General features: G+C 32.3%; 3 protein-coding genes and 1 pseudogene across 6 annotated transcripts; 2 read left to right on the forward strand and 2 right to left on the reverse strand.

Annotated features, from left to right (window-relative positions):
* Positions 1-15485: 15485 nt before the first annotated feature.
* LOC130635921 (uncharacterized) lies at positions 15486-24451 on the reverse strand (annotated as a pseudogene).
* Positions 24452-31927: 7476 nt separating this feature from the next.
* On the forward strand, positions 31928-52776 carry LOC130635925 (uncharacterized). 3 transcript variants are annotated; one of them, XM_057445449.1, is made up of 6 exons: positions 31928-32412; positions 33429-33486; positions 34266-34372; positions 35320-45582; positions 46610-46793; positions 52465-52776. In XM_057445449.1, the coding sequence occupies exons 1-4, from the start codon at positions 32080-32082 to the stop codon at positions 35581-35583; spliced, it is 762 nt and encodes a 253-aa protein (XP_057301432.1). In that variant the 5' UTR covers positions 31928-32079; the 3' UTR covers positions 35584-45582; positions 46610-46793; positions 52465-52776. The 3 variants fall into 3 exon arrangements, with proteins under 3 accessions (XP_057301432.1, XP_057301435.1, XP_057301434.1); XM_057445452.1 differs by lacking the exon at positions 46610-46793 and adding an exon at positions 49873-50234; XM_057445451.1 differs by lacking the exon at positions 46610-46793.
* LOC130635923 (uncharacterized) lies at positions 41129-58751 on the forward strand. The gene is made up of 2 exons (XM_057445447.1): positions 41129-41271; positions 54140-58751. Exons 1-2 carry the CDS (start codon positions 41208-41210, stop codon positions 57310-57312), a joined length of 3237 nt encoding a protein of 1078 aa, XP_057301430.1. The 5' UTR covers positions 41129-41207; the 3' UTR covers positions 57313-58751.
* On the reverse strand, positions 44893-49792 carry LOC130635924 (uncharacterized). Of its 2 annotated transcripts, XR_008982197.1 has the most exons (5): positions 49266-49792; positions 46595-46793; positions 46302-46483; positions 45263-45694; positions 44893-44970 (listed from the first exon to the last, which is right to left on the reverse strand). XR_008982197.1 is itself a non-coding variant. In XM_057445448.1 (4 exons), exons 1-4 carry the CDS (start codon positions 49776-49778, stop codon positions 45626-45628), a joined length of 963 nt encoding a protein of 320 aa, XP_057301431.1. In that variant the 5' UTR covers positions 49779-49792; the 3' UTR covers positions 44893-45625. The 2 variants fall into 2 exon arrangements, 1 of the variants encoding a protein (XP_057301431.1); XM_057445448.1 differs by having other exon boundaries at positions 44893-45694.
* Positions 58752-72089: the final 13338 nt, after the last annotated feature.

The following is a 72089-nucleotide window of genomic DNA, read 5'->3' on the forward strand; positions in this document are numbered from 1 at the left end:
AGTAAGCCTTTATTTCCGAAACTGCTTCTTTAGTCGACATCCTAACTGTACCAATTCTGATTCGCAAGATGATACACCCGTAAAAAGACTCGGACACGTGATAGCGCGCCAAAGAAACTACAACATAAATTCATTATTCATTGAATGTCATTTTTAAACATAAATAGACAAAGACAGATAAAAAATTACATTCTGAATTTAAATCGTGCTTGCATGCAAGGCAATATATTAAATGGTCAAAATAAATAAAAAACAAACACATAGGTTTACTCAGTAGGTATAACGTAGGTTTACTAAGTAAAGCTTTATAGAGCAACAGTGTCGGCGATAAATCTCAAATAATCTTTGTTGAAATTATGTGGCAATAGTAAAAATAGTAAATGTTGACTTCTAGTTTAAAATCATTATTAGGTTAGTTAGAATATATTCTATGCAACAAAGTTTCACTAACATAACAAGTGTATTAAATATTTAACTATAAGTGGGGTCAATTTCCGAAGTAGTGCCACTTTACGTTTTAGGTTAAAGCATTTTGATTGCTTGGGACAGTGGGGAGATCTTAATAAATGAACTATTTGGGTAAAAGTCAATTGATTTATAGAAGATGGAAACATATCATGGGGAAAATGTTTCTTTAGTGCAGCTGGTGTCATTGTTTCAATTCCGTAGTAACACTGACGATGCAGTGTCACTCACGAATTCTTATTTTAGAGGAGAGGCGAACAGCTGCAGCACGGCTGCTGATTGAAAATTCATGATGCCTGAAATAATTTTAAAGACCAGATCTGGAATATCCCGTAATATCTTGACAATTGTTTAGTTTTTGTAATATTTAGTTAGGATCAAATCAGGTAAAAAATGGTTTTGCTGAAAGCCACTTGGTTATCTTGAGTAAAAGGTGTTTAACGTTTATTGGTAAGCGCATCTCAAAGTTGCTTCTTTTTTACCTATATAGTCATGAAGACTTTGCAAAAATGTTGCTAGGAAGGAATATGGATATTTATTTATACAGGCTTTGTTTTGACTGCTCGAACGTAGTATTCCAATCAAAACGCTTGATTCTTTAAAGAATCAATCAAGATTTTTGCAGCCGACATATGCCAACGAAGTAACTGTGATAACGAAAACCTTTCTGCTTTTGAAATTGGTCGTGGTCAATTTTAGGTTTGTAGGTCTGTTTGATTTTTTGAATTGCATTCTACTCCCAGCTAGCCAGCTAGCTTCTTATCCCAGCATTTATTATTTATTTTTATGTTGAAATTATGTCTATCTAGCTAGCTCCTTAGCAGCTACCTCTGGCTAAAAATTCTTTTGCTAAAAGCAATTAGACGCTACCACTTTTATTACTTTAATGAAAACACATGCTGCAAAACAAAAGTGCTGAGTATTTTTTTTAACTTTTGGATAATGACAGGCGGTTTTTCAAAGTTTTTTTAACCGAAGTCGCGATAAAGTTTTTTTAAAAATGGTAATACGCTTTTAATCATGTGCGACACTATTACGGCCGGCCGAAACACAATAAAGTTTGCGCGCTTCACTTGACTTACTACATACTATATACCTGTACTAAAGTGCTTTAACTGAATATGTGGCACAGTTACCGGTTCTTATTAATCCCTCATTCTGGTGTTCAACGCTGGGTAACACAGTTACTTGTGTATAAAATCGGCGTTTCAACAGAATATATTCTGTGTTTTGTAAACCAAAGCTGCATGTGTAACACGGTTTACCGGTAACAAGAGCTCAGTGTAATGATTAATTTGTTAAAGTTTACTAAAACATATTTCGTAACATAAAATAATATTGACTTGTTGTGATTGCTCTGACTGGGGAACAACGGATTGTTAACTTTGTTTTTTTTTCAGCTAAAAGATTTTTTTGAAAAAAATGGTTTAGCCGAAAGACTGTAATGTTTTGTACGTTTATTTTCTGCGACTTATTTTCAAAACAATTTGCAGGAAGAGGATTTCGCAAATAAAAAAAGAATCCGGAATTTTTTTACATTTTTATGAAATAAGGGTACATGTGTTTTATGGTAATGCCACTTTTTTGTATAATCAAAGTTAGAATTTCGCATGGTAAACATTTGAAAGTTTTGTTTCCTAAAAGGTTTTATGTACACAATCTAATTATAATAACCGCATACGTCTGTCCGTCCGTCTGTCTGTCACGCAAAATGGTAACGTAGCTGCGCAGGTAGCGAGACGCACGCAATGCGGTATAAAAAGGACGGGCGAACCCGTGGATTTTTCCTCGGGGTAACGACTAGTAAGCAGAGTTTCTAAAAAATAAATTAAGTACATTGAGGAAATTAATTGGTTGTTGAAATTTTTTTATATTAGATTCACTTAATTTATTTTTGTAGTTTATACAAAAAATATTTTTATTTACAATAGCAAATTTTCTAAAAACCTGCAAAACCGTGGAATTTTCTTTCTGTAAAACATTCTGACAATGAGCGCTTACATGAAAGAAAACAACAACAATGGCTTACAAAATGTTATTTTTTATTTCTTGCGGTATATTGCATGATACTTTTCAACAAAAGCTAACGCAAAATTTCAAAAAGAAGAAAGCACAAATTATAATGATAAAGCATGATTCATAAGTTTTTGCGTCAGATTACCTCAATCATGATAAGTGTGCTGTTGATCTCATGCTTTTTTACAGCAGGCTGCCATTTTTAAATTTCTAAAACTCGCCTCACATCACGTGTTTTGTTTATTGTTTTACAGAGAGATCACTGCTGCTGACATCTCTATTGCTTTTACAAGGAAAAATCTTGAAGGAAGGGAAAGATCGTAATTAATCTGATCCATCTCACTCTGTTATATAGTTTATAACTTTAATTGCTGTGATCTGATTGGTTGATTTCGATCCTCCAATTATCTCCTTAACCAATAAATAGCAAAAGATGATTACAACCATTATTTGTCAATGACAGCTGTAGCTGTCACAACGTAGCCTAAAAATTGCTCGCTTGTTCATGACATGATAAAATCCATATTATTCAATGGTAATGACTGAACAGATGAGTCGTAATACTGTTCGTAAGGTTACCAATTTATTTTCAATTTTGTTTGCCTTATAATTATAAAGAAAATAATAGTAGTAATTTATGATTCACTGCCCATACTCTCATAGTTTTTAAATATCAAAATTCTCTAATAATGATTTATAGCTGATTCTCTAATACATGGTATATTTTATTTACTATATATTTTAAGTTTTGCATACCTGAATAGTAAAACAGGGCTAAAAAACGGTCAGCATGAAATTTCAACAAACACTTTTACAGAATTTAGTCACTTTTAGTTGACTAAATTTGGCCAACATAGTCTACATAGCCTTTTACCGACTAAAGGTTAAAAGAATTACCAATTAACATTTTTTATACAGCAGGCAACATTTGAAGTATAACGGATAATACATAATCAAATACACAAAAAGAAATATCTATATATTTATATGCTGTATAAAAAGGATAGGCGAACCCGTGGATTCTCCACGGGCTAAGGACTAGTGTATATAAATTTCTACTCAATTAAATAAACGAACAACAACAAAATGTCGGAGCATTTTGGTTCTAATGTGATTTAAAACGAAAAATCCTCAAAAAATTAATCGACAAAAAAATAGGGAAAGAAAATTCGGTAAAATATTTAGTCCCTAAAAAGTTCACTGAACCAAAATTGAGTCACCTTTTTACTAACTTTTTTGGTAAGTATTGTTTATCACGCCAATGGAGGGAGGGAAGTTGGATGATGAACATAAAAATTTAATTTTAAAATTTTAAATGTACATTAATAGTAATTATACTAACATAAAGATTATAGGCCTATGCAAGAGTACCAAGAAGCAACTTAGGTTTAAAAACTATTCAAATGGCTGGATTTTTTTTAAACAAGGTTAGACATGAGTTTTCAGTTTACGAGGGGTATCATCGGCGATAACATCACATTTAAAGATGAATAGTTTTTGTTACAAAATACGCAACTAATCCTAATTAACGGAGTCAATAAACATGCGCTAATCGGTCACTGCTATTGAAACTGCAAGACAATTTTTTTCTAACCACCTTCATGTTGATCTTTGCAGTTTTGAGTAGCAGGATTGATCGGTACTCTACATCGTTGCCAAGCTCTAATTTATCGTGAATTATATGGAGGAGCCGAAACAAATCTAAAATCTATTCTTTCAAGAAATTTAACCTTAGTAGGCTAAGGTTAAATTTCAATTCAATCCATAATAATCGTTGATAATAGCGAATTAGAACTTCCATCGATACCCAAACTTTTCCGACTTTAAACGTAAACTAAACGCATTTCTTAAACATCTCGATTGCTGTAAATCTTCTTTAATATAAGCAACTCGTTGATGTACCCGGTTATTTTTATCTGCGTGTTTCCATATCTTTCTTTAAGGAGCTTAATGGCCCTTTCATAAATTTCACTTTTTGGAAGTAAACCACAGATATAGTGAAGGGCATCCCATTCAAGATAAGAAAGTGAATAATTAAACTTTTCTACGTCACTGATATGTGTAGATGAATTTGCTGTTGCATGAAACGAGTCCATAAAAGTTTGTTATTAAGTAAAAAATCCCTTTGTTTTAACAATTTCGAGTTTTGGTAAACGGACATGGTTGATTTCAGTTTCTTTGGCGTTTTTTTCCTAATATAAATGTTTACTTTAATTCGTTTAAGTGTGTTTTTATTCGACGTTCAAAAGCATAACAATCGTCTAATTGTTTTACAGCTTGAGTCTCGTCGGTTAGTTCTTCGCTAATTTGTTCGTACAGTGATATAACCTGCGTTAATTTTCTACAAGTACTTATCTAGAGTTAATTCAATACTCTTTATTTTACCGTTTTGTAATTTTTCTTCTTATTTACTGTTTAACATAACAATACGTTTCCTTACAGCTTTTTAAAATTAACCAGTTTTACTTTTAGAATAAGTATTGGAGAATTTCCACCTCAGCGGCTCAGTGTGAACCATGAAAAATCACCTAAGTTGCTATAAAACTGTGTTTGACTGATAAAAAAATTAAAATATGCCGTATAAAATAGAAGGTCGCGTGACTTTAGGAGTCCGCTATAAAATGCCGAACATAATACCTAACATAAAAGAAAATCAAAACAGGTGATCGCGTATTGATATTGAAAATATCTTAAAATTACTAGTAGCATAGCTAACTACATAAACGATACAGTAGCTGGGACTGGATCCTGGATAGACTACTTGTTCACGTGGAAGAGTATATGATGTAAAAAACTAAGGAAGAAGGGCGACAATTAAGATGTGGGGTGAAAACAAAAAATATATAATGATCGCTAAAATAGGTTCAGGTTTGTCACAATTCAGACTGTTAGAATAGTCGTCTAATTAGAGCTGCACAATACTAAAACATGAGATCGTAAGTGACACTACATCGTGAGTGACACTATGGAATTGAATCAATGACACCAGCTATACTGAAGAAACATTTTTCCTCATAATAGGTTTCCACACTCTATGCATCAAGTTTTTTTTTATTAAAATCTCCTCACTAACTGAAGCAATCATAAAATTGTTACCCGAAACGTAAACTGACACTACATTGGAAATTGTCCGCACTTATAATAAAATATCTAAAATCAAGAATCAAATCAAATAAATTTTAACTAACCTAACAATGGTTTTAAAGTAAAGAACTCAACATTTACTATTTTTAATTTGGCAATTCATTTGGCAAGTCTTTCCGCGTTGTGTTGTAAATAATTCATAAGAGCAATAGAGAACTAACTATGAAGCTATTCTTTGTTATCTTTCAATCCTCCTAGATTTAGTAATTTCTGTTATGCCCTACCATGGCAATCTTAATTGCATAGTTCTTTCAATAGAACTATCTCCAATTGAAATTGAGATTCAATAGAACAAAGAAAATAAATTATGAATTAAATTTAGTTAACAAATGCGAAAACGACGAAAAAAATTTTGAAACATCACAGATTCAAAGATAACACATATTGTGGAGATATATTTGTCTATATTTATTCTGTAGAAATCCGTATGATTGTTCGCGATTAACATCATCCTTGTCATCATCAATCCCATCCCTCAGTTCTTTTAACATATGACTAAAACTTTGATTATTAACATATTTTCTCACAATTTGCTGGTAATTACCATTTGATTTTATATTTTTTGATATTTAACCGAAGTAGTATTTTTAGATATAATTTTGTACTGACTTGGTTAATAGAAATTTTTTGCTAAAAATTTTATTCCCAATTTGTATTTTCAAGATCTTATACATTCTAACTCTTAGCCTTTCTTATAGCCATATATGGCAATCACATAAATTGTTTCTCGGGTTCTAATGCTGAGAAAATTATCAAAGGAAATTAAACTAAGCATGTAAGCCACCCACTGACCTTATAAGGTTACGGCAGATCCAAATCAGGTAAAAGAGGAAAAACTTGCTCCAATTTTCTTTGTGTTTGCAACATTCGAATATGTTCAAACACAAAAATATACATTACTTAATTTAGTTAATTAAAAAAGGGCCTGAACACAAAGGGCGTAAATTATTATAATTTGAATGTAAAGTATAAATAATTAACAGTTGCCGCAAATATGCACGAGTTGAGAAATTAAGTTAAGAAATTGAAGCGCAATAGAGTTTGACTTGAATAAGATTGAAACTTGAAAACTTGAATTTGACTTGTCTGTTTGCTGTCCGCAACTGATGATAAAAAGTCTAAATTTATATAAAATATAACAATAGTAGTCGTGAATAAATTTTTCGTGCCATGCACAGTTATTGCATGTGGAAATTCGTCATATCGTATGACAGTTTAAAGTTCAACATAATTGACTAACGTTAATTTAAAAATTTACAGACCGTTACAGATCTCCTATAATTGATGTGGCTGATTTGATTTATGCTGCTCATTGAAGTTCTTGACAGAATAATCACAAAAAATGATAAATAATTTAATCATTTAATACTTATAACTCTGTGCAATAATCATTTTAACATTGCGAAAACGAGATGGAAAAAAGCAATAAAAGAAGAAAAGAGAGAAACTCTCTGATTAAATTTGTAAACAAATTGCACATTCCCTTAGAATATTTTATTATCTACTCAATGCATTTGTGGGCTATTTGTGATCCATTTGGTAGCTAACTAGTAGCGCATTTGAATATACAATTAACTTTTTCCAGGGTTTCGTATTTTTATCACTCTTCTTCAACAAAAAACTTTTATAGTGAACTTTATATTTTAGACTAAAGTTCTTTTCATTCTCATATCGGTTAATCAATAATATGGATAGTTTTGGGTTTTTGAAAAACAGGGTCTTTGGAATAAGATAATGTTGCAGTAAAACCAAGTGTATGATATTTCTATAACGTCCTGATTTTAGAACATGTGTACATTGAATTCACTTATTTGTGAGCATGGAAGTGACTGTATTCCAGACTTTCACAACAACACCTATCATTGTGATTGGTGTTTTTTACCTTACTATGGTAAACATTGCAATTTAACAGGTGCGTCTGGTTATTACGAAGATTTTGATGCAACTTTTTATTCCAGCATTGCAGTAACATTTAAAACCTTTATATTTTTAGATGGCGTGTTTAGCAATGTACCAATAACCACAGGTTAAATGAGCTTAGATTTTTTCTTGTTTTTTTATATTTTTATTTCATATAATTGATAATATCAAATGATTACTTATAGACATTTTGTCCGGAAAGAAATTATCTTGTCGCACTTTAAAAGACATTTTGGTCCGCTGATGTACTATGGAATTTACAAAATTCATCCTTGGCGTGACGGAAGGAAAATTAAAGTTGAATGTTCCTCAGGTACTTTGGGAAAATTTCCTTTTTTATTATTATCAGCTGCCTTACGCTTCTAGCATTCATCATCAACACTCTTAGTAATGAAATACATCAATGGTAATATGTTTGTTTACGTATTTAAATAAACAACTTGTCACACAACTCTTTAATCTGAAATCTTATAGCTAATCAAGTTGCCAACATCGACTGGAGTATCTTTCTTTTTATATATATTTATATATTTGTTAACATGATCTAACAAATTCACATTATAAAATTTCCTTTACATATATCACAAAGCGTCAAACTTCACAAATAGAAGAATAACTACATAAATAAATATTGTAAATAAGAGAAGAGGATAAAATAGACTATAGAATAATTTACCTGATAAACAACTTTTCGCCTTTTAATTAAGAAAATTGCCCAACTAGAATTTTAAGTTAAATTCTTGCTATAATAAACCGTACAAGCACAAACATATATCCAATAAGGAAAAATACAAATATGATATAACATATATTTTGCACCATTAAGTGATACAATCCATATAAACACTAAAAGAAAAAAAGAATAATAATTTTATAAGCGTCTTTTACGAATTATTATTATAGGCGCGACATTTATTAAATTTGAAGATTATTGGGACGTAACAAAAATGTATATAATATACATGAATAAAATTTGTAAAAAACTTCAAGTTTCACGCAGTATGCGATTATTAGTTGTATTTTTGCGATCGTTATTTTTATTTAATAATTATAATAACTGTCCTGGCGGTAAAAAATCGCTAGCACGGTTACTAGAATAAATAAAAAATATATATACTTTTTGATACTAAGCGTGAAGAAGATTTACGGTTATATATGTATATATATTTATCTGGTCAATACAATGTTGTTTTGTTCATCCTTCAAATGTACTGTTTTTAAGTCGCAACAGTAAAGTATAAAAGAAGTTTTCGTTTTTACACCTTTTGCATTTTGGGATGCTTTTGAAATGATTGTATAATCGCTTCACTGCTTAAAGCCTCCATGTTATGATTGTTTTGTTAAATTAAAAAAAGAATAACTACGGTGCAAATTGAGACACACGGATGCATCTAAACACACAAATGCGTTACCCAAAAGTTTTTGAAACTGTGTTTTATCAGGTTAGGGGTTTTTTCTCTGCAGTGAATTCCTTCTTTTTTTGAACAAAGAAAGTAACAATTTAAAGGGCACGTACTTGTATGTTAGAAATGGGGAGTAATTAAAGTGAGAGTTTATTTGAGAGGGAATGATTTCACTGAGTATATTGTTGTGCTTTTAAGATGGAGAAACTTTGATAATGGATCTTAAATCTCAACAAAATGGAGACAACTTTACAACGCTCACAACACTTGATGATCTTGTTCGGAATCAAAGAGTCACAACTTCAGTGTTGAATATGTTTTACAAGCTAACTCGATTCGAGCAATTGGAGTTTGGATGCCGTAGAAATGCAAGTGTGTGGAAGTTTGTCAAAACTCGCAATCATAAAATTCCTACGGTGATTGATGTTTTAAAATACTTTACTGGGGAATCCGATAAACTGCCAAATTTTTGCCAAACGCAAACTAATAATTTACAAAACATCAAATGCATCATGGCCTTAGATGGGAGATGGTCGACAAACAATGTCACCTTCGAGTCTAGAAACTCTAAAGACATTGTTCGATAGTTTTGACCAACCAACAGAGTATACGGCGAATGACCATTATTATATTTGGGCTTATTAGACAGCTAAGAGGTAAATATGAAATTATAATAACTTGAGAAATAAGAATTTTTACATTGGGGCAAAATTCAAAGAAATAAGGAAAACAACGAAATGCATAAAAAGAAAGTAATAAAAAAAATCAGTAAATAGCAAAATAGAAGAAGAATGTCTGATCATTTCTTTAAATGATTTTGTTTCACTTTTCATAGATTTACATGTAGGTTCAAAGGATGTTACAGTAGCCTTGTCATAATGCTGTAAAAAAATGTCTTGGGCTTAAGTGTACAATTTTCAACCTTCGACTGTTCCTATTTATCAAATGATAAGAGGTATCGGCTTACAATCTTGAGTGAGGGGTTAACTAATATTACTATATATATAAATAGACGTGGTGCTTTTACGTCTCCAATGGCCCTGTTAAAAGGATAAACACTGTAAAAAAATACGCAGAACAGCGTAATTTAGAAAATGTGATGCAGAAAATAACGAAATTCTGTTTTAAAGGATTTATTTCTTTTGGAATTAAATGATTTGTAGCATGACGAAACATAACAAATTTTATAATTTATAAAAAAATGATATATAAAATATTTTCGAAAAATTGTTTAAAAAATACACAATTGTATATATTTGCATTATGCATTACACACCAGCGTACATAATGTAGCCATGTAAACACATTTTTTAAATCATAGCAAGTGAAAAGAATACAATAAAGTTTCACATCTTGTATCTAAGTAATGTAAAGTTCCTTTTTATCAGTAATAATCGAATATCTGGTCTTGCCTCGGGTCGAGAAGCCTGCACATGTTGCATATCAAGTATTATTTACCTTACAAGAGCATGTCCGCTCCATTCAAGAATTTGATTATCCCTTATTTAACTCGTTCTTTTCTTTCTACCGACTTTCTCAACCGTGAGCTTTACCTTAATATTGAATTTAAAGGCTTAGTTTTTGATGACTTCTTTCTTTCTGTTGGGGCTTTTACGAAAGGGATCTTTCTGCTTACTTAACATATCTTGTTTAGAAGGCCCAGTTACAGAAAAAAATAGAGGGGCGAAGCTCTTCTTGATGATCATTGCTGGTAGCGATGTTTTAATGGATCTTTGCCAGTTTTTTCTATCTAGTTTCTCTTTCTTATACCCCTTGTGTTTTGCATTGTCCGTTTTTAATCTCAATCGTACCCCTTTCTTTATCAATCTATTCCTGACATTATATTCTTTAGCGTTCTTTTTTCTATTTACAACGTCTGCAACGGTCAGCAAGTGGTCTTAGTTTTATCCCTTTGTGTCATATTCACAAATCAGACATATAAATATCTTCAGATAGTCTTCCAGTGCATCGCTCAAACAAAATTATTACAATAATGCAAAAAAGAATGTCAATCAAGAAATTGGAATAAAATGAATGTATTATTGCAACACAGAACATGTCCGTTTAAATCAAAACATATGTTTTAGGCGTTCTAGAAGTGAACGTTTGTCTATTTAGTAAAACTGTTTTCAGTTTTCGATCGTATTATCTTTAAATTCTAATCTTTGAAAATTGTGTAGGACGGAAGATTATATTCAAATTCATATTCTTAAAAGAAATTTTGCAAGAAGACTTTAATAAATGTAAATCCTTTTGATTGATAAGAGATGGGACGGAGAATACGGGATGGAATTAAATAACTTTTTGTATACCATTTTTTGTAAAAAAAAAACAATTTTTTTTAATAAAATCCTCAGATAAATTTGTCTGTGAAATTGCTATGGACGATAATTGAAGTTTTTTATCTTCAGATTGATGCATGCCAAGAAGATAGCCAACTTTGGACTGATTTATTGCCTTTACATTTAGGATATTGTTTGACTAAAAATTTGCGTCTGGCATAAACTTTTTAAAAGGAAACTTTGTAAAGGAAATAATTTAGCCTAAGAGCTCGTTACGAAACGTTGAAAATATAGAAACCAAAGAGTAGTTGGAAAGTATTTAAATTTTGAAGATAAAGTTTAAAAATCCGTCACAGCCTCAACATATTTCGTAGTAGCACCTGTTGCACCATATAGTGACGATATTCATTTCGGTATGCCACAAGGTTAATGAGAGTTTAATGTTGTTTTTATTGAAGACAATGATCTACACATGTTACAATGTTGAGTTTAATATTATTGCACTTGTTATGATAGTTAAAACGAATAGCAATTAAATGAAGATTCTCATAGGTACTTTGTTCTTTTTAACTAACCACAAGGGCCTAGTATAGTGTACTTTTCCAATCTCTTTTTTGATGCTAGTATTAAAAGTTTTTTATGTCATTTCTTAACTCTATTCAATTTGCGGTTTGAACAACCCAGTAAAAGGTTAAACTGAGGGTGAAAGAGGAGGATATTTTCACATTCATGTAATTTCTAAATTTCTGGCCTACCAAACTGTCTATTTGTTATGGACTTTGCATAAATAGCCCGCCATCCATAACTTCTAACAGAGTTGTGAAATATGAAAAATATGAAATTAAAACTTACAGACGATTTTAAAACGTAACCTTGTTTAATGATTGAATTAATAACATAAACCCGTTCTGAAATTCTTATACTTATATGATTAATAGATCAGAATTTAGAACATTTTCTTTTTAGAGAATTTAGAATGGTAGAGTCAAAATTTATGGAAAACGTGCCAGTGCAAAAAATATTAATAGCCAAGAACAATTGGGCATGTAATTCAGAACATGTTAAAATTTGAATTTGAAACAGGCACTTTATTCCTACAAATAGAACAGTCAGAAAGTTAATTTACAGACTTATCCATCTCAAACTTACAAAATGGCAGCGTCGTTTCCATGTTTAGTCACGTGTTTTATTGATGACTTCTGTAGAAATGAAAAAAATTTTCATATGTTTATGGTTAAGTTGAGCATTTCTAAGGCAGACTTTAACTACCTTGATAACCTCAAATTACTTCAAAGACCTTTGACATTTTTAAAAAGCAGGATCAAAAGAAATATGTGAAATATATTAAATATCTATTTTGAAATATATATGCGCACATATTTCAAAAGCGTCACGAATGATGCAGCGATGGGGACAGATTTCCATATAAATTTAGACAAATTTTATGATCACATGGCTTAATACTGCGTTTAAGGAAGTGAAAAAAAGTGCAAATTATAGAAGAAACATTGAGACGTTAAAAAACCAAACGAGAAGGGTGTATTAGGTCACGTACTAGTCCCGAAAATTTATATCTTTTTATATGAGTCAACATCATATAAAGTAATACTGCAAGTTTCACTTGAATTTGAAATTTCACAGACGGAAGACCTCCTCCTCCGCTCCCCCGAAACATGAATAGGGTTCAGAATAAAGTAACTCATCCACTATTCATTAACTGTTATATCCAACTTACAAATGTCATTTTTGTTAGAAATTCGTGCGTATTTATCAAACCAGTAACGAACCTTGGCACATTTCCCTCTTTAAATCTTGTATATAAAATTGTGATATTAGGAAAGGACATAATCTTAAGCTTCGCAAAAGAGTTTTTTTTCGAGCTGGCGCTTTCTTTAAATATTTATTTAGAAATGTACGATTTGACTTGAAGGCAGGATAACATAAAATAGTCTGGCAGTCAGAGACTATAAAAGTTGTACATAAAGAATCCAGGATCTGGCATAAGTAAAGCTGAGATTGAAATAAAAATGGTCTTTTCTAGTCTTTTTTAAATTAAGTTATGTATATAAATTATGTACTTGAATGTGTAAAAATATTATTTTCAAAGTCACACAGAACTACTTGTGCTGCTGATAGAGATTGAAAAGAACATGCAAAGCCTGATACTTGCTTTACAGATTTTGTGTCTGTTAAAAGCAGGGAAATCATTAAAAGTTGTCATATTTATGCTGATGAAATTGTTTTTGTTGAATTGTATAACATAAAATCAACTGTCAAAGGAGAATAGGTAAGAAAGTAGTTATTAGAAGTGGTATAGCTTTTAATATATATCATGTAGAGATATAGTTTAGCCTAAAGGATACACGGATTTTGCAATAGTTACATTTTTTCCTTTTCTTTGTACATTCTTAGCAAAAAATTAACTTTGTTTAAAACCTAGTAGTATATGCACACTAACAAAGTTCTTCTTTGCAAGATAACTCGTTGTCGATGGTTTCGATTTATCTTGGTAAAGTAACTTAAGGTCAACCGTAATTGAAATATCAATAGTAACAATGTCAAGTTCTTTTGGAAGACTTTTTTAAAACATTCACACAAGTAAACATGACACAAACTGTTGATATTGGACTCAGCTGTCTATTTTCTTCTTTGTAATGAATCAAATTGCACTTTCTTTACTGTGTTTAGTTGTGTTTTTTGTCAGATATTTATTTTTGCGAATGGTAACTAATTAATGTTCAGCCGATGCATAATTTGGTTTATTGAGGCAAAATCTGCAAAAAACGCAAAAACAAATATCCGCGAAAATGAAAACGTACCATTAATGTAATTTACATGTGCCCTCAGAAATAGCACAACTGCAATCGTCGGCGAGTTATAGGGAACATCCTTGAAAATATTACTATTTGCTAAAAAAATGCTAAAAAATTTCCCCTTTAACCTTGCCAATGTTGAATTCATGCAATGAAAGTAATCTCAAAGCAAAAAAATATTTTTAGAGTTGCAAATAGCGACAGAAGGTCAAAGCGTTTAGGTTGTCTCCTGTGCGTCAAACGGACAAAGTTTTTTTTTATTTTACCTTTATAATTCTCTTCTCTTTCGCGAGTTAAGGTTACACGTGACTGTATTCTTGGCTTCGCGCTTCTTAAATCATAATTTATGTCGTATTGAAAAAAGGGATAATCCCGGTATTGCAAAGGCGAAAAAAGTACAGACCATAAACTGCTTCGTTCTACTTTATCGTTAGAAATCTTCCTGTGGAGAAGTTGTTGCGCTTTGTATTAAACACGACTTTTCTTTGCGGGCCTTAGATTTTACGTACTGACTTATTTTATCGAATTTCTTCATCTCGCATTAAATTTATGGAAAATCTATAAAATCATGGATTTGGCATGTAGTATACCTTATAGATTGTTTCTTCAAGGGCGTGTATAGTGTGTTTAAACTAAAAACATCACATCAACACAATTTAGGGTGTCTTTTCGCATGCTTCTTTAGTAGTTGCGATCTTACATTTGTGAAGTTTCATAAAGTTTAAGGCCGAAATCAAGTATAGTAGCGCACAACATGATTGGTTAGATGTTACGTGGTGTATTTATTATAATCTAAAAGCTACTTAAAACTCGCTCTCACTTGCGTGGCTTTAGTAAATGTGTCGAATAACACTTTCTAAATCATAAAAGCGGCTTTTTTTAATTGTTCGTAAGAGACTAAAGCTTTAGGTTGTGCCTAAAATTCACATTTTAGCATTTAGGATACAAATTCGCATTTAAAGCATCAACTGTAATTTTGATAAGAAATGATGTTAACATCAGGTATTGGCGAACAAAATAAAGATTTGTAACGCAATAACGCCCTGGGAGTAAACTATTTGAACTGTTTAATTATGTTAGAAACATAACGAAACACTTCTTTTGAGTGCGGAAAACATTCTCCAAGAGATTTCTTCCAAGATTTTCTTTTGCCTTCTATCTCGAAATGGTTAAAATTTACATAACGTCTAACAGCCATTCGATTCTGTTAAATATAAAAAGTTCTTCACAAATTACGTCAGGTGGGGCGTGAAGCGTTTTGATCTTCCTTTCGAAAATATTTTTTCTTGCGCAACCCAATTCGAAATTTTATTTTACTAGGTCCACGGGTTCTCCCGTCCTTTTTAAACGGCATTGCGTGCGTCAAAAGTCGAAAGATCAAGTAAAAGGAGAGAAATATGACAATATGAATTTTTAACGGAGGGAATAAAAAAGGGAAAATATAAAGTAACAAACATTTTTAATTCTGTTCTTTTCATTTAATTTATTTACAAAATTTTAAGTTCCAATATTTCAACAAAGGTTTTGCTAGACTTACTTTCACAATTTAGGCTAAAAGGTACAAGCATTTATGACCGTGGACACAACACCAAATTAATAACGTTTTGAAAATACTTAGCTCTCAAACAGCTCTGTTTTCTTCTTGAAAATGAATTGGTAAAACTTTATTATAGTGTGAAGGTAAAAAAAGTACAACAGAGAAGCAGGAGGAGCCAGTTTTTGATATAACTTCGAAACGAGAACGTAAGAAGTAAAACCGAGACACCGTTTTTACTTAGGTGGAGTAGATTTGAATACTAGTGATTTTTATGCGATAATCTTTAAATGCTCATACCTTTTAGGCTCGAAAGTCGGAAACCCGAAGAAAGTGTTTCATAATGTTTTACGTCTTTCGCAATTATTATTTTAGGGCAAAAATATGTCACTTACCCGGCTTTTAGAAAATTTATACTTTACTTTTACATACTTTTACCTCTCGGGCTACTTAAGGCGAGTCCTTTTTTATTGGAGAGTCATTTTCAATATCTCAAGTTATAACGAATCTGGCATAATTTATTGGTCACAATACTATTATATGAACAGTAAAACGCAGAATTCAATTTTTCCGAGAAATTTTGATGACGTCATATGATAAAAACGTGCTTTTCCCGCGTTTTTTTTAAGCAGTTTGACTCTGAAATACAAAAGGACTGGCCTTAAGTAGTCCAAGTTCGCGGCTTAGGCAATATAGACAATATTCGCAACATAAGTAATATGTGTTTTATGTACCTTTAAAACATTATGCGACTTTGAAAGATATTTAAAGTCAAGGTTAAAAGTAATTATAATTTTGTATATATATACCCTCTTAATAAATTGATTTTGTCAAAAATAGCAAATAACTTACATATGCACTACTTGAGTTATCCTTATCTAAATTGAACAAATGTATCGATATGTAAAGTCTTACAACACCCGAAAAAACTGGGTCAAGTTCACTAAATTCACAAAATATTATTTTAGGACATCTTCATCAATGTGTCATAATCTTTACAATAGTTCAAATGTAGAAGAATTATCTACTACACAAAAGTATTACTATAAAATTCAAAAAGTTTTAAGGAACAAACAATGTTATATGGTTACCAATCTTATTGCGACGCGAGAATGATGTTTTTTAATCTGTTTTCTTTATACAGCACGTTTTGATAATCAATTTTACCTTTTTAAGGCAAACATAGAATAAAGCTACGATTAGGAAAAGCAACGGTAGTAGCAGAACGATGTCTTCTATCCATGTCAATACTATGCCAATCATGGTCACATCCGGCATACCAGTCAAATCATTGATATAGTAGAACGCCCAAAACAAATTCATAGCATTGAAGAGTAACAATAACGACATTGATATCGTTTCCATGTGATTTAGGAATTTGCTTCGAAATGGTTTGGTGTACAAATGGTGTAGAAAGAAGGAAAACAGCACTGGTAACATGACGAGCATTCTCAAAACAGGATTGATAATGTACACACATAAACCCGTTATGATAATACGACGCACCAATACTACAGTTTCCCAATCAATGAAACCATTCCCATCTTTTTTTTCTCTGTAGGGACCAGTAAACAAATGCAAAATATAATCGATTTGCCTTTGCTTTTGTTTGGTAAAATCAATTTGAAACGTTTTTCTGCAAAAAACTTTCGAACGCATATAGCAACCAAATGAAGCTACAGGAAGTGTGAAGCAAATAAAAAATTGTCGTAATGTGATTTTATTTGATCGCAGCATCATTTTGGACAAATAGATCGATAGTGGTAATGGAACAGTTCAGAACATAATTATACATACAATCAGATACTGCCACCACTTGAAACACGTAATGTTACCTTGAATGTATAAATGTTCAGTTTCGTTGATTTGTACACAATTGATCAATTTGAAACAGAATACTGAGATTGAAGTATAACTAAGCAACATCAGCTGAACATAACAGGCTCCAGCTCTTGTTTCAAGCAAAATTTTGTTCCCATTCTCTGTACTTTTATACCGTTTGCATTTCCAAAAAATCTTCTTAGAAAATATCACAAGCAACAAATATACAACAACGGTAGGGGAAAGGGCTAAATTTATACATGCTTTTCCAGTTGTTGTTAGTGTGTCGCTGGGACAAAGGTTTGCCACTCCAGTGGAAATAAATTGCATGTTCATGATAGATAAAAATATTTCTTTGAGCCTTGACACAAATCCTTGTGATATCTTTAAATTGTGTTCAATACTTAATAATGCGTGAGTCTGATAAAAGAAAAACATGATTGTTTTCAAACCAATTGCATACACTGCACTGGTTACGTCGTTTTCCTGACTTGCCATAGTTTGCACTAAATTTATGCTATTTTCAATAAGTGTACTCTCAACGGTGACTTCCAAGGGTAATGTTATCTCATCGCAATCTGTTGTGCCCAACAGAGGGGTGACTAAGGATCCAGTATCTTTTGGGACATTATTTTCTATTTTTTTTTTAAAAATTCGCAAAAGAAACGCGACAATGTCTTTATAATAGGCCAAAAATGTTGTATAAAGAATTCCATAAATACAAAACAAGCACCAAAATATATATGTTTTGCAGCGGCCTATCCTGATGCAATCACCATTGAAGTAGTTCAACCGGTATCCGCGCTTGCATGATCCACAAAGTTCTTTCTCACGATTTGCATTGCACGTGTCATAAGATGTGCACTTTTCTGTTTTGTCTGAACAGCAGTAATGTGCTGGACAAGGTAAAAACTTAACGCTGTTATGCCTTGTCTTGTATCCCCAGAAATTACTTTTACTAATTAGACCATTTTCACAGTTTCCACCGTTTGGACAATTGTGACATGTCATTTCAGTGATAGTGGTATTGATCCTTACATTAAATCGAATAAACAGACTATTTAATTCCATAGATTGGCCTTGAGAACTGTATTTTCCACTCGCGCATTTTAAACAGCGCAGAGAAAATATTGATTTTTGAAGCCCTGATTTGGTGGGTACAGTTTTATAATTACGAGGACATTCAAGTGTAACTTTTGTGAACCAAGAATTGTGACAACCTAAACTGCATATAAATGGGTTAATAAGTTCATGACTAATGTTATCTTTCATCTTCATTAAAACTTGATTTAAGTTGATTCGGCCATCGGAAAATAAAAAATGACCAATATTTGGTTTCTTATTGGAGAAGTCAGTAAACTTTACATCAAAAAGAGTCAGTTGTTCCATAAATATCCTTTTATGTGAAGCCGATGATAAACATATACTTCCTCCTATTCGACTTGCAGTATTTGAGGCAAATATAGAATTGTTGATTTGCAAATGTGTTTCAAAAGCAACGTTGTAAATCGCCCCTCCATATTCTGCAGAGTTGTTAACAAACTTATAGTTAAAGATGAACGCTTTTGTAACATTGTAAATCTCCAGAGCGCCCCCTTGAAAAGCAGTGTTGTTGATAAATGTGCTCTCTGTTATGATAAGTTGTTGAATATAACGCAATTTTACAGTCGATCCATCTCCAATTAAACCATTAATAGTAGAATTGATTATATGTACATTCTCGATATATGTAATGATTACGTCAGCACTGTAGGACGGTGAGCCAAAAAACGTTGAGTTCTGAATTGCCACTTTACTTCCCTTGATACTCGTAGATTCCAGTTTAATCGTGCCAGAGAGATTAGAAAAATAACAATTATCCATTAGAAATTGAAATTTTCCTTTGATATTAATCGTCTTATAAACACGTTGTGGATTTTTTATTTCACAAGCCTGGAGTAATACTCTGCCAGCATACATTGGACCAAACTCAAGAATTGCACAACGGTGAAAGTGAGATTTTCTTACCGCAAGAACATTGTTATCACCTGGGTATCCAGCAAATACATAGTCATGTATATCGTTAAATGAACAATCTTCTATGTTTGCAAATACTTTTTTGGTAAAGAATTGTAAAACACTCGGCACCATTGAAAAAGTTATATTTGAAAGAAGCAAATATTTTATTGCTCTTCCGTCAATAGCGAACAAAGATTTTAAGGTTGCGTTGGAAATAGCGGTTATTAGCGGCCGTTTGGAATTCTGGTTGTAATTTGTCAAAGTCAGATCAAACTTAAGATAAATTGTTGATGACACAATGTAAGTCAGTTGTTCATGTTGTCCTCCATCAATTCTGATAACGTCTCTTGGTTTTCCTATGTACTTGATTGCATAAGCGATAGATGCACAAGGTGAATAGTAGCTGCCACAACTTTCTCCGTCAGTACCCTTGATTTTAGATACATGAACATCCGTGAGCTCTAGAAATATATAAAATTAAGAGTTTAAAAGTTGTGATTTAAACTATATTTATATCCCATTAGGTGCTAAAAAAAGATAAAAAACATTCTGTTACTTTGAGTATTGTTTAGGGTATTAAATTTGAAACCATTAAGCAAACAAAACATCCATCGAAATGGTAAGCTATTCTAAAGATATATTTCAGTTGGTTTACTTTCCTTGATTGTTATCTCTTTGATATTTTTATCCCCAACACCACGCTAATCTGCGTTGGTGAACATAGCTACAAATAGGCAGAAATATTGACTTCGGAATAATGATGTGTTTTTACGAACATTGAAAGATGCTCAAAAAACCGCCGTGGTAAAGCTTTTGTCACGAAATGTAAAATGATTTCATCTTTAAAATTATTATTTAACAATAGGACAAGATTTACTGAGTACGTTAAGAATAAACATTGCAAGAAAACCTTCTTATTTTTATTAGATAGAACTGTCTATTTTCTGTCTATTCAACTTTCAAGTTATGCTTACAACTTGGAATAGTATTTTGCATTTTATTTTTATTTTATAGTGAAATAATTTGTGACTATTAACTCTTTTCAGTGTGCAGCTTTCCAACATAATATAACCAGAGGGTTCGGGGCATTCGTCACATAGAATCGAATTGGGCATAGTTAGCTACAGTGTCATGCGGGAACTAAATCGCAGCAATAAGTTTGCTTATGCCTGCACTTTTTAGAAACGTCGTTAGAAAATTATGTTTTTACCAACATACCGTTGTAGGCTTAGGCCTATAATCCATCGAGCTGTTTTAGGTATAAAACAAATTTTAACTTGTGGCAGCAAAATATTAACCACTTTCTATAATTTTTGTTTATTACATATTTCGTACAAATATTTGATCGAAAGTCCGTTTTTTGGTGAATTTTGGATATAGTTCAAAAAAACCAAAACATTAGTCCAATGTCAAATCTTTCAGTATTACTTCACTTCGTGGAAGCACAATATATAGTAATTTCAGCAGCTAAGCTCATCATTTCCAAATGTCTCACTGAACTCCTCAAACAAGGATAAAAGAAATCACTAAACACCACTCCCGAATAATCATCATCAACTACCAGTTTAACGTGATGTCTCTACATTTTTCTGTTTGTTTCTATATTTTTGGTTAATTTCAACAATTAAAAAAAACAAGCTGTTTATCTTTTATTCTTTTAGTTGTCCCGAATAGCATACACTTCGTTATTTCTCTCCTCATGTTTATAATTAAGTCGTTTTTTTCGAACCAGTCAGCAATTCAAGCAAAATTGTCTGTCAAATTTTGCTCGATTTCATCTTTTGATTTGCTTGGTGCATATATTACTGTATCATCAGCACACATAATCACAAGGTTTTCCCGGCATCGTTGAATGTAATAAGAAAAAGGAGGAGTCCAAGCATGGACCCTTGAGGGACACCACAGTGGACTGGCTGTGGCTTCGAAAGTACTTTGTTGTATCACACACTTTGCCTTCGATTAAACAAATAACCAGTCAATACTTCTTTTTCGGTTCCATTAATGCATAGCTTTGAAGGCTGTTAATAATACGAGCATGGCTCAGCAAATCAAAGGACTTACTCAGGTCAATAAATATTGACCCTGTCATATCACCTTTTTTCCATATTTTTTCTAATCATATCCATAAAGAGAGTCGCTGCAATCTCTGTGTTTCTAGTTCTTCTAAATCCAAATTGAAAATTCGACAATAATTGGTTAACCTCAAGGTAGCCTGAAATTTGTTCATATACGCATTTTTCAAAATTTTTGAACAGGTAGAAAGGACAGTAATTGATCTATAGTTGTCCATATCATTTTTCGAACCCGTTTTAAACACTGGGGTGATTAAACCATGCTTGAAATCCGTTGGTATAATGTAACAGATCAGCTATACAAGTAGCAATATATTTTAGGAAACTTTTTTCTTTGTGGTTTCCTTAAGAGTTTGTAGACTTTTGAGGCGATGACAGGTTTGAACCGGAAAGTGCTGTATGTTTTCGGGTATGGTGGCGTGGTTTTGTCCAAACAAAGTCTTACGGCTTTTGACTTTATATTTGCAGCTACATTTGTAAAGAACGAACAGAAACTATTTGCAATAGTGATCGGATTTGTCGTACTTTTGTTGTTGTTAAAAAATGATTTTGCACATCTGACATTTTCTTTTATTGGAAAGATTGATTTAATAGTCCTCCAAAACTTATTGGAATTATTTGTGGATTTATGTAACTGTATCTTATGATATTCCTTTCTTATTAGAACATTTACCTCATTTCGTTGGCGTTTAAAGTTTTTAAATTCCGTCTCTGTTTTTGAGTTTCTGAATTTGCGCATGACAGAATCTCGGTGATTCATTGTTGTCTTGATATTTTCTGTTAACTAGGGAGACTTTCTGCCTTTTAGCGTTTTGCTGATGTTTGTTGTATGTTTTTTTACTTTATTGGTTAATATCGATTTCAGAGAGTACCAAGCCAAATTAGGTTCTGAGGAGACGTAGACGGAATGCCAGCTCCCGTTTTCTTAATTCTTTAATTACTTTTTCTGTGTTTCGCACCTTTCCGTTACCCTTGTGGGTTCTTTAATAACTTGAACAAAACCGTTCAATTTTAATTGATCTTTTAAATCAGGGAAATGTTTCTTATCGAGATGATTACAGTTTAAGTCACCAATGATTAATAGCTTAGGCTTCCTTTAGATGTATGCACAGCTATCCTTCTTTTCTATACTGATTTATGTAAACGCAAGTATTTGTTGAAATGCTTGGATGGCACGGTATGATATCGAATCGTGTACCAATGGCTCATCACGTTCGAATAAATATTTTGAGTATGATGGAGCCATAGCATTATGGAATGTTTTGAAGTCGATGAATACGTTAGATATTTTAGAAAGAAGAACCAAGATAAAAAACGTTGATAAAGAAAGACCGACATTGGAAGTGGGAGGGTTTCATATATGACTTATATTATATTTTGTATATCTTTTTATACTTTCAGTGAACGTATGATAAAATATATGTATAAACATATATGTAAAGATATAAGATACACAAAATAGATATTTCACAGATTTTAGACTTTTCCAGTACATTTGACACTTTGCCGGTCAGCTCATAATTTTGGAGCCGCTTGCTCAATTCAGTTTATCTTTTCAACAAGTTTGTCACATTTATTACCATGTTCAGAAACTCAAGTGAAGCTGTTCTCAAATTTGATCTTGATGCAGATAACATTTTATCAATAATTTTTTTCCTAATATTTTTTAATGTTTTCACGAATTAGGGCAAATCCTTGTTACTATAGTAATGCTTAACTGATCGATAGTAAGCAATAAAAAATAAAACGGAGGGGGTTATAGACATTTTAGTGAAAAATAAAAATGTTAATTGCTAATATAAATTTTATCATGTATCCATTAATATGGCTACCTGATAAATTTATGTTAGCTTATAGACAATTTAACATACTGTTATGTCCAATTAATAATTTTTGATAAAAAAATGAATATACTGAATATGGTGTCCATTAAGAAAAATGTGCTGCGCGTCCAGAGAGTTATAACAGTTCCATTATAGCAAGTAAGCACTCAGGAGACTGAAGCATGTTCACTATTTTGTAAATTTCATCATTTTTGTAGTCGAAAGTCCGCCTCACATTTATCCTGCTACAGTGTGTTAAAGTCGGATCTTTCATATCTCTTGTGTGGTAAACCAAAATTTGTAGATGCTTTTTATATTAGATAAAAGACATATTTCTCCAGCATCCTAGATTTCAAGTGAGTGTACAAGTAAAATAAAATTTCGAATATCTTTAACTTTGATTTCACTTTTGGTTCATTGTTGTTGTTTAGTAATTCATAAGACTGTTCTTATAAGTCAACTTATACTGATAACGAAACTAACGAAACGGCAACGGCATAAAATCCCGCCATAACGTCGTGGTTTACGTTTCTCTTTGGTACCGTAAGGTCATCACTAACTATTACTATACTATACTAAATTACCATTGTCACAGGTCACAGAGATCTTAATTTTTTAGCAATAATGAGAATTTGAATCTTATTGTTGGTAGCACCATAGCAAAGATATGAAGTTTAATTATATGGATAGAATATGAAGTATCGTTTAAAGTACTAACCTGTCAGCGAAAATATTTCCAGTGTAAGTAATATATACAAAGTGTTCTGAATGTTATATTTCATTTTGTGCATTGTTATAGAAATTTATTCTCCTTCTTTTCTTTTCTACTTGGCTGTGATATTGTATTCGTTTTCTCAGTTTGATTGCAAGAACTGGTGTAGTACGTTTAGTGCCTGTTTCTTCTTGCTGGCTATTTAACTTTTACAAATAAATAAAACGAACTTCAAAGTCGCTAGATAGGTCGGAATAGCAGAAATATTTAAAGCAACTCTCTTTTCATATTTCTTTCAGCGATACAACGTTTCATTTTCTGCTTTTTAAGTACTATCACTTGCACAATCTGTAGATTTAAAACTTCTATCAGTTTCGACAGAAAATAAGTTGAAAGTAACAGCTGAAAATCCTAGCAACATATACAGTCAATTAAATGTTTTATATTTCATCTCAATAATAAATAATGCAGACATAAGCCAAATTTCTTTATCATTTTGGTTTCCATGGAAATGAGCAGTAATCTTAATTAGCATTTAAACAGTACAATAGGTATGATTCCGTAGAATTTTCCCTCATAGGAGGATTAATACACAATCAGGAAGTGTTAGTGAAATCAATTTTCTTGACAAATAGAAAAGTCACGCAAATTATTCTGAAAGAAATTTGTCTGGCAAGAAAGTGAAAACTGATACGTCTTTAACTTAATTATTGCTGCATTTTATTTCAAACTCATTTTAAACTGCAAAATCGCGGCAAGGAGATCACCGCTCAATACGAAACCATGAAATAATTTTTACACTGCCCTCTGCGTCTTTTAATTTGACTGGCGACAAGGATATCTCAATTTTTAACACACAAAAGAAAACAAACATATTTTTTTACGTCCTTAGTTATTAAGCCACTTTTCATTGAAGACTATAAGGTATTTTCCAATGCGATAAGAAAACACCCAGCTGTTAATATACAAAACCTATTTTTTTGTCTTTCGGATTTCAACTTAGATAATATCTGACTTAAAAAGACATAAAGCACTTTTCATTTAAAACTTACCCCTTGTGAAGAAACAGGTTCATTTGGTAAAAAAATCTTTAGTGGTGTCTCGGCTTTTATTTTAAATGTGCATTTTACTTAAAATTAGTATTTAGTTAGTATAATTATGCTTGATAACAACAATTAGAATTTCAAAGTTAGTTGACAATGTCATAACTAGCGAGATTTAAGTGTTCTATATCTCGAAAACCAAAAAAAAAAGATTCCTAGATAATTTTTTAGGCTCTTTCATATGGACCAATATGCTTTTTCGTGAAGGTTACACTTGTATTGTCAATAAAAAAAATATAATATATGTTTAATTTCCGAGGTAAGTAATTATCTTGTCAAGTTTTGTATCTAAATTGAAAAATCTGTCTTTCCTCTTGACAACGCAGATATGAGATATTAAATATCTTTAAGTCTGTAAAGCTGAAAACATATTAGAATGATAATATTTAAAAAGAGACTGGTAATGATGAGATACTACGCTTTTTACTAACGCTAAATGTAACGCAAACTCGTCTCCAGGCTATAACGCTTTGATGATGTGCTTGCAGACGAGACTCAATTATCCCGGTGAGATAGAGTTTAACGGAGAATAATGTTTTAGAAAACAGAAAAGTTACCAAAGTCTTATTCTTAAGTGCAATAAATGTTTTTGTGTCGCTAGACCTTCTCAGGTACAACCGTGCTGCAGTTTGATGCCTCTTTTACAATTTTCAGTGCAATATTCTTAGTTGCACGTCAATGTCGTAAAGATATGTGTTCTATGTGTTCGAGAAGCACTTAACTTGCAACTTATCTCCCATTTTACAATTTCGCAACAAATGGTCAATTTGTCATTATAATTTTTTGTTTTTGGCACCAAATTATTTTATGAACAAATCACACAAAATGCATAATGAAAAAAAAAAACCTTTAACGGAATGTAAGCATATAATATCAATGCCATCTGTAAAGTCTGTAAATCATTTGTCATGCTTTCTCTATATGCAAATCACGTATCAAGCAATAGTTTATACACTAATGCTATAAATGGCCATATGACGAATATCATTTTTCAAAAGGCCCTTTATATTTAAAGCGGTTGATACACGATTGAGGTTGGCGAAAATGACAAACGTTATTGCTTGTGCCTTTTTTGTTTAGATTTTTAATCCATTTTGTCGATTTTGAACTTAAAAAGTTAGAAGTGTTCAACCTTTTACCAAAAGAAATCCACCAATCAATCTCTTCAAAATATATTAAAAATTCCAACCAATCGTTTTATGATGTTTTTTTATTTTTATTTTTTATTTCGTTATTAATGTTAACAATAAGGTAATAAATGTATAAGATATAATATTATCCTGACAACTAAGCTCCTTTATAGGAAGCAACAAAGTAAGCCGACTAAAAATATTCTGTTTTACAATTTTTTAAAATACTTTAAATATTTTGCTAAAAAAACCTAAAGATCTAATAACTACAACTGAAAATCTTAAAAATAGGTGATTTCATTGTCTGTGTTATAAGTGTTTTTTCTGTTCTTTTAAATTTAAGTTAAAAATTTTAACAGTAAATGTATATAGACATCATAAAAAGTCACTTGATTAAAATATTTTGTCATCATATGTATAAATTTTTGTGCTTTCTAACATAGCTTTTTTAATCAAAAGAGATTGATAGAGTAAAGACTCAATATTTGAAGAACAACCAAGAACTTTGTGTATGTTAAAATGCAAGAACAATGAAAATTGCGAAACGATTTCGAAAATGGAAAAACGAAAAGGCTTGGGAATGGCTGGTTACATAACGAACGAAAGGAAAATGACATAAAAGGGAACTCGCAACCAAACATGGGAGAATAAGGGACAGAATGGTTCACCAACGTAACGAACGTTTTCCAGGTTTTTTTTTCTTCGTGTTAGGTCACCATTGAACTTATATATTTACGTCATTGCTGTTTGTTTATGTTTCTGTGTTTGTTTTTTACAGAAACCATTTCTTTGCTAACTCTTGGGAAATGGGAAGTCGGCTGCATTTATGCCTTGGAAGCTTACAGGTTGAAATTAATAATCAATGCTCGACAACTGCGTATATTTTGTCATAAACCACGTACCAACAGGTTCACACAGTAACATTAAATGATACAAAAAGTTATGACGTTCTCTGTTACTTTTCGGGTGAAATACCATACACAGGCATGCCTGATGATGCGACCAGTGACGTGACAGTGGGCTCTGGTCCAAATCTAGGGGGGACTTTGGTTAATCAAAGGTGTATTATTTTATTACTAGTCGATAAGGCCCGTGGAAAAATCCACTTAGGCAAAAGCCCAATGAAAAAATAGGTTGCTTTAGATGTTTTGCTGACGTCAGCAGTGCATATACAAAAAAAAATGTTCTTAAAATCTTACACCAAATATCAAATGTCAAATAGCATTTAATCCTCCACACAAATCTTACACAAAATAAAAAAGAACAGCATGCAAGGTGCAAAATCTAGTTGATAAAAAGTTACAACATAGACAATCACAACATCAACACTCACAACACCATCTAAACCGACACTAAGAATACCGACAGTTACAACACCGACAGTCACAACACGATTAATAACAATGTTAGAAATAACGCTTATGTACATCTTATAAGTGATTATGTTGAAAACCCTCAGTATTTTATTCTGAAATGTCAAAAAGGTGGCTTGCAAAGAGTTAGCACAAATCAACAAAAATAAGTTCTTTACACATTTTAAATATTGTCTTTCCCTTAAAAGCTTATACAAAAATATGAAAAAGCCATAGTTTGGAAAACATCAAATTTAAATCTAGAAAAATCAGTCACTTCGGTTGCATACCATCCTCTCCCGCAAAGTTACACAAAATGTAAAAACCAACCAGTTAAGAACACAAAAAATTTCTTTTTTAGTATGATGATCCATACTGCCCTTTACCAACAATTTTAAACCTAAATGTCAAAAAATCAATAAGCAAAGAATAAACTTGAATCAACAAACATTGTATATATACGGTTCATAAACAAAAGTTTACACAAAATGATGTCGTATATTGCCATTACCCATTAATCTTCCACAAAAAGTTTATGAACCACATCAAAATTTAAAAAAATCAGTGATTTCAGTGCATACAGTCCACCCGTTTAGATTACAAAATATAAAAAACAAAAACAGTTCTAGAATATCAAATTATTATTTTTAGTATATATAAGTGCATATGGTCCTCCCTCACAACAGTTAAATTTTTGCACTAAATTTGCAACACAAAATACAAATTCTAAATAATTCCTATGGTTTTCCTCAAAAGTTTAATGAAAATATAAAAGATGAGAGGTGAACGACAAAATCAAAGTTTGCAGAATTTAATTATTTTGGTATATATATGTCTATTGATATATGCCCTTTATAACAATATTTCAATCCAAAATGTGAAAAAAGAAAAACAGTTTGCAACAAAATCAGTTATTCTGATGACATTGCATACACTTTTTCTCCACAAAAGTGTAAAAAAAGAATGGTTGTAGGAAATACTTCTGATTAAACAAAAATCAGTATTTGCATCTTGTACTCATTAAATATTACCCAAAATTTCAAAAAAATGTGATTTGGAACGCATCAAATTTATAAATAGAGAGGGATCAGTCATTTCGGTATGTTGTACAGAGTCCTGCCCGGTAAGAATTTATACAAAATATAAAAAAAACACAAGTTTTTTCGGTGTTGTACTCCCTCAAAAAAGTTGAAACTTTTCTTAATTGAGACAAAATGCCATAAACAAAAACATTTTAGTCAGAACATCTAGAACAACAAAAATCACTACACTTAAGGTACCAGAATTACTACATGTTAAATAAAAATCGTTTCGTCATATTGCATGTAACCGATGTATATAAGTTTAGTTACACAAAATGTGAAAAATACATTATTTGCATACACAAATTGTGAAAAATACATTATTTGCTTAAAAACAGTCCTTAAACTCTTCTTAAATATTATGTAATACTTTTTTAAAAGTTGTTGTGGCTTGAAATCAGTGATTTCAGTGCATACAGTACACCCGTTTAGATTACAAAATATAAAAAACAAAAACAGTTCTAGAATATCAAATTATTATTTTTAGTATATATAAGTGCATATGGTCCTCCCTCACAACAGTTAAATTTTTGCACTAAATTTGCAACACAAAATACAAATTCTAAATAATTCCTATGGTTTTCCTCAAAAGTTTAATGAAAATATAAAAGATGAGAGGTGAACGACAAAATCAAAGTTTGCAGAATTTAATTATTTTGGTATATATATGTCTATTGATATATGCCCTTTATAACAATATTTCAATCCAAAATGTGAAAAAGGAAAAACAGTTTGCAACAAAATCAGTTATTCTGATCTACTGACATTGCATACACTTTTTCTCCACAAAAGTGTAAAAAAAGAATGGTTGTAGGAAATACTTCTGATTAAACAAAAATCAGTATTTGCATCTTGTACTCATTAAATATTAACCAAAATTTCAAAAAAATGTGATTTGGAACGCATCAAATTTATAAATAGAGAGGGATCAGTCATTTCGGTATGTTGTACAGAGTCCTGCCCGGTAAGAATTTATACAAAATATAAAAAAAACACAAGTTTTTTCGGTGTTGTACTCCCTCAAAAAAGTTAAAACTTTTCTTAATTGAGACAAAATGCCATAAACAAAAACATTTTAGTCAGAACATCTAGAACAACAAAAATCACTACACTTAAGGTACCAGAATTACTACATGTTAAATAAAAATCGTTTCGTCATATTGCATGTAACCGATGTATATAAGTTTAGTTACACAAAATGTGAAAAATACATTATTTGCATACACAAATTGTGAAAAATACATTATTTGCTTAAAAACAGTCCTTAAACTCTTCTTAAATATTATGTAATACTTTTTTAAAAGTTGTTGTGGCTTGTTAAAATGCTTAAAAAAAAAGGCTTAAAATGTCAATTAAAATAAGTTACAGTCACATTCTTAGCAAAGCCCACTAAGATTAGCTTACATGTAAAAAGCAACATAAAACTGAAGCTAACATAAGGTAGCTACAGCAGCTAATAGCTGGTCACTTAAATATAAACTGGAGACTAAGCTAGGTATAAAGAACATGGCTACATATTTATAAATTCCTAGCTACCTAGCTAGTTGTTGTTGGTGTGGTTGATGCTAGCTAACAAACATGTCTCGCATCAATAATATCATCAAAACTTTAAAAAACATAAACAAACCTTATAGAAACCTTTCTATACTTCATTTATATACCATGCCCCTTTTTATATGCTTTTGTAAAGATTCATTTTGAAGGCAAGAGAAGACAAATGCTTAAAAAGGACAGCCATCTTTTTTGCAAACACAATTTCCGTTACTTTGTGCTAGAACTTCATTTAACAAACCACACAAAACTTGCGGCTTTTCACAACAAAGAAGACATATTTTTTTCGGCAACATCAAAGATTTTTTCGGCAACATCAAAGGAAAATGAAGACATCCACTTTGCCTGTTACAGACACACAAACAGACACACTCTCCGTATTATTATAAGAGATGTATATGTTGTACTCTGCGCATATAATTAATTCCAGTGGATATCGTTATTGTGACGACAAATCTGTTTCAAGTTTTGGTAGTGAGAGGACGTACTACATTCGAAAAACTATTTTCAAATGCCTGAAAATTATTTGCTTGCACCTGTATGTGTGTTGAATACATGCTTGGTATGTAGACATACAACAGCATAGTCAGTTATGTTTTTAATGGTCCCAGTTTTTTCGACATGCGTAATTTCTTCAGAGCTTAAATTAAAAAGAATTTGTTGTCCAAGTGTTATAATTTACAAGTTAGAACGCCTTTTTATATGCTTACATCACACAGTTGTATGTATTTTCAGAATACAAAGGAACATATTGTAGTTACTAATAACTTAAATCAATGCTATTGTAACAGGCATATGTGTGTAAAAACACGATGGTTTGGGGAAATCTATTTCTATCTTATCTGCTAATTATTAACCATTTAAATGTAAACACTTTCCGAACATCATGATGCAGGCTCTTCTTTCAAGTTTTATCACGCAGATTTGAATGCATCATTGTATTATATAATTGTATTTTTGTGTCATGCATATCAGTAAAAAAAAGCTGAGATTAGGGAACTTATGAGACAGCGTTATCTTCAGCTTTGCTTTTTCCGAATTAAAGTGAAGTCACTACGATGTACGTTGGGAAGATTATAATACCACCGAAGTGAAAATCACCTCGCTCTGGTGAAGAATTTGGAGACATTGATAAATCAGAACGACAAAAAAACAACAGATATCTATTTAAGAAAGCTGTAGTAGTTAAAAGATCAGGATATTTGTAACAGCTCTTTGTGGAAGTATGTCAACAGCAATATGGAATAATAATTCACTCTGACAGAAATGGAATTCAAATTATAAAACAACATATCCGTTTGTATCTATGCACATATTTCATCGAATTTTAAAGCATTTTCTCAAAATCTAAAGGCGCTAAATTTTAAAATTCCTAAATGGAACAAAACCATGGTGTTTTTTTGCGGAGACACTACAGAAGCCAGCTTCAACAAAGAAATACCTTCCACAGTATTGTTAGTAAATGAATTTATGTAACTCTATTCAAAACACCTAGTTAAAAAAATGGAAAAGGATTTGGATAAACTTTGTAACGGGTTTTATAACATGGTTAAGTGGAAATACTAATTCCCATGTCTAACACGTAGCCTGCATTGTTTGTAATCAAAATGAAACTTATAGGGAATTTCCTGATGCTTCCAGTGGTTTCTTTCAGGATGTTATAAATATTAAAACAACAATATTGAAAGCTCGTAATCTGAATAATTAAATGGGAATAATAACATTCGCAATGTTTTACGCAACCACTATGAAAGAGAAAGTTAGAAAAAAGCAACACGAAGTAGCTAAGAGGAAAGTTTGTACTTATGTTTTAACTTTTAACTGTACATAGGGATACATAAACACACTATTAACAAAAATGCACGCAGTATCGCCCCAAGATAAAACAAAGAGCAACAGTTCATATGGTAAAAGACTGTGTCTTCCACTTCTCTTTTCACTCCTTTTTCTCTGCTTATTAACTTGGGTAGGTTATGTATACACAAGATCAGAAAACAAGTTAAAAGAAAGCTTGCAAAAAATAAACGCAGAGAAAGATCGCAGACAGAGTTTGATCCAGCAGACCTCTTCTTATATGACGTTGGTAAACAAAGCGAAGAATAACGTCTTGTTGTATTCAAAGTTATTGGAGAATTTTTCACAGAAATTAAAGACACTGGAACAACGAAGAATACACTCGATCAACAAGAAGGTAACTAAATAAATACTTTACAAGGCGTTGTCGTTGTAGTGTTCCTTTTCTAATGCATGTTTCAAGAAATTATTTTCTATATACCTTAAAACTGCGATAGAATAGTTTGTTTTTTTTGTGTTTTTTTTAAGTAAGTTGGCATAAATCTTTGATCTTTCACCATAAATTGCTTACAATTCCTACTATCGTTTTCTGTTCAATTTAGTTGCCATATGGCTACTTATTTTCTTTTAAATCATGTCCAGTTACAAAAGAAGTGTAATAAATTCTTAGAAAACAATTTTTTTCTATAATATCTTTTATTAATTAATAATTTATTAATCAGTGCCATAGAAACAAATGACCTAATAGGCACTTTCAGCGTTTTTGTTTTATACACTACTGGAAATTACTTTCATGTACACAATAAATAATCAAATTGGGAGTAGCTAAGGGGACGTCCTATCGATCTTCTTTTTTTACTTCTTTACTGGAAATTTACAGTTAGTTAAATTTAGGGAAATAATATTTATACAACTATAAATTCTATTGAATTTATAGTTGTATTTCTCCATCATGCGTGGTAACGTAAACTATATTTTTTTTTGTTTTCGATTTTGATGGGAATTTCTTAAACTGAACATAAAATCACATATTAGACTCAAATGCATTATCAACCCGTGTAGGGTTCATTACACTTGAAGTAAAATAAATGCATGATGACGCTGTAAAAAATATTTTGCCGACGTTTAAATTTCATTTTTTTTTTTCAGGTTTTGTTTCTGTGAAAAATACATCAGCATAATTTCAATAGCAAAAAGTTTAATGCCCAAGAATGGGTGTACCCTTGGGGCAATTTTTTCAATTTATTTTGAAATTCAAAAACAGAGAGAAAATGTTTTAAAGGTCTTGGCAAAATGCCCTATTTTGTACCACGTTGAAACTTGAAAGAACATGAAACATGAAAGAAACACAAGAAATTGTATAAGGCAAAAGAAATTTGCGGACTTTATGTTACTGCTTATTTTATTTTATAGGGCTTTACTGCTTTGAGTTTGTGCGGGAAGACTGGTCAAACAGTAAAGAGCAATGGAGGTGGGTCTAATATAAATAACTAGTCGTTAGCCCGTGGAAAATCCACGGGTTCGCCCGCCCTTTTTATACCGCATTGCGTGCGTCTTGCTACTCGCACAGCTAAGCTACCATTTTGCGTGACAGACAGACAGACAGACGTATAATATAGATAATTACTCATAATAAAATAATGAGAAATGATGGTAAGCGTTCAAATCGTATTTATGTTTTTCATTAACAATCTATCCATATGTAATTTGAGGAAAATGGTCGAATAAGACAGCACTGATTATACTACATTTATCACTCACAACTTTAAGAGCTTTATTTAAATGAGAAAATAAATTATAAAAAATTGTTTGTGTCGTCAATAGCATAAGAGATAGGTCATCATCTAATTAACCAATTGGCTTCTTAGAATCGCCACAATTACAAAAGTTGATACAAAGATAAATACTATCGCTTTTGATATCAAGTACCATGTTTTATACCCTGTAACTCAATTTTCCCAATTATTCCATACACCTAATTTCTGAATTAGATCTTTACTTCAAGCGTAGAATTGACTTTCTAAATAAACATAGAAAGGTTGTTTTGGCTTTTCCCTTAAACGGATAATACATTTTAGCGTCTTTCAAGTGATAACAACTTTAATTATAAAGAATCTTTTGTCTCTTACAAACAAACTCCTACGTCATGGTATGCTTCCAGTATCTTATATAAAACTTTATGCTCTTAAAAGCATGTAGCAGTCTGCGCATTATTTTCACTGTTATTATTCTTGAAATTCTTTTGTGCAGGGCGTCTATTCCCAGACTGGAAAATCACATTAAATGTTGGAAACATTAACTACACAAATAATTTTATCGTCATCAACACACCAGGAGTTTATTTTGTTTACGCTCAGGTACGTATACAAAGTAAACTCATTACATTGGCACAGTTCGGTGTCTTAGCGCTATAGTGTTTGATAAGGGATTAAATCCTAACATAAGTTACCATTAACGCAGTCTTTCAGAAATGAGGATAACATTCAGGCTGCTATGAAATCAAGCGTTAATGGCCGCACCTCACACCACACAATATGCTCAACTTAAACAGAATCAAAGGTGGAAGTGTTTTCTACTTTATTCTTATTGATTAATTAAAAAGTAGCTCAGTACGTACTGCCTGTAAGTTAACAAACTTCGAAACCTTCAAAAATCAGAAAAAGTGCTGAAAATGTGTTAGGGTACAATCTCAGATAGTAGACACTGAGAGCAGCGACCAAGAACCTGTTTAGAAAAAGTGGCATTGTAGCTAATACTTCTTTGACAGAATACATGGAGTCACAGTCCCGATATTTACTTGCGCATGCATCTAAGTGATTACGTAATGCCCGATGCACGCGCAGAAATGGAGGTAAAAATGTGAACAAAATAGTGCGTGGCCTTGTGGTTATGGAGTACGCTTCGTAATCACAAGGTCCGTGGTTCGGTCCACAGCGCGGGCATGTTTAGCAAGTGTCTTTACTACAGCTACGGGTCAACCAATGCCATGTGAGGGAAATTGGGTAGGTAATGCCGGTGTATACTTAATGTATACATTCCGAACACAGGACCCACATTGATAACAGTGTTTCAAACACTGAAGTGGCTATATCCTGTATAAATATTCGGAATAATAATAATAATAATAATAAGCGGAAAAGTTACCTCCATTTCTGCGTGCGCAGGAAAAACACGGCACTATGATTGAGTGTATTACCAAAAAAAAGCCTAATAAATAAATTGGTACATACTAGAGGTCTGTGTATAATAAAATCCATCACCTAAACTACACTAACTACAACGACTTTTATTTGTATATATTTAGATGTTTTTTTTTCAAAATAAAGACAGCTTTAGGCGAAAAATAATGGACTTTCACATTTCAAAAAATCGCCAAGAAACGTTGGTTCTAGCGTCTGTACCAGTGACCACCTGTCCAGAAGCTTGCACGCGCTACATATCAAGTGTCGTAAAGCTTCAGAAAAATGATCGCCTCGCTGTGTCATCCTATGGTAACAATATCCAGTTCAAAATATCACAAGAGAAATGTCAGTTTGGTGTTGTTTTGTTGGAAGGAAGCACTCAATAAAAGTTTCAAGGCAGCTTTCACAAAAAAAATTATCTCTACATCAAATCCTTTGTAATTAATGCCAGACGCTATAATAACAAAACAAAATAAAATAAAATAAACACTCTCAATAGTTATAGCTCAAAAGCATTTAAATTTCCTTCAAGCTTTTATTTAATATTATAACACGATTTAAATTTAGAGTGAATGGGGGAAGGTCTAATACGTTACACGCTTTCTCGCTTATAAGAATAACATGCGATTTCAGAATAAAAACGATGGGTCTATTTTTAGAACAATAGAAAAACAAAAAAATAACCAGCTCAGTCAGTATTTTAATATTTTTATATCTTTTTAGGATTATCATAATAGTTTTTAAATAAGTTCTTGGAATAAATATGTTTGTTATGGGTTTTTTATTTGCCGCTTTTATCAAGTTGTAAAATTAAAAATGCAGCTCATTTTAGTTAGTAAACAAGATATCTGTACAGCTATGAAGCTGTGGAACCAAAAATGTAGAACCCCTTCTGTTTAGTCACTAAGCAGCAAGCTCAATAATATACGTATTTTCAAACTGGTGTATAGTCGAATTGTCATTTTGCACTGAGGATGCCAGGAAAAGGGATGGCAAGTCCAAAAATATCTGAGCCAACCCTTGTTTCATGGGTTGAAGGCTAGTCCAATACAACGCCCTTTCACAGATGGTCTGCAGAAAATTTCTACAAATCTGAGCAATTTCAGACTAGTTTCATATATTCCCAAGATCTTTTTGCAAATTAACAGGAAAAATAAACATGCAATAATCCGTAACCAACCAGCCTATTACAAACTTTAATTTTGAGTGGAGGCATTTTTTGATCTTGAAATTAAAATCTAGTTTTTGCATGCAAATTAATTTACAACATACATCAGTGAAAAAATGCTACTAACCTAACAATTTTTTTAATCATAACTTAACCAGTCGGGAAGAACTGATAATTAGCCTGTAAATGACAGTTAGCCAATACAGGAAGTTATACGGTATATACATTAAATTTAGCTGCTTGTGTGGCTAATTATACGGATCTTATTCTTCAATTTCTACACTTTTCTTCGATATCGATCTTCCATCTGCCTAGTTTCATAGCATGTTATGTTCCAATAAAAAACAAAATAAGAACAAGAAATAACTGCGCATGAAAGATATTCATTTTCAAACTAATACCGGCTAATTAACCTTATAAATACGGACTTTCCTGGTACTGCATGGCCACAGTTCCATATTTGTAGTGTATATTATATAATTAGCTGATTCAATTTATGAATGCTCTTGAAACGACAACACCGTTGCCGTATAAGCATCGACTAACTATCCTGTTACAAGCTAATTATCATTTCTTCCCGACTGTTAATTTTCTTCTTCTATATAGTCTGCACTTTATTATACCGTCAAAACGTAAACATTGAAACTTTATTGAAACTTTATACCACTGGGATAAAAAATTTTTTTCTGTTGCTGTGAAGTTAACACTATAAACTATGATGTATGGAAAGATACTTTGTTAAGCAGAGTATTACAGCTAAAATTTGCAGGGTATTATTACAAGATTTATAGCTGACCTGAGCTGAAGCTAGCCACAAAAGTAAGGAGGCATTCCTTACTTTTGTGGCTAGCTTCAGATTGGTAAAAGATAGCACAAGAAGTAATAACGATGAATAGCACAAAATGTACTTATACCAAACTAAATGAAAAGCTTTGGAGAAAAGCACACAATAGCTATAGCTAGCTGTCTGTATTGCTATCTACTGACACTGACCACGTTAGCTGGCCTGCTATATACATACGCCAGTTATAGCCAAGATAATAAAAATGATTTTACTAAGATTTACATGGATGTGATGGTATCTTTATTAGCATATAGAAGCATAGAAAACCTAAACAAAAAGAGATCTTTTCCAAACCTGAGCTATGCAACTTTTAAAATCGCAGATTAAACGTCAATTTTACTAACCGCGTCCGAGATACGCATATCTTCACTTAAATCTTAGAAGATCAGGATCTTGCCCGAGCTTTTAGCCGAAACTAGAAGCTGTGTGTTCCACAGCTAATTATACCATCATCACCTCCATTATGACAATCAAAAAATTACTATCCGAAGGGTTTTGGAGGGTCGACAGGGTCCCCTAAGCTAACATAACGCATTTACTTTTGGGTTCAATGTCAGTACCTGTTGACTATTGCAGGAGACACGTTCATCAGAATTTAAAAATCCTCGTTAATAGAACATTTAGAAGTTAGATTTAGAAGTTTACCGATATAGAAATAATTTTTGTTTGTGTCACTTGACCGGAAGTGGTGTATGCTTACAGACTGGGTTAAAAAAGTCGATTTCCTGACCTACAACATGGCAATGTCCACTACCCATGAACCTTTGTAACGCACCTACAATATAGCTATAATGGTCGACAAAAATATGGCTCTCCACTCCCTCTCTGTGGGGGTGGTGTTTGTTAGATACGGGTATTCTTTCTTTCGGCATATTACGAGGTTTGGGTTCGAAAATCTGTGTAGATGCTTTCTAGATTTTCTTACCAAGTAGCTGTTAGTTTTAAAAAATATATATAGTAAATTTTAGACTACATAAGGAAGCGTTTAAGCGGTTTAACGCTATTTCCCTGTATGGTGGAGTTGCCTTACGTGCCGATATCTTTGAAAACTTACCTTTGCTACGGTGTCTGATTATGATAATTTTTAATTTAAGTTTTAATATTTATCTAATACAACTTCTAGAGCTTTTAGATTTTGGCTGTTACTTAAAATTGACCTTAAAAATCTGTAAGAAATCCTTCTAATCATGAAAAATAGCTAGAGTAACTTTTGTTAGGAATCTCTTTGGAATTTGAAACTTACAGCACAGCTTTATTTCATCAAGGGAAATCAGTCTATAAAGTTTAGAGACGTGATGAAACCGATTTTCCCGTCGATGTTGAATGTAAAAATCGAGAAATATGTTCAATAACTTATATTTAGATCTCATAAACTTCAAACAGAACATAAAAATTTGCTCTGCAAATAAAGTAAATGAAATTTAAGAAATAGTGGTATTCTGGACAAATTTCCAGCTTTCGATGACTTGACAGAAAAACTGCTGTCATAACCAGAAAACTATTCCTGCCATTGTGTTGCTTCTATGACGTACGATAACTGTGCCAAGTTCGGTTTAATTTACACAAGCCTAACAAAAGTTATTAAAGCGTTGGGGCGTAATCCGCCCTTTTCCCGCCCGGTCAAATGTTTCAAAAAAACCCGAAATAAATTGGGGTAAAATGCACAAGGGAAGGGAATTAAATGGATAAAATCGCGTTGTGTCCTCGACAAAATTAAGGGTTCCTTTTACGGTGGCCTAAGTCTGTCACCCTTGCCGAGCAGCAGAAATGTATCACTACTGCGCAGTAAAATCAATTCTATCGCGCAGTAGTCACAGATCTACTGCGCTTTAGAAAACATTCTAGTGCGCAGTGCAGACAAAACACTTTGTTACGTTGATTATACGGAATGGCATAGAGCTTGATAACAAAAAAGATATTTTTAAATATATGCGACAGTAATTTTATAACTTTAAAAAATCAATTTTAAGATAACGTCATAAGTGCAAGCATGATAAAAATAGCAAGAAATCTATCTTTCAATGCCCATCTCTGAAATGAAAGTACACGACGAGAGTCAAACCAAAAGTAGGGTAGAAGCAATCAAATTAAAATACGATGTATTATAAACGGAAGCGCATAACAAACTTTCGACTTTAAAAATCTTGTCAACCATTATGAAATGCCGGAGAAATTGTCTAATGCCCAATATTGCGCAACAATTGAAGTTCTACTGCGCATTTGTCAATGTCCAACTGCGCAGTGAACCGAATGCGGTCGGCACACTTGCACATGTTCTACTGCGCAGTAGATGTATTTCTATTGCGCAGTAGACATATTTCCACTACAGAGTAAAAATACCACCACTGCGCAGTAGAACATTTTCTACTGCGCAGTGGACTAACTATTCTTTTGTTCTTTGATGCTTACTGCGGAATAAAAAGAGTTTTACTGCGCAGTAGAACGTTGACTACTGCGCAGTGAAAACTCGTCTTCTGCGCAATGGTCACAGCTTTACTGCGTAGTAGAAATGTTATTCCTCTACGGTATAAATCTAATTCTACTGCTCAACATCAAATGCCAGGTATGGGCTTCCGTCTCCTTACCTCTAAAGCAAATTTCTAAATAGCTGGTGTGAATTTTTAAGTTGTACTAAGTTAATGCTTAATGCTAAAAATTACTTTAATTTTTTATCACGTCTGTGCTCAATGTTTAAAAGCGTTTCCGCCCGCCCTGTTTTTTTCACAAGTAATTTTTGAAAATATACGAGCGCTGAAATCGTTCCAATGTTTAATAACTTTCAAATTTCATCGTCGATAAATGAGTTTGCTTGAATCAACGTTATTTTGACTTTGAGTGCGTCGCTCGCACCACTGTTCATCACGTGATTCTTTATGATTAAAATGTTCTTTTTTGCCATTAACCACCGTTCCCCCCCATTATAATTTATCGTTTCGCCTAGTTTAAAATAAAGAAGGCACCAAAAAATGTTCCGACAAAAAAAAAAGCAAGAAAAAGTTTGCAACAAAATTTATTTCATGTATTGCTTGTTATAACATATATTCATACTTTGTTTGCATGCAGTTACTATTGTCTACTGCATATTTTAAAATGAATTATTCAAGTTATTCATTCGTGATTTTATTTTTTCAATGTATTAATAATAATTAAGAATAAATTATTTCTTTCAAAGTGTCTTCTTCATAGGCTGGGACTATGTTTAAGTGTACAGATTTTTAAATAAAATTTCTTAATTATACAGAATCTGTGTTTTTTTGTCCTAATTTTGAACCTGGTTTCTGACGTAGGCAGAAGCATAATAGATATAAAGATAATAAGTCTCATTTTCGTGCACAGAGTATTTTTCAAACTGAAAAGAAAAAGTCCACGAAAAAAAAAGCTCTCCAAATTAAAAAGACAACATTGAAGTGGTACTTAAATTCATTAATTTTAACCTGAAATTCGTTAATAATAGTATTTCTTCTTTATGTAAAATAATTTTCATTGTTTAGCACTATAATGTCTTTCATTTTTAGTTTCACGTTCTCCTTTGTGAACAGAACATAACCTAATCAATTTTTCTTTCTTGGCTTTATGATATTTAAAAACAATACCCTTGACGTTTGCCCTTCTCTTGATAATCGTATTTGTAAAAGAATTTAATTATTCGACTAATAAATTTGGCCAATATTGTCTCATTTATCATTGAAATAAATGGACAATTAATTGACCGTAAATTGTTTTCGCCTTTTAACGATGTTACTTTTACCAAGGAGAAAATAGAACGTTGTATCGTTGGAAGTGCCATGGGAAGAGAGTAACTTGAGATATTTCTGTTATTTCGACTTTACTTTAAAGTTCGCTTTATTTATCTTTTGTAAAAGGTAAATACCCACCAGGGGGAAGTATTACATTATTTTTTGCATTAAAACTGAGAAAACGAATACAGTATCACAAGTATCAGCCAAAAGCGAAAGACAGAAAAGAGAAACAAACTTAAATTCCTGTAGCAATAGACAATGAAATTTAACATTTCGAATGCTTTGTATATATTACTTACACTGGAAATATTCCCGCTGACAGGTTAGTATATCTAACGATACTTCATATTCTGTCAATGTCACTTTGTCCTTTATTGACAGGTGGTCATATCAAATTTTGCTATAGTGCTAAAAATAGATGTTTTATAAACTAGTAAGTTGTATAAATATGTGATTATGTAAGTGATAGTGACATAAAGTGATCATACAATATTGACATACACCCTGTGTAATTTGCAGACCGGAATGTTGGTAATTTGCAGACCGGAATATTTGTAATTTCTTATTTTTATATCTATCGCTATATGATGACGTCATAGGTTATTTTGTCACATGTCAATCCAATTTGCCTTCATTGAGTAGTTACTGACATGAATGCGCATAGATACACCAAGAATTATTCCATGAGAGCTGCCAAAAACAAGGTTCTCAAATACTAATTTTTCAAACCAAAATTCTGATCGATTTCCATTTTCTCCCTAAAGGAATTCTTTGTGTTCAAAACACCTGTAAATTTTCCTAATAACATAGTACCTTCCTATATTAATTCTTTTAATGACTAGTACTGAAAATAGTTTTAAAAAAGATAAAAAATCGAAAACTTCTAAAAAAACATATTTTCTCCAACCATTGTCTCATTATGACCAACTGCCACCAATTAAGTCACAGCACATTGCTGCTTCTTTGTGCCAAGTTTCGTCACTTAAAACCAAACAGAACAAAAGTTACAGCCCGCGGGCTCTTTATGCCCCCCCCCCCCCCCCCCCATACTTACAAGGGTAAAAAAAAGCCCATGCCAAATAGGGCTAAATTTCATATCTTTTTGGTCTCTTGTGCTACCAACAGCAAGATTTAACTTTTCATTAGAGTACTTAAGTACTAAGTTGCAGCTTCTTGACTCCCTTTTTGTAGGCAAAAAGAGTATGTTAGAGGTTTGTAAGATTCTACTTTTTCAATATTGTATATGCATGTGCTTTGTCTTAGCATGGTATAGTAAGGTATTAGTGAGTAATAACCTTACTACGCCAAAGCGACGACATTTTGTGACGTTCGCATATTTACTACATTAAATGTGCAAAGTGATTGAATGTTACACCGGTAAGCAAAAACGAAAATAAATAGAAATGCTGAATATCACCAGGAAAAGAACAAAAAGACAAATAAAACATAAGGGGAACTTAAACGAAACAAGGCCAATAGAGAAAACATAAATAAATAAAAAAAACATTCACGACATAAATAATAAAAAGAAAACAATAAAATTTTCATTATCGCTTTTACATTCGATTACAGATGAGTTGCAGCATGACGTACTGTTTTGATTTTGCATCGAGAACAATGATCATGCGTACGCATGTGCACAGGCGAAAAATGTAGTCAAACAACAAACCGCGACGATCAAAAATATTAGGTGTAAAAAAAAACTGACTCTAAAATTGGTAATGTCTGCTCTTAACATAGAAGATATTAGTTGAGAAGAAACAAATTCAATTTCATTTTCAATCTTATATTCCTAAAAGTCTATTAACTAGAATAAAGATACATGCACAACATCATTTTACTTTGCCCGATGATGGGAGAAGGATCTCCCGAAACGTCGACTACTAAACTATCATTTTCAGGAAATGATAATCTTTCCACAGAAATATGAATACTAAACAGACAAACCGAAATAATATCTTCAATAATAAAGATTTAATTTTGCTATGTGGTCCTTTCTTTCTTGCCTTTCAGGATGCGCACGCATATTCGGAACTTTCTAAACATTTGCAACTCATCTATTAAATCATCATATGACATTATACTTAAAGCAGCTATTCGGCTTTTAAGGCTACAACGATATGTTAGTAAAAATATAAACTTCTATCAACGTCACAGTGGGCAGACATATGAATACAAGCGCCACACCCTGGCTTTAGTATGTTGGTAAACTCTGGACCGAAAAGTAAATAGTCACATCAGAAGTACTTTTACTAGAAAAAAAGAATAAAAAATACCAAACATTTTTGCAATTTGCAAGCATAACTTAAATAAACAGAAAATGAACAGCTCTATCGAACAAAGTAATGGAATATCTTTCAAAGGAGTCAAATATCTTTCTCTAATTTTCTTGTAATGTTTTTTCTAACTCTGCTATTGAATGTTCCCAGTGGGCACTTCAACGTTGAATCAACGTTGAAAAGACGTTGCTTGCGACGTTGAAAAGACGTTGATTTTACGTTGCAAATGAAAGTTTTTTTGACGTCTTTTTCCGACGTCTATTCAACGTCGGACATCAACGTCTTTTCAACGTTGAAACAACGTCTCGCAACGTCTTTTCAACGTTGAAACAACGTCTCGCAACGTCTTTTCAACGTTGAAACAACGTTGCAGGACGTTGTTTCAACGTTGAAAAGACGTTGATGTCCGACGTTGAATAGACGTCGGAAAAAGACGTCAAAAAAACTTTCATTTGAAACGTAAAATCAACGTCTTTTCAACGTCGCAAGCTACGTTGAAACAACGTCCTGCAACGTCTCTTCAACGTTGAAACAACGTCTCGCTACGTCTTTTAAACATTGAAATAACTTCTCGCAACGTCTTTTCAACGTTGAAAAAACGTCTAACAACGTCTAATCAACGTCGTTTGGAAATGCTCTCGCAACCGTTATTCAGCGTCTTTTCAACCTTAAGAAACAGACAAACTTGACCGAATCAAATCATAATCGCCATTGTGGCTTCAGTTTTATATGTCCATAGTTTACATGTCCATGTATCTATTCCCTAGCATGATTCCGACGCTTATATTTGTGTTACGTTATTTGTACATGGTTATTGCGAAAAAGAAATAAAATCATTTCTACGATATGTCATTTTTTTATTATAAACATCGGCAGTATATACAACTTCTCCGCTGAAAACTTCCTAAATGAAACTTAACGGAGTTTTATAATACAAAATATAAAAACGATATTTCAAGTATTCACAACTGGTACTATGTGAGAATCTCCAGCGTTCCAACCCAATGCAAAAAATGTAACGCAGCAATGACGAGGTTGTTAAACGTGCAGTATTTGCAAATTTATAGCTGCGATTTCATGTGCCAGGCACGCCTCCTGATAAGGCAGCCTGTTAGTATGCTCAAATCACCTAAAGTGTCAAGCAAAACTGTTGCACCGAAGTCTTTAATCAAGCATTGGTTAGAGAAAAAGTATGTTTTCTTAATGAAGTCAGAGTTGAATACAAGGGTGTTTGTTAAGGATACCAGATGCGAATAAATACGATCATGATGCTATACTTTATAAAAAGTGTGAAAAGCCACCGTCCTCACCAGGTGCAAGAAGTCCAGGAATCGAGGTTGAAAATTACAATAAAAATATAATGAATATTATATTAGCACTGTATTTCCTTAAAAAAAGCACCCACTCATGCATATTCCATACTTTTACTAGTCACAAGTCCGATCTCTAGTAGAAACACTAAAAATTGTTGAGCTAAAATCACTTTAACATTTTGCCATTCTAATTTTCTGCCACCCAATCAAAATTAATATAAGCTAGAAGAATTTATTACGGCGCTTGAAAAATTTATAATCCTCTCTGATATAAAAGTTGTAAATTATTTAAAAATTAATCGATTTAATTTTCTTCGGCATTAGTTCTTCCCGCTCCTCCACATCTATCAGGTGCATATTTAAGGATTGATGCCGTACACGCACGAACTTCTCCTTCTGTCGCATTCTTTTGATGTTTGATAACAGTTTCTACAACGTAACAAAATTCTTATCACATATTGATGGAGGTAGTTTACAGTACAACAGCTGGACAAATAGATTTCCTCAGATTAATGTGTATTTTTCCCCCTGAACGTCGACCCCTCGAAATGGCGGGAAAAACTTAATACAAACTTGTCGGTTTGGATTAGCACTTTAATAAGAGCTATTGTATTTATTTGTACATATTTTAACCGACAATAAATAAATTAACAACAACAAACTAAAACGCTTACAAGCACATATATAAATTGAATATTAGGAATAGGATTTTTTTACTAACCGACAACAGCTTTATATAAGTTCATCCTTGCAAACCCAACCTTTTCACTTTTTCCCTTCCCTTTCATGTTGAGTGCCGACATTACTTCATTATTCATGATTCTATAATGAAAGTGGAATAAAAGTAAAACAATCGACATCGTAAGCGCATTTAATATATAGTTGCGAGTCCATTAGGCTGCGGGGCCGCATTCCGTAAACTATTCATTCAATTAAATAATTCTTGGACCTCGTGCACGATTTTTTTATGGAGAAGATGAAACGAAGCATGTGGGCACAACAAAGTGATTTTCCACTACCACTGTAAACTACACAACAAAGGTTAGTACATTTTAAATTCTCTAAGGGGTACTTATGCTTTGACTCACTTTAACAGAACATTTTTCACATTTTCGCGAATTTTTGAGCCACCAACTCTTGATAACTGGGATAGCTGTAAAATGAAACATATATCAATAAATATATTTCTAGCTACAGGTGCACACAAACACAAAAGTAGAAAAGTAGTATTTAGCTAGCTATAGTTGTTTCCAGGAGGGACAACAAAGGCAGTTCTTTAAGCTGTGTTCACACTTCATTAGAAGTGTAAGAATTCTCAGATCCAGGTTAACATTATCAAATTTTGAAAAAGAAAACAAGGAACTTTTGAGAAAAATGAGTGGCATATTTGGATTTATCAGCAAAAATTATATAACATAGGAAATTTAGAATACCAAGAGATTATTAGAACAGGATTTATTGTAATTTAAAGTTTTTAAATTTTATAAGAGTTAAAAAATTTCACTGCAGTTAATTTGTGTGGTCATTTCTTCATACAACATCAAAAGTTTGGCAGTTGTACTTAGTGTATAAACTTGAAAATTTGCATGTTTCCATAAATTTTGATGCTGAATTTAAATATGTTGGTCATTTTTGTTAAAAATGATCAGAAAATTCCAAGCATGTTAACCCGGATCCGAGAATAAGTGAACATGCTGTCAGGCTAAATAGTGTGTTTCATGTATCCTTTGGGAAAAAATGAATGTAAATGTTTAACTGACCAATCTATCATAGTTTGACTTGTCTTTTAATGTCTCCTCAAACTCTATTAGCTCTTGAACACTCTTTAGCAGTTCAAATGGCTCCTGTGGTTGAGCTGTGTCCGGCTCTGCTGCTTTTTCATTTTGTCTTCCCAACAAATTCCTGATATCGGTTAGGAGATACAATACCCTCTTCTGAAACTCTAAATCATAATTGGATTTTTTATTTACTAAATATATATATACCATGTATTTCAGTGGGATATTTTAAACATATCTATTTTATTGAATCCTGCTTTGTAATTACAACTTACTTCCTGTCGACATAGGAAAGGGATCGTTTCCAGAACTTCCACCTGCATTCTGTGATCCAGATGGTGTTTGTCTTACTGGACTGACATGCTTCCTCTTTAAACTATTTGGTGGTGTATGTGTTGGTGTTGTGTTTTGATGTTGTATCAATGGTCTGACTTCTGGTGACATGATGGATGAGTCTGTAAGCACATAAAAAAGGTATTTAATATCAATGTTGTATTAAGGGTATAAAAAAGTGCGAGAATAAAAGCGTGCAAAATAAAAAAGTGTGAAACTTGTTATCCCATGAAAACACTAAAATCGCACTTCCTAAAAATGTTGCCGATTAACACTAATTAATTCCGCCCTAATCTAAAAAAATTGAGGGACTAAAATTAATCCCACACTTTTTTTATTTTCACACTTTATACCCTTAAGGTATATAATATGCCTTATGTACTAATCTTTGTGCATATTAAATTCCACATATTTGTGCTTAAAGAATGTACATGTATATACAAATAAGAAATCTGTTTTGAACATTTTGTAAAAAAATTATGTAAGCACTTACCAGAGTCTTGAGCATCATCTTCTATATGTCGATATGTCATTGGTGGTTCACTTGGTATTGGTTTTTCTAAAAGTTTTCATTTTTGCATAAAAAAATCATAGCAACAGTGCTTTTCAAAAATAAATGTTTGAAAACTTTGAACATTTCGAAATACACAAAGTAAAAACGTAACAAGCTTTTACGAATTGCATAAAAATTGCATAAAAATTTCTGGAATACAAAATTAATCATACTTTTTGTAAACAATACATCACAAGACGGCGAGCTTTGTTTTTTTGTGATGACTTCTTCGTCATCCGTTTCTGTGAAATCAAACTCCTCACATAGTTTTCTATCTGTAAAGATAATATATAATGGTTCTGATACATGATTAGTTTTTTTTAAAGTTGTATTTGACTAATTAATTGAAGTAAAGCCACTTAGCATCGTACCTCCTGTAATTTTAACTCGGACTAGTGGAAATTTGTGCCATAATGCTGTAGGTTCTTTTAATTCTGCAGCTGCCTTCTCGACATTCAAAAAACTTGGCCAGTAGACTAAATTATTTTTTATCCAAACTGTTGGTATTGTACCTTCTTCTTCTTGTTTGTTTTCCAACCATATTGCTCGGCTCCAACTCATTTTATTCAAATATAGCTAATATAAAACAATGGTTACTCAAGGGAATTAAGGATTTAAATATTGACTTAACATGACAAGATCAAATACCGGATTGTAAGACTGTCGAATGAGGCATGAAGTTGGCTGATAGAAAATCTCAATCTTTTTCCAGCTCTTTGCAATAATTACAAGTTTAATAACTAAGTTTTAACCTAATTTGTATATATACATAATACTAGTGGTGTGTGCAGGTCTCTGGTATAAAGCAAGTAGTGATCACCAAGTTAATTTTCTTATTTTTGTTATAATTTTAGTGTAAGAATTGTAATTTATCAAGCAAGCAAGCACTCTATTTTTTAATAGAATTCCACAGGTGCACAAAATGTATTGAAGGAACCTTCAAGCAGACAATACAATCATAAGTTTTCAATCCTCTACGTTTATTTATCAGCATTTTCACTTCTGCATAGTTATGAATGTCTTTCAAGTACTTAAATGTCACAATTTTTTGCGAATCGATCGAGTTCAGATATTTCGCGGGATTAAATTTTAGTCAATATGCCTTTTTCATGAAAAGTTGGATTTTTTAAGTCAAAACAAATTAAAAGAATTTACATGGGCTTTGGAACAAAACATGAAGCTTTTTAAATATGATGATTTATAACTAAGAATTACTAAATACTTGATATTTAGCTTCAGCTATATATTTTTTTGTCACAATGTTTTCGAATAGATTGCTATAAATGCTTGCATATGCCAGGCACGCCCTCTTATAAGGCAGCCTGTTAGCATGCTCCAACCACCTGTATGTGTCAAGCATAACTGGTGCACATGAAAGCAAAATAGCAAAAATTTTAAATGGTTATTGAATCAAAAGTTATATCTTCAAATAGATTGCTATAAGTATGCTTGCATGTGCCAGGCACGCCCTCTTATAAGGCAGCCTGTCAGCATGCTCCAACCACCTGAAAGTGTCAAGCATAACTGGTGCACACCAAAGCAAAAAAGTGATGTTTGCTTCTAGTAAGTCGATGGAATTAGTTTAACTTAAATTTAAACTTAAAAATATATAAAGAGGTTTAACATTGAATATCAGTTATTAATAAATATATATCCTAATTAACATCATGATGTAGTGGAAATAATGCTAAACCTTTCTCCGTTACAATATTTACCACTTTCCTTTTCAGCTCTGTCATTGGTATTTCCATCCGTCTCAACAATCGCATTTTGTTTTGTGGAATAAGGCAAATATCTAATTTCATTGAGTCACAAGGTGAATGAAATAAGCTTTCAGTGATCTCGTTAGCTGCTACATCACATATTACACTTTCATTCATAATTTCCTTTATAAATATGTAACTACCATTTTTCAATAAAAAACAATTATCTCTATTTCGACTTGACATCACTGTTTTTAGCACTTTTTTTGAATATTTTGTTCCACAATTTTCAAGCTCAGTAATACGTTTGACTACTTGTACTGTAGGATTTTGTGAATTACGAACAAATTTTTTTAGAATTTGCAAGTAATTTTCAAATGGAAAGCACGACATGGCATCTAAGGGCAAGTTGAATTTCTCGACGTCAGATGATAGATGAATTAAATTATGCACGTTGTATGAGCAGAAATAATTTCCATAAAATTCTTGTGAATTTGTCACAAAATATTCCAGAAGTTGATGAGCATAATTCAAGTAAGCAGACCTGATACCACCATTAGATTCCAACATGATTTTGATAGCAATTGATAATGATAGGAAATGAGTAAAGGCTTCCTTTGACAATATACCTTTTAATACAATTGGCCCTGTGAATAGTAAGAATTGTCTAAATTCTGTGGCCTTCCATCTGCAGAATTCGTTCAGTGATCGTGGTTGACGAACAAATTCAGATGGAAGTGTACCATTTAGCTGAACCAACTTGCTGGAAATTAACGTTATTTGATTTCTGGATAATTTGCATAGTCTTGGACCATCTTTAATCAGGAAATTCAGTAGACGTTTAACGACCCCTAGACATACCAAATGCATGTAATCTAAAACAAAGTCTGTAACACAACATATGTTATATATACTGTATCAGGGGGCTTAATTTGAGCTGGTGTTTTTTGTACTCATATTTTAGAAAACCAGCGTCAGTACGGGGATTTTTATCAATGTCATTAAAGATTATCCGACCTTCGATATACTCTCCAGCAACAGTACAACGTTCACAACCGTCGTATCCTGTATGGCCTTTTATGCCTTTTAAAAATTGCCTTGCTGGGGCGTCGCAAGTGAAAAAGTGCAAAGCCACTCGTACATCAATATCATTTACGATCATGGTATCACTTCGAAGTTTATGCAGCTCTTCCAGAAATTCATGGCAAAAGTATTCAACAGGTGTTGGTTTGCTATTGCCACAAAAAAGTGCTATCACAAATGGTGTTGCATATTCAAATTGACCTAGAATTGGCCAAAATTGGGTGCTTGATGACTTATATAAAGGTATTCCATCTATATTTATTGCAAGCTTGATATATTCTGTTACGGTGATGTTCGGATTGTTAAGAAGCATTCGTCTTATTCCATTTTCTATGCCCAAGTAAACATATTTTCCCGCACAGATTGAATCTGTGTTCACGTTTCTTGGTGTCTTGAGAAGAGTGCGACTATCTTTTGGGAGAGTATGCCCATTTTTTCTCAAGATGTCCAAAAGTTCATTAACAGAATTTCTTGTAACTCTATTTCGCACTGCCCATGACGCAAGTTCTTCCGATAATGTGATGTTTCCCATTGCATCACTTAACCACTCTTCATCACTACTACTGCCACTGTCATTTACAGTATCAGTTGAGTCAATATCACAGTCCATGCTACATGAATTGCTTTCAATGTAACACTCTTCAAAAATTTGATTTCCCCCTTCCCTGTGAGTTTCAACTGCATCATCGCTATCACTGCTTCTTGCAAGTTTGTTCACTTCAGCAATATTTTTTCTGTATCTTTTCAAATATGCCATGACACTAAAAAATATTTTATAATGATAAAACGTTTTTATATCATTTGATACCTAAGGGCAGAGATTTTGGTAGAATGAAAATTTGGCGGTGCCTGCCAAATTAAATTCCCCGCCAAAATTAACTTTTTCGCCATCCGCCAATTTTTTCGTGTTGCTACTGTACAAGAGGATTTCAATGGACATGCTTTTAGTATTGACGACGAATGACTTTTTTTTTATCTAAAGTTGATGGTTATTAATGTAAACAAGATGCAGGCGCTGCATAAACTATCTCGCTATTAAAAATGCACAACTATGAAACATCGACAATGCGACCCAATTCTACAATTTCTGCTAACAAAAAATACAGCCTATCATTCATGGTTACAGTGGCGCGATTGAAACGTTTATGGTCTTAAACGGCATTTAGGTGACAAAAAATTAACACTTTGATGTCACTATCATGTTCAGTATACCTTTTTTGTTAACTGTGCCAAATGTTGTCGAAAATAAAGTAGTTTTAATTTTTGGGCTAATTTTGGCCTAAAATGACATTTAGGTGACAAAAAATCCAAATTTTGAAGTTACCATCATGTTCAGCATACTTTTCTTGTTAATTGAGCCAAATTTTGTCGAAAATAAAGTAGTTTTAATTTTTGGGCAAATTTTGGCCTAAAATGACATTTAGATGACAAGAAATCCAAATTTTGATGTCACCATCATGTTCAGCATACTTTTCTTATTAACTGAGCCAAATTTTGTCGAAAGTAAAGTAGTTTTAATTTTCGGACCAATTTTGGCCTAAAATGACATTTAGGTGACAAAAAATCAAAATTTTGATGTCACCATTATGTTCAGCATACTTTATTTGTTAACTGTGCCAAATTTGGTCGAAAATGAAGTAGTTTTAATTTTCAGACCAATTTTGGCCTAAAATGACATTTAGGTGACAAAAAATCAAAATTTTGATGTCACCATTATGTTCAGCATACTTTTTTTGTTAACTGTGCCAAATTTTGTCGAAAACAAATACCAATTTTGGTCTGAAACGTCATTTAGATGACTTCTAAGTACTTAGAGAGTTTAGGTACGAAGTTTAAATCTGTGACGTTGCAATTGACCATTTGGGACATGTTAGCCAGTTACGAGTTGGAAACCAATACTATCCTCGCAGGCGAGATAGTAAAAACTAATGTTGTCACATGATTTACAAAGAAACAAACAATCTTTCATATTTTTAATGAGTTTTACGTTATCCGTCAAATTAAATTCCCGCCAAAATTAATAAATTTTGTTCTCCGCCAAATTTAATTTTTTTTGTTATCTGCCAAATTTTCTTCCCGCCAAAATTTTTGGATTGCAAGTATGTGTAATGTACTGTAAAATAATAAAAAAAGCTGGAAATACAAAATAACAATACCAGGCTGGAACATTAAAAAAGTAAGACCACCTCAGCCTGGGCATTATATCCATTAAATATTTTTTGAGAAATCTAGCTAGCATTGTTTTTTTAGAGATAAGTCTCTGGAAATAAATTTTTCTTACATTCTGAAGAATCCCCATCTCTCTTGTACTGAAATGTCGACTTGTTGACATGCAGACAAATAACATCACTTCGGCAATTTTTTGCCGACATGGAAAAATTTGATTTAAAATAATTTAGGGTCAAACGATTTATTTCTAGAATGTGTCAAATAAATATGCGTGAAAATTTTAGCTAACTTTTTCTTTCTTTAGATTCTGCTACGAATGCTACCGAAGCAAAGTTTACGAATTAGCATATGCTGTACAGAAATACTTTACTCACGTCTGTGGTTCTTCGCCCTTTTCGCCTTGTGAGTTGATACGAACTTCTTAGGGGCTTAGGCGCGAATTTCCTCATCGAAAGTTTCCCGCCAATGACTAGGAGGGATATTACATGCGACAAAGTAAAGGTTTAAATATGTGAAAGCGAAGTAAATAAACAGTTATTATTGTATTATAAATTATAATTTGACAAAATGGATTGTATTTTAAATGTCTCACATCCATAATACAAGTTGAAATATTTGTTTCTCTCAAAATACGAGGACAAAAAACCCCCTGATAAATATTACAAAAAATAAATCGAACGTTTGGTACGCTCTGTTGAAAAAAAATCTTTGCAGGCCAGTGTGAGACGAACTAAAACAAATAAGATTTGAACGGAACAGATTCTCGGTAAAAAGTTAATTTGGTGCAACGTTGAATAAACGTCGATAAGACGTCGGTTGAATCAACGTTGCAGTGCAACGTTGAATAAACGTCGATAAGACGTCGGTTGAATCAACGTTGCGGGTGCGACGTTGAATAGACGTCGGTTGAATCAACGTTGCGGGAGTGACGTTGAATAAACGTCGATAAGACGTCGGTTGAATCAACGTTGCAGTACGACGTTGAATAAACGTCGGTTTTACGATCGTTGAAACAACGTCTTTTTTCGACGTTGTATCAACGTTGATATCACGTCGGTTGAAACAACGTTGTGGAAACGACGTTGAAAAGACGTCGATGATGCGACGTTGTATTCATGTCGGAGGGCAACGTTGAAAAGACGTTGAATTTACGTCGGTTGCATCGACGTTGCAGACCCAACGTTGATTAGACGTTGAATGTTGGTTGCGACGTCGCGACCAGAATTCAACGTCTAATCAACGTTGAAAAGACGTCGTGTGCCCACTGGGTTGTCCATTGTTAATTTATAATTTTAAAGGCTTATATCGATATTTTGTTACAAAAACTTTGATTGTTTAAAACAATCAATACATAATTATTATTTCGTAGTTGAAATTTCTGTTAGGTTTCTGTCTATATATGTAGGTATATAATAGACTGCTATTCGCACTCTCTGGCCGTGCTAAATTTAAAATGTTTTTTATCCATGAAGTCTCGAAATAGCGTGGAAAAGAGTTCTCATGTTACCAACATATAGGTCTGCTTAGACGTTTAGATATAACAACTGTGAACATTCGCTGTCAACATTGATACGTTCAAAATGCAGAATAAGCATGACGTAAGAGATGAAAATATCTGAGAGTTAATAACCGAGGAAAGGGCAGGGGAACGTTTTTATTATTTTTGGAGAACACATTCAGGTTAGGAGTTTCAACCCTTTTCACGCTGTGCATCGTTCGTATAAAATGTTCTTGAGCGGAATTTTTTTTATCCAACTTGAATAAATTTATAATGGCATACCATTTCGCATGAATGGATGAGGGGATTTTGTTTGCTGAATGGTTCTAATATAAATAGTGTGTTCAATGTTCAATATATCATAACATTTTTTTGATCAATATTTCGCATTATGCTTGCTTTAGCAACTCCAAAATGGAATATAAATACTGTTTATATCACTGAAATTGAAATTGAAACTCTTAATTTTGTACATTCCTAGAGCTCACGGATGTTCATGTATCTAAAATCAAAGGTACTGACGGAGACAGATGCGGCAGCTTCTCTTCACCTTGTGCATCCATCGGTTATGCAATCAAGTATATAGGCAAAGCAAGAGACGTTATAAGACTTGATGGTGGACAGCATGAACAACTAACTTATATCGTGCCAGCAACAATTTATTTTAAGTTTGATTTGACTTTGACAAATTACAACCGGGATTCCAAACAGCCGCTAATAACCACTTATTCCAATGCAACTTTAAAATTTTTGTTCGCTACGGACGGAAAAGAAATAAAATATCTTCATCTTTCAAATATAACTTTTCTTATGGTGCCGAAAGTTTTAAAATTCCAAACCAGAAAAGTATTTGCTACCATTGAAAATTGTGCTTTTAACCATATATATGGTCATGTATTTACTGGACACCCGGGTGATAATAATGTTCTAACGGTAAAGAAATCTCACTTTTACAGTTCTAACCTTCTTGAGTTTGGTCCAATGTATGCTGGCAGAGTATTACTCCAGGCTTGTGAAATAAAAAATCCACAACGTGTTTATAGGACGATAAATATTAAAGGAAAATTTCAATTTCTGATGGATAATTGTTATTTTTCTAATCTCTCTGGCACGATTGAACTGGAATCTACAGGTAGAAAGGGAAGTAAAGTGACAATTCAGAATTCAACATTTGTTGGCTCATCCAGTGCTGACATAAGCATTAAACATATCCAGAATGTACATATAATCAATTCTACTATTAAAGGATTAATTGGAGGTGGATCGACTGTAAACTTGCGTTATATTCAACAACTTATCATAACAGAGAGCACATTTATCAACAACACTGCTTTTCAAGGGGGCGCTCTGGAGATTTACAATGTTACAAAAGCGTTCATCTTTAACTGTAAGTTTGTTAACAACTCTGCAGAATATGGAGGGGCGATTTACAACGTTGCTTTTGAAACACATTTGCAAATCAACAATTCTATATTTGCCTCAAATACTGCAAGTCGAATAGGAGGAAGTATATGCTTATCATCGGCTTCACATAAAAGGATATTTATGGAACAACTGACTCTTTTTAATGTAAAGTTTACTGACTTCTCCAATAAGAAACCAAATATTGGTCATTATTTATTTTCCGATGGCCCAATCAACTTAAATCAAGTTTTAATGAAGATGAAAGATAAAATTAGTCATGAATTTATTAACCCATTTATATGCAGTTTAGGCTGTCACAATTCTTGGTTCACAAAATTTACACTTGAATGTCCTCGTAATTATAAAACTGTACCCACCAAATCAGGGCTTCAAAAATCAATATTTTCTCTACGCTGTTTAAAATGCGCGAGTGGAAAATACAGCTCTCAAGGCCAATCTATGGAATTAAATAGTCTGTTTATTCGATTTATTATAAGGATCAATACCACTACCACTGAAATGACATGTCACAATTGTCCAAACGGTGGAAACTGTGAAAATGGTCTAATTAGTAAAAGCAATTTCTGGGGATACAAGACAAGGCATAACAGCGTTAAGTTTTTACCTTGTCCAGCCCATTACTGCTGTTCAGACAAAACAGAAAAGTGCACATCTTATGACACGTGCAATGCAAATCGTGAGAAAGAACTTTGTGGATCATGCAAGCTCGGATACAGGTTGAATTACTTTAATGCTGATTGCATCAGGACAGGCAGCTGCAAAACATATATATTTTGGTGCTTGTTCTGTATTCATGGAATTCTTTATACAACATTTCTGGCCTATTATAAAGATATTATCGCATTTCTTTTTCGAATTGTTAAGAAAAAAATAAAATATAGTGTCTCTAGCGATACTGGATCCTTAGTCACCCCTCTGTTGGACGAAACAGATTGCGATCAGATGATATTGCCTTTCGAAGGCACTATTGAAAGTACACTTATTGCAGAGGACATAAATATCAAGCCAAATCTGACAAGTAAACTAACTCAGAGGCGAAGACAGAAAAATGACATAGACAGTACTGTCTATGCAATTGGCTTTAAAACAATCATATTTTTCTTTTATCAAACTCACGCATTGCTCAGTATTGAACACAATTTAAAAACATCGCAAGGATTTGTCTCAAAGATCAAAGAAGTATTTTTGTCTATTATGAACATACAATTTATTTCTACTGGAATGGCAAACCTTTGTCCTAGCGACACTCTAACAACAACTGGAAAAGCATGTATTAATTTAGCCCTTTCCCCTACCGTTGTTGTATATTTGTTGCTTGTGGTGTTTGCTAAGAAGATTTATGGGCAATGCAAACGGTATAAGAGTACAGAGAATGGGAATAAACCTTTGCTTGAAACAAGAGCTGGAGCCTGTTATGTTCAGCTGATGTTGCTTAGTTATACTTCAATCTCAGTATTCTGTTTCAAATTAATCAATTGTGTACAAATCAACGAAACTGAACATTTATACATTCAAGGTAACATTACGTGTTTCAAGTGGTGGCAGTATCTGATTGTATGTATAATTCTGTTCTGGACTGTTCCATTACCACTATCGATCTATTTGTCCAAAACGATGCTGCGATCAAATAAAATCACATTACAGCAATTTTTTATTTGCTTCACACTTCCTGTTGCTTCACTTGGTTTCTACATGCGTTCGAAAATCCTTTACAGAAAAACATTTCGAATTGATTACACCGAAAAACAGCAAAGGCAAATCGAATACATTTTGCATTTGTTTACTGGTCCTTACAGAGAAAGAAAAGATGGGAAAGGTTTCATTGATTGGGAAACTGTAGTATTGGTGCGTCGTATTATCATAACGGGTTTATGTGTTTGCATTATCAATCCTGTTTTGAGAATGCTCGTCATGTTACCAGTGCTGTTTTCCTTCTTTCTACACCATTTGTACACCAAACCATTTCGAAGCAAATTCTTAAATCACATGGAAACGATATCAATGTCGTTATTGTTACTCTTCAATGCTATGAATTTGTTTTGGGCGTTCTACTATATCAATGATTTGACAGGTATGCCGGATGTGACCATGATTGGCATAGTATTGACATGGATAGAAGACATCGTTCTGCTACTACCGTTGCTTTTCCTAATCGTAGCTTTATTCTATGCTTGCTTTAAAAAGGTAAAATTGATTATCAAAACGTGCTGTATAAAGAAAACAGATTAAAAAACATCATTCTCACGTCGCAATAAGATTGGTAACCATGTAACACTGTTTGTTCCTTAAAACTTTTTGAATTTTATAGTAATACTTTTGTGTAGTAGATAATTCTTTGACATTAGTGTTCTTTGCATGAATTTGACAAATTGAAGAACATGGTGGAAATTAATAGTTTAGAACTTAGTTTTAACATTTTCAGTGTTCGATTTTGCAAGCGCGTTACATATCATTATATTTGTTAAAGAAAAATTCCCGTGAGCCTCAAAGGTAAAACCTATCGTATTTAAATCATACTATTCAAGTACACTCTACTGAAGTCTTAAAATAGTGTCTTGGTTTACTTTTTAAAGTCTCGTTTCGAATATATACAAAAGAGTTTCATTCTCGTGCATCTGGTGCTTCTCCGTTGTAGTTTTTTACTTTACACTGTGATACACAGACGTTGAGTATTCCTAAAACCTTATTATTTAAGTTTTGGCTTTATATTTATAAATCATTGTACTTTTACATTGTACTTTGTATAAAAGGTGGAGGTGTATCAAAACAAAAATTACTTTTGGCATATATAACTTTGTAAGCAAATTATATTTTATTGAAAAGAATTAAGATAAAAATGTTTGTTATTTAATATATTCCTTAACAATTTATATTGTTCATTTACAATTATTATTATCCTATTATAAGCCTTCCTAAAAATAAACAAATACCCACTTAGTACTTTATTTATCCGTAAAGTAAAAAGCAAAAATTTTCAGGCGAGGATTTTTTCTTCTTATACTTGATCTGCTGGCATTCTATAGATGGTGTAGAAGATTTCTATACCTTCTCTTGTACACAAGAATTGGTAATTATTTGGCATGTAATTTACATTCTGAAGAATAATATTAGGTATTTTAACTCTACAGTGCTTGTTTACTTTTATTTATTTTTCTTCTTGATGTTTTTCTCGAGCGTAAGATATGTATAATAAATTAAATGGTGAATTGGGTTATGAAAAAAAGAATATTATAAGAAAGAGAAATGAAACACGAATTGTTTTTTAGCATCTTGACAATTTTGCATAATTTTGTAAACAACTTATAACAGAGTCGGAATAGCTATAAAACTTTACAAAAATTTGTTTGGCAGGTAAATTTAAATGTTTTTTGAACTCAAAACCACTGTTTTCTTTTTTGTTCAAACATTTTAACAAGTTCAGAAGGTTTATGGCTATTGTTATTGCTTTTAGACCATAAAAGTCATTAATTTGTTTATTTTTAAGCCCTACCTAATGTTCAATATCATTTTTCTGTAAAACTTCAGCGATTTTAAATTGACAACTGGTTCCTGAGTACTTACTTTAATGGTAAAGTGTGAAGATTATAGATTTTACTTATACGGCCATTTAAAGAAAACCCCGCTTTTGCTTATGCCAGGGTGCTACTCGACACATTCACTCAAGCCACGCGAGTCATAACGAGTTTATATTGCCTTTAGACTATAATTATGAAATAAAGTAACGTCAAACCAATCACGTTGCGCGCCAAAATTTAAAAAAGAGATTTTTTGTTTTGGGGGAGTTGTGCTGATTCAGTGAAAGAATAATTTGAAAGAACAATTTGAAACTATTTTTGTAAAAAAAATGAGAGCGGTAATCTATGGATTTTTTTATATAAATCTTTTTCACAGATCGCACAAATAATTCCGTACTAAATTATCTTTCACTGCCCACTACTAAAGAAAAATGATAAAGGTACACCCTATATTGTTTTGATTTGGTGTCCTAAATTGCACACTATTACATGATATTGAAGGAACAATGTATTAGGTATACTACATTTTTGGCTACCTCTGTATGAGAAATTCTGAAATATCAAAAACGTTTATTTCTACGCCAATTATTGCGAATGGGCAAAGAAATAACGTAGTTATTTGTTTGTTGTGAAATTATCTTTAAAACGAAAAGAAATGATGACATTCATTTCGAACGAGATTATACTTGTCTTACAGAGACCAAATAAAGACGTCCTTGAGACGTTTATTTCCAACGAGATTTTACTGGTCTTAGAGAGACCAAATGAAGATGTCTTTAAGACATTTCTTTCGAACGAGATTTTACTGGTCTTACAGAGACCAAATAAAGACGTCTTTGAGACGTTTCTTTAGAAGGAGATATAACTGGTCTAACGGAGACCAAATAAAGACATCTTTAAGACGTTTCTTTAGAACGAGATATAACTGGTCTAACGGAGACCAAATAAAGACGTCTTTAAGACGTTTCTTTAGAACGAGATTGTACTCGTCTTATAAAGACGTCTTTAAGACGTCTTTTTCTGGTTGAGAGACGTCCGAACGAGCTAGAGACGAGAAAAGACGTCTTTAAGACGTCTTTGTGTTTACTGGGTACCTCCCATCTGAAAACAAGTTGAATTCGTATGAATGGGCTTGGAAAGTTTTCAAGGAATCTTTTTATTTTTTTGTCAAGATGGATTTTTAATCTATTTTTATTTTATTTTAGGTGATGATAATTCGTGTTTAATCGTAATATATTCTGAAATTAATATAATGCATTGTTGGACAATTACTTGCATGCTCTAAATTCCGATCTATTGATCATATATAAGCATGAAATATTCTCAAAGTGGTTATTTCATTAATTCAAACATTTAGGATACCTTTTACTACCTGTCAAATCCTCTTAACGTTTAAAATAAGATACTCCTAATCCAATACTCTGATGCATAATTTGCGGATTAATTTTTTTTCCTAATAGCAAAAGAATGCATCAGTTTTGTGAACAGTTTTTGTCCAATAAACTTATTTTATACGACGTAAAAAAATGTTTCCTATTTCCTATTTCAAAACTTATTTTCAAGTATTCTTTTAATTAATACATATTCCTTGAATTGATCTAATAGTTTACAGTTCATTTTGGAAATAGCCATAGAGCATTAGTAACTCATTCTGTTCTGCTTTTTTAATTCTTTAAACACATAGGGGATTTTCTTAATAACATTGTTTCTTAGGTTAAATATACTGTTAAAACTTATCTGGAAGAGTGTCACTGCCTTAGAAATCAGTAACACAGGCGCATATATTATTCATATCAGTCTATACTGGCGAAGAGGGAAGCATATTTTAACAGCAGGGCTAACACAGTGTTGGATTCAAGGAAATTAGAAACATACTTTTAAAATACACTTTATGCATTTATGTTGTATTTCAGTTCTACACGTTAATACCCATTTTTCTGTCATAGTTTCTTCTCTGTACAACGACTGATGCAAGCGTTTTGTTTCTTTGTTTTTTGGCTCTACACGTTTTTCAATTTTCTATACAAAATCATAGCGTTGACATCACAGTAATTGAAGAAGGGGTACTGCAAAATTTCTTGCAAAAACATTTTTTTTAATTCTCCTCAAGACACAGGTTTTTAAAACTTTCATAAATTTTGCGGACTAAATAAACACGGAAAATGTTTTGCAAATGAGTTGGACCAAAATGCAAGTAGACGGTTATAATAACCACCAATCGAACTCTGAGTACACTTAAATTTCCCTTAAAATATGGTAATTTGCATCATTATAGTAGTCTAATGGGCTAAAATGAATTTCCTAAGTCAACCTACAAAGAAAAACGCAAGAATTGAAGGAAAGTTTATGTTTTTCTGTTAACACAGTAAATTGTTTATTAAATCAGATCAAAATTTACTTGTGTCTTAACTTGAGGACATTAGAAAATGTTTTAATGATTTCGCGTTACCTTACATTTTATTTGCATTAAGCTGTTAAAGTAAGAACGAGAAAGAAAACAACAACACTTAATAGATCCAAGTAGCCCTAACAAAATGTAAAAGAATCTCACTTTTGTTTAACCCTATTCGGTCCGGGGTTTTTAGAACATACTATGACCGGGGGAGCGGATTCCGCCCCCCCCCCTCAATAACTTTTCATAGGATTGTTCAAATTGAATCAAACTTGGCACACTTATAGTACGTTATAAAAGGAACAAAATGGCGGTAATAAATTTTTGCTTGCGTCAGCACATTTTCTGTGACGTCATCAGAAGCTTGAAAATTGTTAAAAATGCCACTATCTGCTTAAAATATAATTACTTTTGTTCTAGAGCGAATTTTTACATTCTGTTTGAAGTTTCTGAAAGATAAATAAAATTGTTTTAACATATCTTCCGGTTTTTACATGGATCGGATAAAAAATTGCCAAAAATTGCCCGAAAATCCGTTTTTTTCCGATTTTCGGGTAAAGTCCGACAAAATCGGGAAATCGGATTAGTCACGTGTCAAAATTATTCAAAATGATTCTTCTTGATGAAACAAAGTTGTGTTGCAAGTTTCAAGTTTTAAGGATAATCCTAACAAGAGTTATTATATTTTTTTTTTATTAGATTTTAGGGGTAGATTCGAGTAATGGCCAATATGAAAGCCTCTGAAAGGTATGGGACCTAAAAATTTAGCAGGCAGGTGTCTAATAGATAAATGTTGAAACTCAGTAAGTATCATAGCCATATAAGAAAGCAATCAGGAGTTATTAAAATAAAACCGTCAGGGGGGGGCGGAATCCGCCCCCCCCCCCCCCGGACCGAATAGGGTTAAGTAAGGGAAACACGCATTCCTAGTAATGAGGGGAAAATATGTCATAAAATGTTTCATCTATATAATATCTGAAACAACAGTTACTTAACAAAACAATGGGGGTAAAATTGCAATATCCTAAAGTAGTGCCAATAGTACTTAGACGAACAATCACATTTAAACAAAGTATACAGAAAGGACATACTTTAGACAAGATTTTAATCAATGTCTTTAGCCTTTAAAATTTAACATATTCTTTACATTTCTGTTATACGTTTTTAACTGCCTTTATGGCAGGAGTCAAAAAATCAATTACATTCTTTTTATGCCCTTTTTTCAATATTGCAGACCATTTATTCTTTCGCAACGCAAAGTTTTTATTTTCAAGATTTATTATGTACAGAAAACTGTTGGTATGAACCAATATAAAAGAAACACTTGCCTTAACTTAGAAGCTGGAAAAACAATTGAAAATGTAAAATTTCAGTTATGAATTTAAAGAACAGGAAAGAGTCTCATTTGTAGAAACGTTGTAGAAATAAATTCGCATAAAAAAAGGGAAAAAGGTAAAGTAAAAAATTAATAAAAAAGAGACTAAAATTGCAACTGTATTCTTATGCATCTCCTATCCTGTTAATTCGCAGCAATTTCCAATGCAATAACCATGCTGCAAGAAACACCATAAACAAGCATCTGTTATAATTCCATGTATGTTGGGATCATATACAAAGTTCCCAAAACAAGTACAACATGTTTCACAAGGTACAGTACTCGCACAACCAGAATTGTCACTTTGTAGTATAAAAGAATCAGATTGAGCATTAGTTGATTTATTGCTGAATTGTATCTCATCTTCGTAATTTGTTTGAAGTTTCTTTTTCAAAAGTGAATTTTCTTTTTCTAATTCCGCAGTTTGGGTTCTTAAAGTTCTTATTTGTTTCGCAATTTTAAGTGTGTATTTTATGAGTGGTATGATAGCTTCATCGGGAGATATCAAGCCAAGTTTCTTGAATAGTTCCCCAACCGTCTGGTTTCTGGTTATATTGAAGGGAACTTGATAAGGTACTGCTACTTGTGGCATGCCATTTACGGCAATGCTGAACAAAAGGAACGTCTATAAAATAAGATTAATACTCGTTAATTCGACTACACATCGAATATTTTTAAGTAACAAAATTCATGGAAAAAAAGTTTCAGCTTTATTAGAAATTTGTTAGTCCCAGTAAATACATCTTTATTTAACTAAGAATTTTCATATTATTTCATATTATCATACATTTCATATTATTATTGAAATAGCTGTAGGGAAAAAATTAATGTCTGTTTATTGCTAGATTTTATTGTTTAAAGGTTTCTACAACGCTGGCTTGTTTTTGTGAAAAAAACAATGGGCAATCTTTTCTTCATTTCTTTTGCTTGTTTTATTCTATTTTTTGTGAAGCATCGTCTCAATTTATTGTTAGGTTTGTATGCAAGAGAGAATTTATTAACGAAATGAAATTTTATTTAACACAAGTTTATAACCTTACAAGCTTTTTTACCATTTAAAACAATTTATTTTGTTAATTTCTTTTTCTTTTAAGCACTACGCATTAAAATATTCTGTACTTAATGCCTCTAAGTGGGCTTTTCACAAACCACGCAAGTAACACAAAAATAAATCACTATTTTTAGCAATGAAATCCTGGATAACTGTTAATTTATTAATTAATTTATCAAGATGGGACGACTTGAATTTAAATATGCCAACACGAAATCGTTTAATTGAAAGAAATATGGCAAAAAGCAAAGTATGTTTCTTAACTTGAAAACAGTTTACCATACGGAAATTCTGCAAAATCTTTGTTTGCAGTATAAGTTAAACAACAGGCCTTTATATTTCATACAGTCTTCCCTTACAGCATAAATAAATCTTTGAGTCAAAGTAACATTTATTTTTTGGTCATCGTGAACTATTTATTGATTTCCGCCAGCAAAGGCGGAATCTTTAAAATCGCCTGAGGAGATAGATAGAGACAGCACAGCTAGGCTGGACGCACGAAGCTTATCCAGGCTAAAGCCTAAATCCTCGTTTTGACAGATTTTTTTTCTGAGAAAGAGGCTAAAATAAATTTTAAGCCAATAAGAATCCTAACAGTGCAACGAATTGTTTTATTATCCAATGAACAGTACTTATATGCTATCGAAAGTTGAAGCTCGTGCAGTTAAGCATAATAAAGATCGTTTTATAATGCTTCGATGTTATTAACGTTAATAATAATTACGTCACTTCCTTCTGTACAATATTGCAAGCACGTATTTCAGCAGAACTAAGTAATAATTGGTGAATTTTAATTTAAAGAGGAATTGTTGAGGCTGAATATTTTTGATGAAAGATAATGTATTGTAGCTATAAAATCGTGACAAGTGAGTTATAAAAGAAAAAATAAGAATATGTAGTCTGAAAATAACTTTTCGTAACTGATTACGCAAAAAAATTTGCTGCCACCTTTAAAGATATTCTCCAAGCTGTTTTTCAGAGAAAAAGAGAAAATAGAAAAAAAAAATTATTATAATTTGATTTCTCCATTTTAGGCATTTAATTATTATTTATTTTATAGTACAATAGCTACTTATACTTTCGATGTAAAGTAAAATTTTCCAAATATTGAAACAAAAAACAATATTTTGCATTGTTTACAGGGCAGAAATTATTAATAAATGAAAATCAAGTCATTACAGAATAGGTATAGATTAACGAAAATATTCGTTTAGCAAAATAATTAAAACTTTAAATCATGGAGGTAGAAAAAGCTCCATGTTTAAACCCATTTTTGAGAAATGTTTTAAATCCTATTAACTATGGCTTTATTGAACCCTCTTCCTAAAGATCTCATGACTCGTAAGCATTTGTAGCATAAAACTTACAGTAAAACTTTATTCCAATTTGAAAGATTTGAAAGGGGAAATAATTGGTATTTTGATCAGGTGACTGATCGATGGTGTCATTATATTACAAAGGGGTGTAAAATTTCCTTTTAATTTAGCTGTATTCTTCTCTGCGTTTTAATGAGTATTGTTTTGTAAGAATTATTTGCTGAAGTTGTAAGTTTTTTTTGAAATTGGTGTAATCAATAAGGATTGCCAATAGTAGTACATATCTTAAAGTTTTTTGATTGGGAGAAATCGGGTTTAGTTCTTTAGTAATTTGGCGAAATTTTGGGCAGATTTCAGTAGTTGCAGAAGTCACTAAAGCAATATATTGGCAATCTTCTTATGTAATAATACGGAGTGTTTTTGACGGTTATAGTGGACGTCGTCATTTTCCTTTGATGTCGCCGAAATTTCATTTGAAGTCGCCGAAAAAAGTATGTCTCAAGTGTTAAATTTTATGACGTTACGACGCGACATCAATAACACTACTTTAACGTCAATATCCTATATTACATTAATGAAGCCATTACAGTGCACTTAAAATTTTGAGGCCAAATAACTTGGAAACAAGGAGGTGACGTCAATAACTTTTCACCGCGTGGGTAACTAGGAACCACCTAGGTCCAATTCAGGTAATTTTTTTAAATCTGGGTCCCCGAATCCGTTTTGGAATGGACGACTTGATGACGTCATTAAAGACAATTTAAACCACCATTTATCCGTAACCGTTTATCAAAAGTACATTAACCTATACATTTTCTTGATCAGCGTTTCAAAACCTATATGATGAAGGCAACTGGTATACAAGTTTCTGAAAAATAATTTTGTGTGTTTTCGCGGGTCTTTGCCGACGTCAGGAAAAATTTTAAACCCTTATATTTCATTAACAGTTCATCAAAAGCACATGATCAAATGCATTTTCTTGATCAGCAGTATACGCTAAGATACACAATAGAGACAATGGATAAACTGAATTTCGTCAATTTGTTTTTGCATATGCACTGCTGACATCAGCAAAAATTTTAAAATAAACAATTTTTACATTGCCTTTCTGCCTAAGTGCATTTCTTCACGGGCCTTATCGACTATTTCTATAATAATGTGGAGACTGTGTGTGTCTGTCCGGAATAGGCAAGGTTGATGTGTTTATTTTCCTTTGATGTAGCCGAAATTTTCTTTGAAGTCTCCGAAAAAGTTATATCTATTTTGCTAGCAGGTTCACTTTGTTTACATCACGTGATCAAAATGGAGCAACTTGATTTTCTGAAATAAATTTAACGGCTTTCTTTACAAAAATGGTGTCCCTCGACCCTGAAAAAAACAACAACTAAAAGAACGGTCTCTTCGTCTTGAAAAAAAGTGAAAAGAGCATATTCAAAAAAGCATATTTAAAAAGATGAAAGTTTCCGTGAAAAGTATAAATGTTAAGTTGGAAGTGAGAAGTGGAGCTAGAAGTAAAGAAAGTTAGAAGTAGAAAATAAAATCAAGAGTTTAAAGTCGGTTTGAAATCACAGATAGTAAGAACTGTGATACTTTTAGACGTTTGGTTTTTATGTCGCTGGAGCGAGCAGGCTCCCTTTTTCAGCGAAAGCCACCCGCCCAAAAGCCTCAAATTCTTAATGTAGCCATACTTGTTGACATTTTGTTGCACAATTAATGTGTGCCCTGGCGCGTAACTAATGTATTTGTCCTAAAATACAAAATGCTACATAAAGCAGTTAGCTGACTAACAAACGGAAAACTTTGGTTTGTTGAACTCACTGTAATGTTATTATTTTTACTTTACTATTGTTTCTCTTTATATGTGTTTTAGTAAGCATAAACATCTAGTTTTAGTTTTAGCTAAATGTTCTCACTTTAAGTATATTTACCTGTGGGTGTCTTAGCTACTGTTAGCTAGCTAATGTTAACCTCCAGATCCTACTCTTCCCATCCCCCTGGCTAGCTCTAACGTATGATGACTAATGCTGTTATTCCTCTTTTTTAATTATCAATAGCTAGCTACCTTAGTTTCCAAATTTTTCTTCTTTTATGAGCACGAATTATGATGTAATAAGTTAGCTAACTACCTACAAAATCTTTCAAAGACTTGAACTTTTGTAGGATAGTAACGTTGGATGTATTTTTTTAAGAGTATAATTATTTTCACTTCTCCTGTAAACTTGACATGGGGACCCAACCAATATCATAAGTGGAAAATTTTTTTTCAGAATTTAAAGCGTGTGTGTTAAGTTATTTTTTATTGTTTTGTTTCTGACGTATCCTGTTAAACTTTTGACAGCGTACAAGTAAAATCCCAGGTTACTTTTACAAGGGTTTGTAGACATTATTGGCAATTTAAGTGGGTTTATGATTTTATTTTAACTTATGAGAGGATGGTATGGTTGTTCGTGTTTTTGTTTATGTTGCAAACTGCTGTTTTTAAAAATTTTGTGTAAACTTTTGTGGGAAAAAGACCACATGCAATATATATATATATACTGAAAGAATAAATTCACGTTTTTGTTTAGAATTTTAAAATTGTAATAATAACAGTGTTTGGTGATACTGAAAAAATTACTAATTGTTCTGACTAAAACTTTTTTTTTTTTTATATTGTATGATGAAATGCCTGATTTTTCTATAATTTGATGTGTTTCATAACCTTTATGTGAAAGATTATTTGGCAATGGCAATATAGGATTTGGATATGCTCCTCAATAACCAATCTGTTTTACATTTTGTGTAAACTTTTGTGAGGACAGACCGTGTATATTCCAAAAATAATATCTTTATTCATTCAAAATGAACTCCTTATTCTTTTTTGACATTTACGTTTTAAATGGTTGGTAAAGGTCACTACAGATCATCATACTAAGAAAAAAATTTGTGTTCTTAACCGGTTATATAATTTTTACTTTTTGTGTATGTTTTTCGGGAACAGGATAGTATGTAACCGAATAAATGGTTTTCCAGATACAAATTTGATGTTTTTGACACTTTTGATTAAAATATTAAAGGTTTTCAACGTCATTAAACGTAATCGCAATATAAGATGTAAATATTTGAGATGTGTAATTTCTGACTATAGTATTATTGTCGGTGTTGTGGCTGATTCTATACATTACTTTGATCAGCGTTTCAAGCTCTACGCATTGGAAGCAACGTGTAAACAAATTTCAGGAAAAGATATTGCGTATTGACGGGTCCTGGCAGATTTCATCAAAATACAAGTTACGATTCTCTTTTCCAATGTACTCCTGCCTAAGTGGATTTTGTGCAAATTTCTAAAGAGATTTCTTATTCGTACTTTAGAGGAGTTTACTGACGTCAGCGTTTTAATCTGCACGCATTACAGGCAACAGATGAACTACATTTCGCCAATATTTTTTTGTATGCACTGCTGACGTTAGCAAAATCTACAAAACAACCTAATCTTCTGCCTGAGTGGATTCTTCCACGGGGCTTATCGACTAGTAATACGCTAACTTTGTGTTTGTGTCTGTCTGTCTATAACAGGCAAAGTGGATGTGTTCATTTTCCTTTGATGTTACCAAATAATGCATGTCTAATATGTTAAATTTTCTGACGTTACGGTGCGACGTCAATAACACTACTTTAACGTCAATATCCTATATTAAATTAATGAAGCCGTTACAGTGCACCTAAAACTTTGAGGTCAAATAACTTGGAAACCAGGTCGTGACGTCAATGATTATTCACCGCATGGGTAACTAAGGACCACCTAGGATAAATTTGAGGAATTTTCCCAAACCTGGATCCCCGAACCTGTTTTGGAATGGACGCTTTAATGACGTCATCAAAAACCCTTTAAACTCTAATATCTCTGCAACCGTTTATCAAAAGTACATGATCCTATACATTTTTTTATTCAACGTTTTAAGATCTATACAATGAAGGCAACAGGTATAAAAATTTCTTAAAAAGTATATTTTCTCTTTTTGCAGGTCTTTGCTGACGTCAGCATATTCTTTAAACCCTTATATCTCCTTAACCGCTCATGAAAAGCACATGATCATATACATATTTTCTCACCAGCATTTTAAGCTCTGCAAATTACAGGAAAAGGATAAACAAAATTCGCACAATGTTTTTGTTCATGCACTGCTGATGTCAGCAAAAACATAAAACAACCTATTTTTTTATCTTATTCTTTTGCCTAAGGGTATTTTTCCACGGCCTTTTTTGACTAGCATCTGTATAATAATGCGAAGACTGTGTGTGTCTGCGTGTCTGTAACAGACAAAGTGGATTATATTTTTTAAAATTTTCTTTAAAGCGTCTATAATATATCCCCTATAAGAATGTTCCGTATTTTAAAAACGTTTTGTTCACAATTGCAATTGGCTAGAACAACTCATGTGATAAAACAAAACGATTTCATTAGTTAAGAATTTCATTGGATGCTAATATAAATTTACCATGACAAGTGCTTTGTTACAAATTATTGTGCAGATAAGTCACAAGCAATTACCGATGTTATTATTGTTGTTTTGTTCAAAAGCTTAGTTCATTGTTCGTACTTTTTTCTAAAATTTACAACAAAGCACTGTATGGTTTTTCGTTTAAAACATTTTTTCAGCCTTTCTGATGAATTTGTTAACAAACATTTTTGTGATAGGAAGCACAATAAATTTTAAAAGGACAATTAGTGGATTATTCCACGGGTTTTAATAACTGTTTTTTTTAATAATCTAGCGCAAATGACTATGCCTCTTTGATAAAGATGTAAGAGGACAAAAACATTTTTTTATTTCAAGAGAATTTAATAGTTATCAGTAGTCTATAAAACCTAAATAAAATGGTCCGTACATTACACATATTCAGGTCTGCAAAATGAACTCTAGTAAACTACCACTACAACAAACACATTTTATAAAATAATATTTAAATGAATGGTTAAAACCGTAATAGAAAAGATTTTTTAGAAATATTTTTTTCACTATGAAAAATCATAGACCATTTTAGGATAAAAAAATCAATACCTTTCGATGACGCGGTAGAAAGTTATTAAAAAAAGAAATAGCCAATGCCGTGGCAAAGAATATAAAATCATATGTCTATATGTTTAATATGTCTAACCATATTGTCTAAACGAAGCAATATTAATTGACATTATACTTCCTATTATTTAAGAATGTCAATGAGAATAATTTCTCCCATAATTTCTGTTGCTATCTGCTTATGACGTAAAATACGGTGCCTGCTAGGCATTTTATATTGACGATATAGCCTTTAATAGCTTTTAATAGCTTTATATATTTTAATGGCATCATTTGATAACACTTAAAGTATCATGATTTATCTTAACGCTTAAAATACAATTAATTTTCCACACTTCATGAATTATGATTTATCATCCAACCTAACAAGGACCAACCACATAGTTGAAGTTTTAAGTGAGGTACCGCAACATAAGTGAGACATTGCATCATGAGTGAGATACCGCAACGTAAGTGAGACGTTGCATCATGAGTGAGATACTGCATCATGAGTAAGATGTTGCATCATAACTAAGCTACTGCATCGTAAATGAGGGTCTGGATTGTAATCAATGTATCACTGCACAATCAGTGAGACACTGCATCATAAAATAAAAGCTCTGATACAGAGAAATAGTATTTATGGCGACTGTAAAGAAAGTAATATTGACGTAAAAAATATGCTGTAAGTTATCCCAGTGCATGTTGTTCCCTAGAGAAAAATACAGCACTCCTATTGCATTTTGCAACTTTAAAATTTTCACCAAAGAGATTGCTGCATGAAATAGTTTTATCTATCTACGCTCAGATGTTAAGCACAATCAAGCTCCTACCAATGATCTGTCGACGATACTTTCGAGTAAAAATACTCTAAAAATCTTTAAAAGGAACATTTTCATTACTTTCTTACGATGATACACTTTGCTTATTATCTCCGATTAAAAAAAATATTTTCATTAGTTTTATACAACCAGGAATTGGCAATTGACATAAGTGACACAATAAAGGTTTTTGTCACAACCACATGGGGTGCAAATTACGTGCAAGCCAACATGCGATAACCTGTGTATTTTTACATTGTGTTGAAATTATATCTTTTAAATTTTACTACCTTAACCTTCGGACAGACCGCCTTATTCATAAAGTCTGGACACGTTCACAAACGTCCTGAATGCAGTCAGATAAAAAATATATATATTCTAAACTTATTATTAAGTAAACGTGACGCTTTTTTGTTATCAACTCCATGAGTTAAGTGCATTCTTTTTTCTAAATGATATTATATAAAGTAGGGCTTCAAAATGAATTAAATAAAATGTGTCGTGCAAGCTACATCGGCGATTATAACCTTATGTATCATAGTTGGTGTTAAAAAGAGTACGACAAAAATTTTCAGTTAGTTGTCACCTGCACCTGCAAACTTTAGTCACACATTATACCAATTAGATTTCATCAACAACCGACCATGAGAAATTATGGAGAACATTACTGGAACTAATAATTCTCCTGCTATATCACAATTTTAACACAACATAAAATACATTTCCTCTTACTTTTAGAGCATTTTTAGTTCTCAATGCACTAGAATGTCCAGCAATAATCATTAAAGCAACTTTATAGGCAAAAGCTTGGTAAAAGAAGGGGATGAGAATTATTGATTAGTTAAAAGTATTAGTCAGTAAGCAAATAATTCTTCTTAACGACTTTTTATCCCAATCAGGTATTAAAGGAAAAAGACACTGGATTCTCAAAAAATATGTAAAGCACTCACCGAATACAAAACTAGCAAAAATTTAATACATTATTTACTGATATTTTGTTCTTTCTCAAAATCACCAAACTTGCAAAATTTAAGTATGAAATAGATCTTTTGTAACTGTTAAGAGCTAAGGGAGAGTTAGCCTTTTTTCCTGTCACCTTGCTTGGAAAAAGTAAGGCCGCTTATTAGGAAAAATAATCCAGTTTAGCTGCAGTTTCTGATTTATTTGTGTCACATAAAAAAGTATTACTAAAGAAGTTTTTTCTCTTTCACTTAGTGTTTAAATAACTTGGAAACTAAAGAATCATAGTTAAGACCGTTTTTAGTGAAACACTTTCAGGACAAGTTTGAAGAACAGATGTTTTCTTTTGAGTCTCCATAAAGTTGACTATATAAAAAATCTTGAATATATTGATTTGAAGGTCAAAATGTCAAAAATTTTTAAAGTTATTCATTGCGTTTTATCTGCGATTGTAGCTAGGTAGCAAGTTGTTCTAATGTTCAATGATGAAGACTACAGAATTATCAGAATTATCAGATGGCTTTAGACATCTATGCT

The sequence above is a fragment of the Hydractinia symbiolongicarpus genome, chromosome 3 (assembly GCF_029227915.1).
Source record: "Hydractinia symbiolongicarpus strain clone_291-10 chromosome 3, HSymV2.1, whole genome shotgun sequence".
Taxonomy (NCBI): domain Eukaryota; kingdom Metazoa; phylum Cnidaria; class Hydrozoa; order Anthoathecata; family Hydractiniidae; genus Hydractinia; species Hydractinia symbiolongicarpus.

Coding starts and splice junctions, on each gene's coding strand:
- LOC130635925 (XM_057445449.1), top strand. CDS start 32,080: ATGCACGCAGTATCGCCCCAAGATAAAACAAAGAGCAACAGTTCATAT. Junction 32,413..33,428: donor TACACTCGATCAACAAGAAG/GTAACTAAATAA, acceptor TTTATTTTATAG/GGCTTTACTGCTTTGAGTTT. Junction 34,373..35,319: donor TTTATTTTGTTTACGCTCAG/GTACGTATACAA, acceptor GTATATATTTAG/ATGTTTTTTTTTCAAAATAA.
- LOC130635923 (XM_057445447.1), top strand. CDS start 41,208: ATGAAATTTAACATTTCGAATGCTTTGTATATATTACTTACACTGGAA. Junction 41,272..54,139: donor GGAAATATTCCCGCTGACAG/GTTAGTATATCT, acceptor GTACATTCCTAG/AGCTCACGGATGTTCATGTA.
- LOC130635924 (XM_057445448.1), bottom strand. CDS start 49,778: ATGCATTTGGTATGTCTAGGGGTCGTTAAACGTCTACTGAATTTCCTG. Junction 46,794..49,265: donor TTGAAAATTACTTGCAAATT/CTAAAAAAATTT, acceptor GATATTAAATAC/CTTTTTTATGTGCTTACAGA. Junction 45,695..46,301: donor AGTCAAACTATGATAGATTG/GTCAGTTAAACA, acceptor TTCATTTTACAG/CTATCCCAGTTATCAAGAGT.